The sequence below is a fragment of the Aotus nancymaae genome, unplaced genomic scaffold (genome assembly GCF_030222135.1).
Source record: "Aotus nancymaae isolate 86718 unplaced genomic scaffold, 86718_ANA_hifiasm-v0.15.2.pri h1tg000002l, whole genome shotgun sequence".
Taxonomy (NCBI): Eukaryota; Metazoa; Chordata; class Mammalia; order Primates; family Aotidae; genus Aotus; species Aotus nancymaae.
In genome coordinates this window covers 37784211-37856299 of record NW_026988413.1, presented here as the reverse complement: position 1 = coordinate 37856299, position 72089 = coordinate 37784211, and positions in this window count along the sequence as shown.

Below are 72089 nucleotides of genomic sequence, written 5' to 3'. Positions count from 1 at the left end.
GAGTTTAGTAACATGAGCCAACTCAACAACTTCCAGGCCAAAACCGCCAATCATGAAATAACATTTACTAACTGAATCAGACAAAGGGAGAACAACATATCAGGTGGGAAACATCACCACAGATTATTGCAGAACCACCACCTGGACTTACAGATCTAGGCCAACTGGGTAATCATTTTAAATACAATCTATTGTTCATTGCTTTACTTGTAGCTGAAGAGCCAAACCAAATGATAGGAAAATCAGAGACTATGTTTTAAAAGATCAATGTAGCCACTTTCTTGAACTGAATGTTAAAAAATAACTGTTGTATTGAATATAAATTAGGTACATAATATGACAGTTAAAGCTTCTTTCCCCCTGCAGCTTACAATTCCTGCTTTACTTTTAAGGCTGGCAAAGTATTTTCTTTGTTTCTGGCTAAACTGCGTCCTCACTTCTATTTATGCTAAGCTCATATTCTTCATTTACATCATGAAACTAAACAGGAGATGATTCCTTAACAGAGATAAATATTATTTTTACTAAGGGAATTAAGGCTGCAAAGCACAATCGTACAAAACAATTAATATTACTAAAATAAAATCAGTGACGTAAACAAGCAGAGAAATCATTCAATTTTTTACTTTTACAAAGCTCTCCAGAATTCCTCTTTTCAAGCTGCTAGATAAAGCCATGATAAATTAGAATCATTCTTCCTAATATTCACTTTACCTCCTAACTTGCATTTTGCCTAGAACAAAGCTTGAATATATCTTAAAATATTGTATCAAAGAATGACAAAAGCAACATCAGTTCCTGGGACCGCTGTAACTTACATCTAAAAATAAATATTAGATATATGTTAGTTCTCTTTGTTTAATGTTTTTTGAAAAACTAACCCATAAATTGTGTCCATAACTTGTAATTAAGAAATGTAGCTGGATAGGAGATTTTCAGGGACTACTAGAAGAATTTGCTTAATTTTTACACATTTACATGAAGTGTTTTTCTGAAGCATGAAAGTATAAGTTGTAAGAAACTGATATTAATCCTGTTGTGTCATACTTTACCAACGTGACTTCAAAAATTAATTGCCAAGCATTTTATTTAAATTGTATTTCTTTGTGAGTTGAAATTTCAAGTGGCAGTTTTTAAATTCCATCTGTCAAATGCTTACTAGGTTGTTTGAGTGTCCTGTCAAGGTTTCTTGATCTCTTATTCAGCAAGCATCAAGTACCTGCTTGGCTATGAGGTAACTTGAAAAGAGAATGTGAATAACAAGTGCTACATGACTGCAAGGAGTGTAGTTTGACAGAGGACAAAAATATGAACCAATGATCATGATGACAAATGCATGGGAGCCTGGAAATAGAAAGATATCAAAAAAAATAAGACCTAGATTTCTGAGCCATTGAATGTTATCCTTAATAGGATCTTAGATAACTTACCACTTATCTAAGATCTCAAAGAAAATATATGGACAAAAGATATGGTCAAGAAACAAGTAAAAAACCAAACTGCTTCCACTTGAGGCTTTGATATAAAATGCCTTTTTAGATTTTGGCATAACTGGCCCACAAAGAAACTTCTCTTTCTGAGGATAGTGGCCAACTTAAGGCTGAGAATCAAAGTGGACAAGATGTTTCCTTTTGCCTATTTGTTTTAAAATGTACATCTGGACTTTAGTCTTAGCCCTCCATGCTGGTGAATAAAAGATCTGTCTAAGAAGAGCCTGCAATCCGTAAAGAAAATGCAAATGGAAGAATAGAGTGATGAGGAAGTGTTTTGCCCCATGCCTTGCAAAGAGCTGGCCTTTGGCTTTTGCCCTAGATACAAGCACTCTGAGGAAATAGGATCAATATCAGTTTGCTTACATATTAGCATGGAAAGCAGGGGCTCAGTAGGCAGACGATAGTAATGCTTCATCTTCCCAGGCCTTCTAGGAAAAATGTAAGTCTCCTAAGAGACCAAATCCATATGAAAAGGAGAGCATAGTACTTGAATAATTTGGAGAAGCACTGCTATTTGGTGGGTAGAACAAAGACTGAGAAAAAGGGATAACTGTGTACTTCCCTATGGGCTAACAAGTTATAATAGAGAAATATACAAAATGCTATGATGGTTTGATTAGGAATTCAGGGTTAAAGTGATCTTCCTGGAGAAGTTAGTAAAGGCTTCAACTAAGAGGAAAAGCTCCAGAATAGAAATCTCAAATATTCCTCATGACCAGATGTGAGTATCTGAGCAAACAGACCTGCTAGTTAGAAACATCGCTGTGTATCTATTTAGTGTTATACTGTTATCTAAGTGTATAATAATTGTATTACTTTCAGGGACATCCTTTTGGGAGCTAACGTTGCCCATAACAACTTTATCTGGATTATATTGATTTGTTGTGCTGCCTTTTCCTTGGATGAACATTGATTTGTATTCATATTATAGAATCCCCTGAGAATAGTAGTGAGTGCTGATTTATAGAGACCCTAAATTATTCAAAACTGTTTCGACATGATTGTGAATGAGACTGTAAAACCATTAGATGCAACTGCCTCACCCTCTGATCCTGCCACTGGACATGTCTGCATGTTAAAGTGAAATGAGAGATAGATTGAAGGCACTAGAGTTAGAACCAGGAAATCTCAGTCACAACTTCTACCTCTATAGATTTAGAAATAGAAAAATTATATCATTCTTCTACAAAGCTCAGTTTTCTGATTTGATTCTCACAAAATTATGATCATCAAATAAAAGAAATGCAAATGAAATTTTATGTTAGTATAAGCTAGTTTATTATTAATAGAATAGCATCCACGACATTATCATTTTTTTCCTAAGTTCATTTTTTGGAATTATACGTATAAAGTTAATGGAAACTTTACAAGTTAGATGAAAGATGGAATTAAGCCAGAGAATTTGGATATAGATGGGTAATATAATAAATATATTCAACCTAAGACTTCTTCACTAAAATATTAAATGTAGCCCCTGTACTACTAAAAAATAAAAGATGGAAAACAAAGTAGTAAAAGTTATAATGACAACATTGTCACAATCTCTAATAAAATATAAACATTTCCATAGAGTGAACTTTTGCTTTGAAACTGATTGTATGTTATTCACAAATATCTAAAAATTAATATACATTGAAGGAGAGAATTGTGTTTTAATATACAAGGGATATCTGCTGCAAATGGAACAAAGACCTATAGTCATAGAGTAGTTATAGAATAATACACATATGTTAAAACTATTAAATGAATCTGTTTTTGTTCCCACATATAATAAAAATGATAGTCTGTCTTTCAGCCTGTTTTTTTGCTTTAAAGAGGATAGTCTTTATCAGTTAAATAAAAATTAAAATTAAATAAAAAATTTAAATAGAATTATCCACTTAGTTATAATCTACATTTTAATCCCTGTTAATATACACAAAAGATACTCAGATTTTAATTATGGCACATAAGTTTGAGAGCTAATTGCTGCATAATTATGAGTAATTCAATTTTTTTTTTTTTTACAAAATATGTCATTAATAATTATCCTTCCTTACTGTCTTTCACTTAAATTCAATCTAAAACAGTAAAATTTCTTAGATGCCATAATTAATAATATACTTCTGAGTTTGTAAAGTCATTTGATGGCCTATCCATCTGGAACATAAATATTAGGAAGCATATATACCCCAATATCAACTCCTGAGTGTTACAGATAACATCAAAGTAAGGTATTATTAGTGAACATGACAAATATTTATATAAACCTTATATGATATATCTAAGTTGTTCATTTTTAGCATTCTCGGGTACCCTCTTTCTCCCTCTCTCATTCTCTGTTTCTCTGTGTGTGTATAAATAATATATGTATTATACTTAATACATATATTGTATTTAAATAGTAAACATATTGGAAATATAAATATGATATAAATAGAAAATAAAGTATATTTTATAAAATACGTTTTAAAATTATAACTTGAATTTTCAATCAATAGGAACAGAATGACCAACAGTATTCAGTTCACGTTTCATCTGTTACTGCCAATATGTGTTGAATAAAAAATAGGAGGGTCAGGAGAGGATTAACAATCATTAGAAAGAGGTAATTGATGTGTGCATATTTAGATACATTATGTCTTCCTCGTGGACTGATCATAGTATGCTTGTGTGATGTTCTTTTTTGTCTCTGGCAATTTTCTTTGCTCTGAAGTCTGTTTTATCTGATATTATTATAGTCTCTCATGCTTTGTAAATGTGTATATCTTTTTTGATTGCTTTTACTTTTAATATGCTCATGTCATTGAATTTAAAGTGAATTTCTTATAAACAGCGTATAGTTGGTTCATTTATCACAAGTAACATAATTTATTTCTTTTTTAAGGTTGAGTAGTATTGTATATATGATTCCCATTATATTTCTATTGAATGGGGCAGTTCCAGGTAGTGCTATCTTGACTTTGTCAATAGGAATGCTAGCAGCATGAAACTTACTTAACCTGGATGTGACTTTTGATGGCAGCCTATAAAACTTGTGTCATTAAACACTTTTGATTATGGTTAAAGCAAATCATCTTTTTAGTTCTCTAAATCTCTACTGTGGTTCAAGTTATTATTGGCTCTTTTAGTGGAATAGTAAGTGATATGTTTTAGCCATTTGTCCCCACACAAATCTCATCTGGAATCCCCATGTGGGGATTCCATGGGAGCAGTTTTCCCCATGCTGTCCTCATGATAGTGAGTGAGTTCTCACAAGTGTGTAAGTGGAAGTTTCCCCTGCACTTGCCTCTTTCTCCTACCATCTTGTAAGGAGGTGATATAAGTAAAAAGAATACAATCACTGAGAAAAATAAGGTGACACGTAACATGTTAACATGACTCAATGGTTTGTGAAAAATCAATAAACAAAAGAATCACATCTTTTAAAAAAATTTAAGAGGTACAAATTAAATAAAAATTTCTATCATAGCTGTATTTGTCCAGGAATAATATTCACAGATTCTGCTGACATTTCCCCAAAGACTATTCCTATGGAGCTGCACTCACATGCATGTATACTCTCACGTACACACACACACACACACACACACACAATTTACGTTTGTTTGCAAAATTTTTCTTTCTGCTTCCAACTCAAAATTATCTTCAACCATATTATTGTATGAAATTTAAGACCACAAATCTTTGGTAGATTTTTCTCATCTAAGTATTAATTAAATATTGTTGATTTTTAAAGATTATGTCACATGTATTAATAAGCTATTCTGTACCTATCCCTATGCTCTGCTCTGTAGGGACTATATAAAATATGCACTACCATCTCTGTTCCCTTTCCTTGTCTTGCTTTTTTTTTCATTTCTTCCCATTTTTCTTTTTTTCTGTTTTGCTTTCCTCACTTTTATAAGTATGTAATAATATAATCTATGGGGAGATCTTTTTCTACAAGATTATTTTTAAAGATACCATTATGTTTAGCTAGGTATTCACAATTGATTTGACAATTTAATTCATCTTAGACTAATAATTTGAGCTTGGGCATTGTTGTCGAATGCATGTTTGTGCCTGCCCTTCCAAATTTTTATTTTGAAACCCAAACCCCAATATAATGATAATTGAAGATGAGGCCTTTGGGGGGTGATTAGGCCATGAGGGTGGAACTTCCATGAATGGGATTAGTGCTCTTAAAAAGAAAGAGAATTTTCTTGTTCTTTCACAACATGAGAGGATACAAGAAGTCAGCAATCTGTATCCCTCCTGCACCACCCCCCACCCCTATCCTGGTACCCAGTTCTTAGACTTCCAACCTCCCAAACTGTGAGAACGAATTTCTGTTTTATTGTAAGCAACCCATTCTATAGTACTTTGTAATAACAGCTTGAATCCATAGACAGACATTAAACTAATATTTGAAAATAGCAAATGCAAGTTTAAAATTATGCATATTAATAATATATTAATGAAAAAATTGATATAAAATACATACTTTTAGGAAGTCTGTGGTCTAGAACACTTTTATGCCCAAGAGATGGTTTAAGAAATAGTCAAGTAGTTATTACAATATTAAAGCTATGACTAAATTTTAGAGTTAGCTATTTTTAAGAATATGCTAAATACTTAATGGAAAAATTAAGAACCCAGTGAGAAAGTGACTAATGATCTCCAAGGACATTTACTAGAATATAGGTTGCCAATTTATCCAGAGAGGTTTCCTTTGAGGGGTTGTTTTTGTTTTTACTGCTACATAATAAATTATTGCAAATTTAAAGGCGGAAAACAACACCAATTTATGATTTTACAGTTTCCCTTGATTAAAAGTCCAAGTATGAGTAAACTGTGTCTTCTGCTCAGGACGTCACTAGGTTCAAACCAAATGTCTGCTAACATTGTGATCTCATCCACAGTTTGACATTCTTTTCCAAGCTTACTTGGCCACAGCATTCATTTCCTTATGATTGCAGATTGAGGCCCTCAGCTTCTAGAGGCTCTCAATAATTTCACATCACATGGCCCTCTCCCTGACATGGTGGTTTGCTTCTTCAAGGCCAACAGGAAATCTCCATCTTTCAATCTCTTCAGCCTGCTACAACAGTTTTATATAAAGTAATAAACTGAAAGGAGTAACCATCCCATCACCTTCACCATATTACATCATTATCTAGAAGCAAGTCAGGCTTCTCTACACTCAAGGTCAGGAGATTCCACAAAGACATGAGCACCAGAGAAAGAAATGTTGGGCCACCTTAGAATTCTACCTGCTGTAAGTACTTTGCTATGGTATTCACAGTCTCTTCACCATCATCTCCAGTTTCCATTAGAATGCCTCTAATTGCAAGGAAAAAAATAAGTATCTAAAAGTGGCTTTAAAGAAAGAGATTTTTTTTTATTCAAAGCTTTTTCTATTTTGAGATGAAATTTACTTAATATAAAATCAACTATTTTAAGGTATACTATTCAGTGGCATTTAGTGCATTCACAATGTTGTGCAAACACCACCTCTCTCTAGTTTCAAAATTATTTCAATACCTCAGAAAAGCATCCTGCATCCATTAAGTAATCACTTTCCATTTCCCCATCCCCATCCCCTGGAAATCATTAATTTGTTTTCTGTTTATGAATTTTCTTATTCTGAATATTTCATATAAAAGGAATTACATAATATGTTTTTTCTGTGTCTGACTTTTTTCACCTAACTTAATGTTTTTGAGGTTCATCTATGTAGTGGCACATATCTGTACATTGTTCCTTTTTATGGGTTATTTTCATATCATGCTCGAAGCTGGCTATTACAAGATAGGCTATTGCAGAAATCCAGTGTTGTCATCAAGGGTCAAGGTCCTTTCCAGTTTTGTGACATTTTCGATATGGTGACTTTCAACTCCAGGCTTGACCTTCCTTGTAGAATGATAGTTGCTGCAGCTCTTGATATTATGTTCCCATGAAACTGCATCTAATGGCAAAGGAAAAGGAGAATTTCTCCTTCTACTTCTTTCTAACTGGGGAGGCAAATGATTTCCAAAAATCCTCAGAGAAAACTTGCTCTTAAGTTTTTCTCCCTCCACCTCCCGAGAAAGTCCTTACTCCTAAATCACTCAGTGGCAAAGAGGAATTGGAATTCTCTTATTGTCTGCAAATAATATAATTCATTTCCTTGCAGTGGGGAGACATCATCTTTCAGGTATACTGCTGCCCCATATGATAAAATCTAACAATCTGTTAAAATGTAAGAAAGCAATGGTTGTTGTGTAGGCAAATAGTTGTGCCTGCCTAGCATTCTTTATTTATAAAAAAATCAACTACTTTTAAAACATTTTAGTAGTAATACAAACAGCACATACTTGATATAAAAAGACAACTACTCTTCCGGCATGTTTTGAGAGGCAATCTAAATTAGCATAAGGAATGAGAGACTATTTTAACCTTAAGCTATGGAGAATCTGCTCCGGTGGTCAGACTCTTCATTCCAAGAGTAGAGAAGAAGAGGGATAAAGTGTTATCTTAAGAATATGTGTCTTTTCACATTACAAATCTTCACTTTGCTAGTGCAAACCTGAGGATTTCTTCTAAATTCATTAAACGTATTTTCTTTAAAGAGCTGCCGTTGAACTAGAGCTTCATAAGCAAGTGTTCGTTCAGCACTGAAAAGCTGAGAATGTTGCCCTGGGCCTGCCAGCTGTGAAGAATCTGGGATTTTCTAGAAGGAATATGAATCTTTATGTTTAGTTCTAGAAGTTTATAATTCTGTGAATAAGTCTTCCAAGAGAAACCATTGTCAGCATGAAGAGCAGATTCAAGCTATCTTCGGCACCAATGGCCTTCACGGGTGGAGAATCAAAGAGTCACTTATGTTGCTGCCAAAGCACTTCATAGGAGCCACTGTTGCTGGAGGTGGTAGTGGGAGCCCTGTTTGGGAAGTGAAGATGGGCCTCATTTCCTCCTTAGACTATCCAGGGCCAGTCATCGTGATGGAGAAAACATGTCTAAATGCTTGATCAAGCATAGATGTAGGATGAAGAGAGTCTGGGGATTTAGTTAGTTATATATCTCAATAAAAAGAGGAATTTAAAACAGCATGGTATAAATATCAGTGTGATTAAAAACTCAGAAATTCCACTGGGGACTTAAAACATCCACATGAACCATAAAAACCTTTTATATATTCTTGGATACGACAGTGTATCTTCAGAACACTGGGTGAAACACACACAAATAGCCACTTTATATGTATCATAGGAACAAGTTTTCTAAAGTCTTGTGGTAATATTAAAATGTCGTTTGTAATTTGCCCACATTTATATTTCACCTGAAATTTTTATTTGTGTTTATATTATCTGTGTTAAAATTATTTTTAGAGAAAATGTCTAGCCAAGCATTTTGTCCATTTTAAAATTTGGTTATTTGTTTTTAAGCTATTGAGTTATAGGGGTTTGTTATACATTTTTGATACCAACTATCAGAATAATGGTTTGCAAATATTTTCCGCTCCTCCAGGTTTCCTTTTCACTCATTTGATTGTTTCTATTGCTGTGTAGAGCTTTTTACTTTATCTAATATGTCTTGTCTATTTTTGCTTTTGCTGCTTGTGCTTTTGATGTCATATCCAAGAAATCATTGCCAAGACCAATATTATGAAACTTTTCTTCTTAAAGTTTTATTATTTCAGGTCTTACAGTCAAACCTTTAATTAAGTTTGAGTTAATTTTTATGTTCAGGATAAGATAGAGGTCCAATTTTATTTTTGTGTCATTGTGTATGTGAAAAGGTGTTCAACATCATTGATCATCATCAAATGTAACTTACAACTACAATGAGATACTACCTCATACTTGTTAATATGGCTATTACTGAAAAAACGAAAGATAACAAATGTTGGCAAGAATGTGGAGAAATTGGAACAATTGTACACCATTGGTAGGAATATAAAATAGTGTGGAACCAGTATGAAGGTTTCTCAAAAAGTAAAAAATAGAAGTACCATATGATGTAGCAATCTGACTAGTGGATACATATCCAAAGGAAATGAAATCAGGTATATGAAGAAATATCTGCTCTCCTATGTTCATTGCAGTGCTATTTACAATAGCCAAATATATAATAAAAACAACCCAAATGTTCAACAACAGATGAATGGATAAATAAAATGTAATATATACATACAATGAAATTTTATTCAATCTTATAAAGGAAGGAAATTTTATCATTTGTAATAACATGGATGAACCTAGAAGACATTATGCTAAGTGAAATATGCCAGTCTCAGAAAGAAAAGTACTGTATGATTCTACTTATATAAGTTATCTAAAATAGTCAAATGCTTAGAAGCAGAGATTAGAATGGTAGTTGCCAGGGACTGAGGGGAAGGAAAATGGGATATTGTTTCATAGGCATAAAGTGTCAGTTAAGCAAGACAAATTCTAGAGTTCTACTCTACAATATATCACCCATAGTTAACATCATTACTTATTGTTTACTTGAAAATTTATTAAAAGAGTAGATCTCATGTTAAACATTCTTACCACAGACATGCACACAGATATACACATACACACATGACACAAGGAGAGTTTTGGAGGTGATGTATATGTTTATTAGTTTGATTTTGGTGATAGTATCATGACTGTATGCTATGTATCCAAACTCATCAAAACATTTACAGTTTTTTGAGATATAATATTAAGTTATATCTCAATAAAGCTGTTAAAAATAATTTTTAAATGTAATGGTAGCATCCTTTCCAAAAAGAAAGCACAGAAATTAAAAAAAAAATTAAATAAAATTAGTTTCAGAAAGCTACTTTGGAAACATAGTGTAACACATATTCAAGAAAACATGCATTTTCCTCTTTGTACATGACTCTAGAATAAGCTTTAGGGTTACTAATGTTTGTATATTTTTGCTTAAATAAATAAATAGTTTTTGTTTACTTTGTAGAAAGTTAAGATCATGTATACTAGTAAATTTTGGAAATGTTTCAGCTCTGTTTCAAGCTAGGTGTTTTTACTATTGTTCTGAAAATTGTTCTTTGCTATCATGTGCATTTTTCCTTCATGTTTGCAGTAAGTAGACATAGCTTCTGACTTCCCAAATATCTTATCTCTTGCTCTTCTAAATAATTCTGGATAATGAGATATAGTATTGCTAGGAAGCAATGTATTCTCATGCTGGGGAATTGTCATGAGAATACTCTGTCTGGAATAGTTTTCTGCCTTTTCAATGCTCAGAATAATGCCTAAGGAACTTTACTTTTATAAAGTGAACCTTAGATGCAATTCTCATACTCTTGCATAATATGTAGTATGTATGCATAATTCAGTTTTGGTAGTCTGTACAAAGATGCCTATGAGGAAGAAAAATATAACAAAATTTGGATGTTTCACATTGTCACTCTTGGTAATCAGGAAAAATCAGATGTACTGAGCTTGGCATGAAAGACATGATGATTTTTGTGTGTGCAAAGATATTCTTTATATGTTATACAGTCAGTATTGTCATAATCACCATACTGTTCACCACTGGAATTTGAGCACTTTGTGGGAAGGGGCACTTGGATAAAAAACATCAAGTCTAATGACTCCAACTCCCTTATTGGTTCTAATCTTGTTGCCTACAGTAATTAGATAATTTGATTAAATAACCAACAGAAGTGTCTTTCAAATTACTCATAAGATGTTTTAAGATTTCCTTTTGAAAATAGAAATTTTACTTTTCCTGTGTTTAAACCTGACATGGTGCAAATAAAATTAATAATAATTGATTTCAATACTGAATCTCTTTCAAATGAACTGGAAAACACATTCTTGGAATCAATAATTTGAAAATGAATTTCCAGTCTTTGAAGGAGGTGCACAGCCTGGAGAATGTTGTTACTAAAATTTTACTCTTCCAGTAAAGCCAAAATTTGAGATTTGATCAATAGAAATCTTTTAAAAACAAACTATATTATAGAGTCCCTTCATGAGCTTTGTAGACTCTAACTGCAATAGTTTCAAAAAATGTTTTACCACTTTTATCAGTAGGGTAGAGAACTTTGTGGGTAAGCATACAATGCATTGTAGGAAAGATAGTTGTTTTCTAAGATGCTTATTAGGTCAAGTTGGTTGGCAGTGTTGTTTAGGTCCTCAATATTCTTAATGTTTTCTAACTACGTGTTGTAGCAATTAATGAAGAATAATGAAATTTCCAACTATGATTGCAATTTTGCATATTTTTCCTTTACTCTTTTATTTTTTTCTTCGTGTAACTTGAAAATCTATTATTAGGTATATTCACATTAGGACTGGTACATATGAAGAATTAACACTTTTATCTTTATCTTCATCTATTAATAACCCTTTTCTAGAATTCTATTTTGTCTATTTGTACAAACAAACCAGCTTTCCTCAAGGGTTTGCATGTCAGATCTCTTTCAGTCTTTCCAATTAAACCTATTTGTATCTTTATATTTAAATTTAATGTTGTAAAGAAAATTACTTTGTTTCCAATCTTGCTTTTTGAATCTAATCTGAAAATCTGACTTTCAAGTTTAATACTTTTTCTTCTAACATTTAATGAAATTATAGATTTTGTTGGATTTAACTATCACCTTACTTATTTTAAAACAAATTATCTTAATTTGTTTCTTTGTATTCTCTTTCTTGTTTGCTGCTTTTGTTTCATTTTTCAAATATTTTAAATGATCCATTAGCTTTCTTCTATTTACATCTTAGCTGTATTCTTTGTACTATTTAGTAGTTGCTCTGGGAATTATAGATGCATTCATAACTTATGACATTTATAATCACCTTGTTTTGTTTTCTTTTGTTTTGAGACAGGGTTTCACTCTGTCATCTAGGCTGGAGCACAGTGGTGCTCACTGCAGCCTCAACCTTCCAGTCTCAAGTCATCCTCCCACCTCAGTCTCCTGAGTATCTGCAACCACAGGTGTGTGACACCATGCCCAGCTAATTTTTTATTGTTATTATTTTGTAGAAATAGGGTCTCACAATGTTGCTAGGCTGGTGTCAAACACCTAGGCTCAAACTATCCTCCTATCCCAGCCTTATAATCACCTCATACCACTTTATGAACTATGTAAGAATTTCACAACACTAAAATTTCATTAAGCATCAATTATTATCTGTTGTTAATTTATTGGATATTTAACTTATACATATCTTATATATGAGACTATATTATTTCCTTTAAATAGTCATTTGCTTTATTTCATAAATTTTTTAAAACTAAAAAATAAATACAACTTCTGAAGCTCTACAATCTATTCTGAGTTTTCATACAATTTTTTTTTCAACTTTGACTTTTGTGTGTTGTTTAATTCTGCTGGTGGCTAATTGTATTAGTCTGTTCTCATGCTACTAATAAAGACATACCTGAGGCTGCATAATTTATAAAAGAAGAGATTTAATTGACTCACAATTCTACATGGCTGGGGCAGCTTCACAATCATAGCAAAAGATGAAGGAAGAGCAAAGGAGTATCTTACATGGCAGCAGGCAAGAGAGCGTGTGCAGGGGAACTTCCCTATATAAACCTATCAGATCTTGTAAGACTTATTCACTATCATAAGAACAGCATAGGAATGACCTACCCTCATTATTTAATTACCTCCCACCAGGTACCTTCCATGACATGAGAATTATGGGAGCCACAATTCAAGATGAGATTTGGGTGGGGACACAGCCAAACCATATCACTAATTATCTCAACTTTTGTTTATCAGATAATTTATTTAAATAAACTCTTATTTTTGATGAACATATTTATTGAATGTAAAATCTGCATTGACATTTTAAAAGCCATTTTAAACATAGCATTACATTGTCCTCAGACCCCCATTATTTCTATTGCAAAGGCAGTTCATAATTGTGTCATTGTACCCCAACATATAATGAGTTTTATTTCTTAGATTGTTTTAAAAAAATGGTATGTTTTACACTTTATTATATGCTTAGGTGTTTTTTTTTAAATATATTATACTAGGGTTTTATCAAGATGTATTTTTATCTCTAGACTGATGTTCTTCATCAGATTAGAAGAAAATTTGACCATTATTTTTAAATATATTTTTATACTCTATTCTCAATCTACTCTCCTTCTAGGTCTCTAATTATCTATTTATTAGTTTGTGTAATATTGTTCCACAGAGTACTAAAGTTCAATTTGTTTTCTTTAACTTTTAATTTTTTTGTTTTTCAATTTGAATTCTTTTCATTGATATTTTCTAAAGAAGCAGATGGAGTCTTTCTTCTGTACTACCCATTCTGTTGCTTGGGCATCCAGTATTTTTCTAAATTGTATACGTTATACTTTGAATTTGCATAATTTTGAGTCAATCATTTTTTACATTTCCATTTCTTCACCAAGACTCCCATATGATTTAGTTCAGGTCCTTGAAAATCAGATGCTAAGATGAGATTAGATATGCAGAGATTGACTGGGGCAATGCCACTAAGGAAACTGGGAAGCCAATCAAAGAGCCATCAAACCACAAAGGAGATCTGACTCCACTGATAGAAGAAAGAACTTAGGTAGATGTTAATGGCATGCCCTTTTAAACACATTTTGATAGATTCTTGAGACAATGTTTCCCATCAAACAGGTAGTGTCTCCTAGAAATATAGCTGTCATAATGTCTCTGACATGCTCAGATTCTGGGTCCATGTGGGTCTATTCTTGGGTCTCCAGGTGATTTGCTCAGGTGCTTTTGGTGAGCAGGTCTTCTAGTTACTAGGTAGTGGGTGGAGTGGGCAATGGCAGTAGCAGTGGTGGGACAGCTGTCTGACTCCCAAGTGGTCTGTGCTGGTGTTGGTGATGGCTGTGATGGGCTAGGCACGCCAGTTCCCAGGCATACAGGTGGCTTGTGCAGTTGAGGTTCCAGCTGTGATGGGAGTAGCAGGGTTGGGTAGGCCTGCCCTTACTCCCCTTGTGAGGGCTGCCCAGGTGACAATGTGTTGGTCTGGGTGATGGATGACAGAAGTGCTCAGACACAGATGTTTTGAGAGCATGGCCAGGGGACCCCACCACTCACAGACCCCAAAGAATGCTGGAGTATGGCCCTGTAGCCCCGATATGCCAGAGAATCTTGTATTTTTTTTTAGAACAGATTTAATAACAAAAGGTCTTGAGCAAACACCATTAGTGGGTAATTAACATTGCCTAACCCCTGAGTAGAGAGCAGTTCTGCACGTAGATGATCAAAGGTTGGTTTCTGGGGAAGGAGGTAAGCAAGCTATTTAGATATTCTCTACATTCCCTTGTTATCTACTCTTTGCTATTAGCTCAAGGTAAGAGTATTAGGCTGCCTTCCGCCATAACTTTTTCCGAGGCTTTTACAAAACCTTCTGGCCTTCCAGGAAGGTTTGCATTTATTCTATATTTTTTTCCACCACCCTGACTGATCTCCTACACCAATGGCAGTGAATGGGGCTGGGTGATCTCTTGGTCCCCAGACAGCATACTCAGGTACCAGTGGGCATGGAGCTGAACCAGGTGGACCTTACCTCAGGCTCCTGGGTGGTGCATGTAGGTGCTGGCTCTTGTAAGTGGAGACTGTTCTGCTATTGAAAGCAGTGGGGTCACTGCCAGTGTCCTGTGCTTCAGCCTGACAGCAGCAGCCGACTGTGGTGTTGGCTGTGGGTAGGGGCTGTCAGTGGGGTTCCAGGAAAGTGGAGAGGCAGAGGTTGTTAGGACCCTGTACAAAATGCAGTGTGTGGTCTGAGCTCAAAGAATGGCACCTTGTTGTAGCTGCTTATGACTCATGGGGTGTGGGACTTAGCGTGATCTCCCTCTCTGGAGAAGTGCCATCATGCAGCCTCCAGGAAGCTTCCAATGTTAGTCTCAGGGCCCACCAGGATTGAGGGCCTCTTCTGTCATTTCCAATGTCCATAGTGGGAATGTGGACCACTGGGGGTCTCTCACTTACCCTTTTCCTGCATCGGAGATCCTCTCCAGGCTCCCAGCCCATCCTTGTGGAGCAGGACAGGAACTTCCCTCCTCCATTCTTCATTTAGTTGCTTTCTGTCACTTCTCTATTGAATTCCAGTGTTCTCTCTTAAATGATCTATTTGAAGTGTAGTTGCTTATTTGCTATTTTGGTTCTTCTGTGTAACAGATGCCCAGAGTCAGTCATCTTGAAGCCCTTTTCTTGGGTCACTGCACTCTTGGTAGTTTAAAAATTCTTTAACATTTAAAAAATGGTTGATGATTGTTCTACTATAAACTGGAGATATTTGCCTGTAATGGGCAGCAGAGAAAATGAGGTGAGATTGAAATGGGAGGTGGAGTCAGGGGAAAAACCCTTTATGGAATGGAATTTGCTAGTGTAGTGCATGTTTACATGACTATGGAAACACCCAGTAGAAAGGTAAAGAGTGATGATTGGGAAAGAGAGAAAGCAATGGTACACATCTCAAAGGACACAAAAAGCAATGTCCTTGAGAGAGCTAGACAGAAGAAACTCAGTAAATGTAGCTGAGTGAATGAGTAAATGAACCAATAAATGCCCTTTGGCAATTCCACTGGATGTCCTGTCTTTAATCACCTTTTCAACTCTGCAAAACAATTAAATCGTGGACCACTTTCCTCATGTTTATGAATTCATTATGTTCTCTTTCTTTTAAAGCAGAGAATATGGCCTTGCTGTCTTGTTTAGGACTCCGATGTGTGTGGGACCCAGTGTGAGCTCCCTTTCTGGAGCAATGCCATTGCAAGGTTTTAGTCAGCTCCCTATGTTAGTCTCAGGGCCTGTGAAGGCTGAGAGACTCTCCAGTTGCTAAACCATTGTCAGAGTCCACAGTGGAATAGGAACCACCGAAAGTCTGTCACTTACCCTTTCCCTGCAGTGAGGAGCCATCACCAGGCTTCTTACTTTCCCCTCTCTGTTCAATTCCAGTGTTCTCTCTTAGATGATCTATTTGAAGTATGATTACCTATTTGCTATGTTGCTTCTTTTTTGTGGGGGAGATGAGTACCAGGTGCCTCTTGTCAGCCATCTTGAAGCCTCTCCTTGTCTTTTTACTTTTGGGTTGTCACATTTCGTTATGTATTTTAGATAAAAGTCCCTCATCAGATACGTAGTTTACAAATATTTTATTCTTTCCTGAGGATTGTGTTTTCACTTTCTTCATGGTATTCTTTCAAGCACTATGAAGTGTTCTTTGAAACACCAAAAAGTTTTACATTTTGATAAAGTAAAAATCTGTTTTCCTTTTGTTGTTCCTGCTTTTGTGGTCATAGCTAAGAATCTTTTGCCAAATTTCAGGTTATGCTGATTTGCCCTGTGTTTTAGGGATTTTATAGTTTTAGCTATTACATGTAGGTATTTGGTGCATTTGAGTTAATTTTTATATATAGTGTGAGATGCGTCCCATTTTATTCTTTTGAATGTGTCTATCTAGTTGTCCCAGTATATTTGGTTTATTCTTCCCTGTGTTGTGGTCTGGAAAGTTCTACCAGGAAAAAGCTAGTGTGACTGTGGTACTTACCTTTATGTTTACCTTCTCTTTTACTGTCTCTTTTGCTGTCCTTAGTCCAGCGCATAAGAGGAGGTGCCCATTATCCTCTGTCCAACTTTACAATTATTCATTGTGAAGAAAAGGAAGAAATCCAAAACAAGATACTTAGTCATGGTCTCCCATACAATTTTTAAATGTCAGTATCTATAATATTCTAAAGATAATGAAAGTTTGTTTTTTCAGATTTTGGTTAGGCAGATGAGGCAGTTTACATAAATAATATAAAGGCAGTTTTCTGAAAAACAAACAACAACAACAATAACAAAAACTGACAGATACGACCAATTGGAATTTGTGAGAATGGAAATAGATAAGGTTAGATGTCAAAAGAGTGTAGTCAAATGGGCATGTCTCCACTATCAGGAGAGCAGAACTCACAAAATCAAAGTGATGTGATCATCTCAGGGATCATTGACTGGGTGATCCCTGAAGAGAATGCTTACCAAAGTTAAATATTGTTAAAAATACAGTAGTATATAAGAAGCAGCTGCTATAAGTTTCACTTGGATAAACAAGAAAGTTCATTTTAAAAAATAAGAAATGATACAGACTGCTGAAAACTGGAAAATTAAATTCTTAGACAGGCTTAAAAAAGAAATGACTAGATAATTAGCTTCAAATTTGAGTTTTAATTGTATTTATTTACTTATGTAATTTAATACTTTATTTTATTTTATTTATTTTTATTGGAGATATTTGCCTTTAATGGGCAACAGAGATTCTGCCTCTATGTCTCAGTAACAAACTAGTTAGTCTAAGAACTGTAATTGTGCTGATTGCAAGAATATTTTAATACTATCGGGGTAAGGGTTGCAGAAGCAGGGAAAGAAAAACACTAACTAAATTAAACTATGAGCCAGTAAGGGGTCATTTTGTATGTGTATCCTAAAACAACAGGAATAGACATTCACCCTGAGGATGAGTTAGGCAGAGCTTCAGGTATGCCAATGATGCTCACTTCTTCTGCCCTTAGAATGAATCTACTAATTGGACTACTTGAATAAATTAGACCCTGGAATGATCGTGGATATGTATTTTAAACTCTGCACCTTAGTTTTCATGTGTGATTACTGTGTGCAACTGTAGCATCTACACGTAGGCTGTTTGTTAGAATTACATGAAATATATATAAAGTTCTTGACATACAGTAAGAACTCAATAAATATTAAGTATATCTAACAGAATATACATGTGTGCCACGTGACAAAACAGAAAGATTATATTATGAAAATGTGGTAAGTCATCAGGTTGAAAATTCAGAATTTTGATTTCATTCATTCCCATGCAACTCTTTCATTGCTTTAAAATTGGAAGTATTATTTTAGTAAAAAATATGACTGTGAAGTCACATCCCTTAAAAAACTTCATTCCAAAAGATTTTTTTTATGCCAGTTGAGGTTCTCTATTACAAATATATGTATTTCAAATAATGTTTAACGTTTTGTAAAGTATCACGTAGAATAAAATGGGTTTTTTCAATTAAGCATAAATTACTAGAGGATCAATACTAACAAGCTGGAAGAAAAATTGGGTAGTTACCTTCAGTGATAAATAGTTTAATACAAGAATATATGTAGTACATAAATCTTTTTTAAAAAAGTTTTAAATCTGTTTGGAAACTCAGAACTCTCCTGAAATTTCTGTGAATTTGCAATTTTCCATTAGGGTAAATAAATTTTAATGGTCTAGCAAGCACTATATAATTATATGTGCAATGACATAATGAATGTGTTTATATTTTATACATTATAAAAATATTATGGTATTATTAATATTGGATTATTGATTTTGGATTATAAATCATACTTCTTGAAGAAAATAACACATTTAAAACTAAGAGGTTATTATCTAAAGGAACTGGAGATAAAATGCTAAAATAAATAGATAATTTTTTCACTGACCAATGCAACTAAGGAAAAATCTAAAAGAAACATTTAGCAGCAAATGTAAAAAAAAAAGTAGTTTTTAGATTAACATTGAAATACTTCACTGAAGGCAAGCAATTATATTATTCCAGGGCACTGAATGTTTACTTACAAAGCTTATATCATAAGGGCATGTTTGCTTTTAAGATTTGTTTCAGCTGCAAATCTGAGGCCACAAAGATAACTGTTAGTTACACTTGGCAGGGTAAGCTGTCCATTTCCTCTTTGAGGAGAGACATGTTGATAAAAAATTCTACTGAGTTTTTGTTTCCTTCTGATTATTTCTTATGCTTAAATACTGTTAATATAATTTGTGTACCATTGCACAGAAGAAAAGAAATAATGAAAATGTAGGGTGTGTTGTGCTTATAATCATAGCTATACATATGTAACTAAATTAACTGGTAATAATTGTTTAAATATATATGTATACATTTGCATGTGTGTATTTATATGTATGTATATATACATTTTTAACACACTTATGCTATGTATGTATAATATTAATACTTGCTTAAATAATTGCAGAATCATAGAAATTCCTGTTTACTAAGATATTCCATGTTATCTTCATTTAATTGGAAAGAAGACTTGAGAAAAATATTGAAAAAAATGTGAAAATCTGCTGGCACAAAATAGTTTTTGACATCAGATGTTATAAACCTACCCTTATAGTAAAGCTGTGATGCATGAAAGTGAAGCACTCAATATACTTTCTAATAAATAAACATCAGTGACATTTTGGAAATATACTGATTGTTGTACAATAAAAGACAAATCAATTTTTTACTTTCTATATTTTCCTCATTCAAAATATATTTTTTATTCTCTTGATGGCTACCACATTTTTGGAATGTAATTAGGACTCACACACAATTTACAAATATTTATTGAGTACCTCGTATTTATTTATTTCTTCAATCACAAGGTTAGATTACCGCTGAGTTCCAAAGAACTGTATTAAGGAACATGATGAAGAGGGCAGGGAAGTAACCCGTCCTGCTCTTAATTCGGTTTTGTGCTAATTGTGGCCATAGAAATAAATCAGGTGAAATACTCATAAATTAAAATTGTTATTTCTAAGGAAAGAGGAAGCTGAAGTAGAAGAAGAAAATGAGCTAACATTAAGTAGAATAATCAGGCAAAGAGTGACTGAGATCTTAATGAAGAGGAATTAAGCCTTTGTTATAGAGAGGGCAATAGCCTTCAAGTTGAAGGAGTGGCATATACAGAGTCTCAGAGAAATTCAGTAACTTGTCCAGATTTATGTTGTACATGACAGTTAGGGTTTTAACCCTCGTCTGCCTTATGTCCAAAGCCCATAAGAATAAGAAATTGGAATCAGAAACAGAAATTTTATTATTTGAGGTCCTGGAGGTAGAGTCTCATTCAGTGATGCTTACAGTTCATTATTAATATCCAACATGAAATTAAGAATTAAAAAAACACTGAAATCATGAAGAAAACATGTTATTTATTACTAAAAACATATCATTAGTCCTTTTTCTAATTTGAGTTAGAACATAGATTTTACATATACCCCCAAATTAAGCTATAAAATAGCTTATGAAACATGACTGGTGTTTTAATAAAATTAATTTTAGATTTATTTTATATAATAAAGGGTTAAATGAGTAGAGCTAATACCTAAAATTATGTTCAAAGACAGTTTAAAAAAATCTACAAATGCTATATCAAGATAATATTTTCCTATGAGAAGCTCTTATTTTAGATTTCTTCTTTGTACTTTGACATTGGCATCATAGATAATCGGGACCGATGATGTGTCTGTGAATAAAACTTCAGCAATGAGACATACAATGTGAATCACGTGCCTGACACTTCTGTGTGTTGTTAGTGGTGCTGTTTTACAACATGGATTAAGAAAAAAAATTGACCAGCCATATAGTGTTGTCAATAGTATTAAAGATGGACACATGCCTGGTGAGTTGATAAAAACACAAAGAGGAAGCTTCCACATGTGACCTAGCTAGGGATGACTACAGAAATGCAAACTATTTCTGTTGACCTTAGGTTTTAATAATGTAAAGTCTTAATTTATTTCTTTAAAAATATTTGAGACACCTGCTGTATTCTGGCACTTATACTAGATGGTGGAGATATAAATGTATTTAAGGCAAGGACCCTGCTCATAATGAGCCTAAGAATGACAGGTGCAAGTGTGTGCATCCACTTACACACACAGAAACCCCAAATATTATACATCCTTCAAATCTTACCCCCAAATATAAGAGTTTTACAGTTAGCTAATTTTAAAAATCTGAAATAAATTGGAAAAATGACATATAAAAAGAAAAATAAGAGAAAAACTTTATTTTATATTCTGTTCCCTTGGAGAAACAAGTTTAAAATAGAAAAAAAAATGTGGCAGTTGAGATTTCTAAAATTGTAGAGTTGAAATCTATGACCTTGTATTGACTCCCAAAACTATTTTCATTTGTTTGGGAACCAGAGTCAGCCAACAATATTGCTAGTTCCTTAGTGCCATTTTGAAATTGTACTCTTCTGGGAAAGTATTTTTGAGAAAGCATCTGGGGTCTGCAGTCTTCTCTGGCTTTTGCAGAGGACATGGACACTGGAAGACCATCATCTCTATGCTAGGTGACCCTTCAATTTTTAAAGCATATTTGAAAACCATTTGCAATACCATGAACATAATACATTCCTTTAAGGAGTCCTAACATTTGACTTTTTATGTATCAATAGTCTCATAGTTTATCTTTACAAGTGCTAGAATTATTGTGATTATAATTAATGTCATCACACTAAGCTATGGGAAAAAACATCATTTTCTTCTAAATGTTGCTAAACTGAGGAAAAATATATATAATTCATGATGAGGCAGTTCAATTAACCTTTAGCACTTGCTATATGTTGGTACAAGCAGTTCATTTCTGCCATCTGCTTCACTTGCAGGATTTAAGTTGCTTATGATACTACTGTCAAATAGAAGAGATTTGAATAAACTAAGAAAAGTTTGATGTATTTAGAAATCTATAATCATTAAGTGATGATGTGTGTGGTTGTATATGTATATAATTTATAAGGTGCAATCATTATATGAGGGCACAAGTTTCATGTATGAGGAGATAACACAATTGAAATACTTCATGGGCAATTCCCTCTTAAAATCTGTTAAATAAATCTTTTTGTACTTTTGATTCCCTTGACAATTATTCTCAACTATGTTATAAAGTAGCCAACTAGCTGGAGGCTAAGGTCCTGTATTGATGTGATATTAGCTGTGCGGGCCAAAGAAGCCCATTAAAAGCTACAATTTCTTTTGATATCTCCTTTTGTATGACAAAATATGGAAATTTTGTATTCTAGTTTATAGGTAGATTCTTCTGGGAAGCTGCTAGCTACCCAGGTTTGAGAGGACCACTGTATCAAAATCTGCAAAATATTTGTTTATTAAAGACATTCTAAGACTAATGCTTAGCACAATGTCTGGAATATAATAAATTCTTCTTGGTGGATAACACAGTATTATTTTTGTGGTAATAAATAGTATATTATTAAAATTATCTGTAGTCTAAAAGAAGCCAAAATAAATCAAAAAGCACTATAAAAAGACATATGAGGAAAATATGTATCTTGTTGGCCCTTCTTCCCGTCTTAGAATAGCCCAGCCTCTTCTGCATATCCTCCTTCCAACCTCTGCCTTCTGTGTCCCAGCCCAGGACAGCACTAGCTCCATGGACCAGAGCTGATGGGTTGATAATCAGTTTTAAGTATCGCAAGGACTGCTGCCTAGAGTTAGGTCCACAACATTATTAACTAACCTCTTAATACTGAGCATTTCATGCTTTGGAATAGAACATATTTGGAGATATGTAGATTTCTAAGAAATCCTGAGATTGACCTTTTTTTTTTTGTATGGGTATTGTCAATTTGATTAACCAGGTCTCTGAATATATTTATCTGATGTTGTGACTGTTCTAAGAGCTCTTTATATATGTACACATATATAGAATATATGTAAATATATAAACATAAATATATATAAAACATGCTAATTATCAGCCCAAGTCCTTTGTATTAATGAGATAAAAATTATCAAGTTTGAATTAGGAAATATTGAACCTGGTTAAGCTCTATAGCAGAAAAACAAACAAAACATTATTAGCATCAGTGTTTTGAAAATTCAGATATTTAAAATTTCATTTGATCACTCTGTATTGGAAATGGTAGTCTGAATAAAGCCCCCAAAATGCTTTGTTTGTTCTTTTTCCCCTAACCCAATATTAATTTTCTTTCACACTGCATCTTTTCTAGGTTGTCTTTTTCAGAGGCTGATGTAGATCAATTTACCTATCTGGAAGAAGGAGGATTTTTTTAGACATGTTGACACTGAGCACACTGTTACATTTTCTCATCCTGTAATCCTGACATCTTTGAAGAAATTTTCTTCCTGGCCTATTTCATATCGTTAATGCTTTTACATAAAACAATATTTATTACCCATTATCAGTAACACACTTATACACTTAAAGAGAAGATACAAGATTTTCCAAATTTTAGAGTAATGTTCAAACTAGACTCTCAAATGATATAAACATTTATCACTGTAAAAATGTGAATGATTAAATTGTGACTGAATCTTTTAAACAATTAAAAAGTGTGCCCCTGGGAGTTAATATGTTTGTATTATCTATTTCAATAAGTTAAAACCTAGGAGATAATTAGACAACAGAATCTATTAAGTCATTATGACTTTTTTTTTTGCCTGAAGAAATAGATTACATTAATAGATTTCATCATCTGTAAATGCCATAATGCCTGGAGGTAGTTCCTGCTTATTATAAAAGGAATTAAACATAACATTCATATGAATGCATATTAATCCTCTAGTTTTGTTGTGTCCTTTAAAATAATTTAACTAAGTGACTGGAAGATTATTATTTTGCATTAGAGAGCACAGGACTTCTTGTTATTTTAAGCATTTATTTAATAATAATATTAAATTTGTATTAAATATAAATTAACATTAAAGGTACATTGTTCAGACCTCCAGAGGATTTTATGAATCTAGAATAAATATATGTGGCTCATGCGTTTGTCATGACCCAGAGGATACGTTTCCTGCAACCTATAGCATGCATTTTGCAAATGTTCCAAAGTGCCTGGTGCCTGTGGCAGTAAATGTACTAAGCCATCAGCTGGTAAATGACTTTGGAAATTAGTTGGAGGTTAATTCTCTGCCTCATTGGCCCCCCAAAGTGGACAAACTGTAATTGATTTTGATAGCATTCACAAAGCACTTTTTTCTATTGAATAATGGAGGCATGCTCACAGAGACATCCTCTGGATACAGGAACAATTAAATGTGTATCAATGAGATTTCATTAAGAGTTTATGTTTCTGTAATTAATAAACTCTCCTTACTTTTGAGAATTTTGTTGCTTTTACAAAACTACAAATTTTAAACTGTCAAAATGGTTTATTTTTTTCTATGGAGTGTTTTCATTTTATTCAAGTATCCTGTGCTAGCACTAATATTCTATTTTCATATATATTGTTATAGAAAGAAGCAGCATTGGCCATGCATGTTCATTTGTGTCCATAACCTCATGAAAGAAAGAGCAAAGAGTTACTCTCTGGGAGAGTGTCCTCAAGTAAGCATCTTGAGCAAAAGGAGTAAAATAGATCAGGAACATGTTCACTGTCATGTATCTTGTTCAATAGTTACATAGAAAAACTGAGTCAATATTTTTTTCATTTAAATGAAGTACTCTAACCACTCAATAACAGATCAATTATACCTGTATCTGTTAACTGTGTATTTTACAAAATCTAGACCTTTTTAAATCTAAGCTGGATAAACAGACCTAGTAGCTCTTTAAAATATACCAAAAATAGGTGTACTGATAAGTTTGATGAAATGATTATAGAATGTGTAAATGCATAAGGTATAGGCTTACTACACTGAGTCACTTGAAAGAATTAAGCCCAATATATTATTCTAACCCAGTACAGGCACTGTAATTTCAGAAAGTCTAAGACATAGTTACAAACTAAACACAATACTAAGCTATTATTTTTATATGTCATTTAAAAATTATACTATTCTTTGTAAGTGTATTATCTCAGACCTACATAGTAAGTGCTGGAGTTAAGATTTTAGGACAGTATGCATGTCAACTTTAGATAATTCATAAATAAATAACAGATTTTTAGAGGCAGGCAGGATATCCTTCACATAGTAATAGTAAACACCAGGTAAGGTGCCCATTATCTATTTTGATGTCTTCCAGAGGCAGTCAGCAAAAATAAACTCAATTATTTTCTTTATTATCCTGAAAACACTAAAGAAAAAGACAAGTCAAAACACTAGAATGGAGATTACAGATTCTACAAATACAAATGAAATGCTATCTTTGTCTACACTTAAGTTTACAAGTTCATTGAAAAATATCACAATTTGGAGTATTCAGATTAACTTTTGTATCTTGATTATTGAATTGCTATATTCATTATAGGCTTTAAAAGTTTTTAAATTTTATTTTTAAATTTTAAAGTTTTAATCTACTTATTTATTATTTTTCATTTATTTTGAGACGGGGTTATGAGACCTGGCTAATTTTTGTATTTTTGGTAGAGATGAGGTTTCACCATGTTGCCCAGGCTGGTCTCCAACTCTTGGACTCAAGTGATCCACCCACTTCGGCCTCCCAAAGTGGTGGGATTACAAGTGTCAGCCACCATGGCTGGCCCATATTGGCTTTTATATTTGTATTACAATGGCAATTTGTCAGAAATGAAGATCATGTCATGCAAAGCTTCGAAACAATAAGGAAAAATTATTATTTGAATATGGAGCCCACTCTAAGCCCTCAAGTCTCCCAGTCAGGGAGCCAAATATCCTCAATGCCTTTCATTTGATAGAGGATTGTTCATGTGATTTTGAAGGATCACTGGAGCCAAAGAAACATGTCAATAATTCAAGACATGTTATTTCTCAGGCCATAAATTTATTTATTGTTATCAATGGAGGAAAAACACTTACTTTTTACCATTAGTGTGGAGTAAAATGAGATAATGGCCGTAATGCACCTAGAGAAATGCCAAAAACTCAATAAATAGAGCTCGAATTAGTCAGCCCCAGCTGCTATAACATAATAGCACAGATTGGGTGGCATGACCAAGAGAAATTTTTATTCTCTCAGTTCTGGATGCTGGAAGCCTGAGATCAAGTTATTAGCTGATTCTGTTCTTGGAGAGGTCTCTCTCTTCCTGGTTTGCAAATGGCTGCCTTCTTGCTATGTTATCTTGTGGTAGAGAGAGAAAGAGAAATCTCTTTGTCTTCCTCTTCCACCAAGCGAATTGGATTAGGACCTAACCTTATGACCTCATTTAATTACCTCCTAAAAGCCCTCTCTCCATATACAGTCAAATTAAGAGTTAGAGCTTCAACATGAATTGGGGTGTGGGGGCATACAATTCAGTTCATAGTGGAGTTACTTAAAAACTAGTGTTTAAAAAATATTTTAAAAAATTCTTCATTAGGGAAAGCTCCAGTTCTCTCTCAGCTAATGGAGATTGTCTGATATATTTTAGGTCATCTTTCTGAAAGGCTCAGTAGTCGAGTTGGCCTGATTAAATTCCATGTTCTCTGCTTCTGTGAGTTTATTTGTGAAGAAGTAAAGAGAACATTTTCTTCTTTTATGTTCTCAACTCTCTGAACTGTGCCTGACATAGGCAAACACAGGGTCCTTAGAGGCTGGATAGAACCACTAATAGGACTATTTGGCATTATGGCTGGGGTGTAATTGCTTTTCAGTTTTACAGCTTTACTAGAAAACTATTATTGCTCTATCAGAGTTACTTCAGAGCCAGCTGTTTAAACAATAAAATTTGTTCAAAATAGGCCTTTACTGACAATTTTCTTCTTTATAATTGGTGCTACTGCCTCTATAAAGTTGGTTTCTTTCTTAGGTGTCTGATGGCTGTCAGAATTCTTTGTAGTTCTTTAACGATGCTACAGCAAAGCATTTATTATAGTTTTTCCTTCCTTGACTACTTCATAATAACTCAAAAAATGAGGAATGGGTTTTCAAAGATAATATATAGCAAACTCCTGTAAAGCAGTAAACTAAATGTAAATTCTACATATGACACAGTAATGAAAATACTCAAATTACTACATGAATTTTATAGCTATTTAGCTTCAGCAGGAAACACAATAAATTAACTGGAAGATAAGTTCAAAGAGAAAGTACAATTAAGAATGTGTGTGTGTGTGTGTGTGTGTGTGTATAAGAGAAAGAGAGAGACAGAGAGAAAGAGAGAGACACACACAGAGAGATAAAATGGGGTAAGAAAGAGAGAAAGAATTGAAACATAATCCCTGAATAGACCAATAACAAAGTCTGAAGTGGAGGCAGCAACTAATAGCCTACCAACTAAAAAAAGTCCAGGTCCAGAGGGGTTCACAGCCAAATTCTACCAGACGTTCAAAGGGAAACTGGTACCATTCCTTCTGAAATTATTCCAAACAATACAAAGAGGGAATCCTCCTTAATTCATTTTATGAGACCAACATCATCCTGATACCAAAACCTGGGAGACATACAATTAAAAAAGAAAATTTCAGGCCAATATCCATAATGAACATTGATGTAAAAATCTTCAATAAAATACTAGCAAACTGAATGCAACAGAACATCAGAAAGCTTATCCATCACGATCAAGTGGGCTTCATCCCAGGGATGCAAGGATGGTTCAACATATGCAAATCTGTAAACATAATCCATCACCTAAACATAACTAAAGACAAAGACTGCATGATTATCTCAATAGATGCAGAGAAGGCCTTTGAGAAAATTCAACAGTCCTTTATGCTAAAAGCTCTTAATAAACTAGATATTAATGGAACATATCTCAAAATAATAAAAGCTATTTATGACAAACCCACAGCCAATATCCTACTGACTGGGCAAAAATTGGAAGCATTCCCTTTGAAAACTGGCACTTGACAAGGGTGCCCTCTCTCACCATTTCTATTCAATATAGTATTGGAAGTTCTAGCCAATCAGGCAAGAAAAAGAAATAAAGGTATTCAATTAGGAAAAGAAGAAGCCAAATTGTCTCTATTTGCAGATGACATGATTGTATATTTAGAAGACCCCATCATCTCAGCCCAAAATCTCCTAAAGATGATAAGCAACTTCAGCAAAGTTTCAGGATACAAAATCAATATGCAAAAACCACAAGCATTCCTATACACCAATAACAGACAAAGAGCCAAATCCTGAGTGAATTCCCATTCACAATTGCTACAAAGAGAATAAAATACCTAGAAATACAACTAACAAAGGATGTGAAAGACCTCCTCAAGGAGAACTACAAACCACTGCTCAAAGAAGTAAGAGAGGACAAAAATAGATGGAAAAACATTCCCTGCTCATGGTTAGGAAGAATCAATATGGTGAAAATGGCCATACTGCCCAAAGTAATTTATAGATTCAGTGCTATCCCTATCAAACTACCATTGACTTTCTTCACAGAAGTGGAAAAAACCACCTTAAACTTCATATGGAACCAATGAAGAGCCTGCATAGCTGAGACAATCCTAAGCAAAAAGAACAAAGATGGAAGCATCACACTACCTGACTTCAAACTATACTACAAGGCTACAGTAATCAAAAAAGCATGATACCAGTACCAAAACAGAGATAATAGACCAATGGAACAGAGTAGAGGCCTCGGAAGGAATGCCACACATCTACAACCATCTGATCTTTGAAAAACCTGACAAAAACAAACGATGGGGAAAGGATTCCCTGTTTAATAAATGGTGTTGGGAAAACTGGCTAGCCATGTGCAGAAAGCTGAAACTGGACCCCTTCCTTACACCTTATACAAAAATTAACTCCAGATATATTAAAGATTTAAAAATAAGACCTAGCACCATAAAAAAACTAGAAGAAAACCTAGGCAATACCATTCAGGACAAAGGCATAGGCAAGGACTTCATGACTAAAACACCAAAAGCATTGGGAACAAAAGGCAAAATAGACAAATGGGATATAAGTAAATTGAAGAGGTTCTGCACAGCAAAAGAAACAATCATTAGAGTGAACCAGCAACCAACAGAATGGGAAAAAAAAATTGCAAACTTCTCATCTGACAAAATGCTAATATCCAGAATCTACAAAGAACTAAAATATACAAGAAAAAAACAACCCCATCAAAAAGTGGGTGAAAGATATGAACAGACACTTTTCAAAAGAAGACATTTATGTGGCCAACAAATATATGAAAAAATTCTCATTATCACTGGTCATCAGAGAAATGCAAATCAAAACCACATTGAGATACCATCTCACGCCAGTTAGAATGGAGATCATAAAAAAACCCAGAGACAATGGATGCTGGAGAGGATGTGGAGAAATAGAAATGGTTTTACACTGTTTGTGGGTATGTAAATTAGTTCAACCATTCTGAGAGACAATGTGGTGATTCCTCAAGTATCTAGAACTAGAAATACCATTTGACCCAGCAATCCCATTACTGGGTATATACCCAAAGGATTATAAATCATTCTATTTAAAGACACGTGTGCATGTATGTTCATTGTGGCACTAATTATAATAGCAAAGACTTGGAACCAACCCAAATGCCCATCAATGATAGACTGGATAAAGAAAATGTGGCACATATACACCATGGAATACTATGCAGCCATAAAAAGAATGAGTTAATGTCCTATGCAGGGACATGGATGAAGCTGGAAACCATCATTCTCAGCAAACTGACACAAGAACAGAAAACCAAACACCACATGTTCTAACTCATAAGTGTGTATTGAACAATGAGAACACATAGGCACAGGGAGGGGAGCATCACACACTGGGGTCTATTGGGTGGTGGGGGGCAGGGGAGGGATAGCAGGGGGTGGGGAGATTGGGGAGGGATAACATGAGGAGAAATATCTAATGTAGGTAATGGAGGGATGGAGGCAGCAAACCTCCATGGCATGTGTATACCTATGTAACAGTCCTGCAGGATCTGCACATGTACCCCAGAACTTAAAGTAAAATTTAAAAAAAGAAAGATAATTAAAAAAAAAAGTTTATGTAGACAATGGCCCAGAATTATCCAAACAGATGATACATATTAACATTAAGATTTCAGAAGCTCTACCAACCCCATGCACAAAAATACAATAACTACACATAGACACTACCTAATTACTGTGTTTTCTTATTGATTTACAAACATTCTTTATACATTCTCATCATGTATATTTTGATCAGAGTGTTGTTTACATGAACGTGTTCACTTTATGCGAGTTTATTTAGCTACACACTATGTACGACTTCCCACAAGGACTAAAAAAACTACATAATACTGAAAAACTGCATAAATAATAAGTCAGAGAAAAGTACTATTTAATAAAAGAAAAAACAAAGTCTAGAAAAAATGTTTATATCATTGAAAATCTTTGTAAATGAATAGAATAGCTGAAAGGTTGTTTCAGTGATATTTACTTTCCACTTAAACACCTCTTTAACGGAGATGCTGCTACTACCTTCATTACGTATTAACATATTTTTTATTTCAATAATGGCTCTGCAGGTTACTATCATTTTTTAATACTTTCTAGAGTCAATAAAATGGGCAGCATGTGTTAGTTTACTGTTCTATCAGGAATTAAACTAATTTTAATTTTGATTCAAATATTTTATTCACATCAAATGATACAGTAAAATATGTATTTTCTATTTATTAATTTTCTCTTTGTACTTAGATTTATCCTTTAATTTAATTTTACCTTTACTTCAGATTTTTTTGATCCACACTAATATATTCAATACATTTAACAAATCAAAAGATATTGAATATTTAATAGCTGCTAATTGTCACTACTTTGAATTTGTTACTTATCTATGTAAGTAAATATGTAAATTATTTAAAATCTCACTTGGAAATCATACATAAAATCAATTTTTAATTAAGCGTTAATTTTAAAGATATCTGTTTAATGTATTATTCATCATAAAAATGTCAAGTAACATCAATTTGAAAACAGTATTAAAGTTTATATAAAATTAACTTGTTCACTTTAGGTAGCTTATTTTGGACTCTACCACATTAGATATTTAACAAAAGAAAAATAAAAGCACATTTTAAGGACCTGGAACATGTTACTAACAGATATTAGTAAATAGGTTGTATTAATCTAAGAAGATTTTCTTGTTTTCAAAGAAGATATTGTAAGGAGACTTTTTAATTAGTAGGAAATAAAAAGTAAGTTTATTTCCTACTAAATAAACTTACTTTTTATTTCCTAGGAAATAAACTTACTTTTTATTTCCTTCTAAAAAGACAACAATAAATGAGATCATTGGTGTTCAAAAAGTCTGATTTTGATTAAGTATAGTGCTTAACATTTAAGCAGCCAAAATTACAAATAAATGAGTGAATGAATGAGGGAGAGAAAATTCTGAATATTTGCACTGTTGTGAGTTAAATATTATAACAATATATAAATTTAATTACCAGATTCATGAAACAACTTTCATAAAGTAGCATAAAAGTATAGTATTGATAGCTCCAGGAGGCAGACAAATTCCTAAGGCAGACAGGGGTGGGTCCTTCAAGCCAAGGAAAGCCTGAGGCCTGAGAGCCAGGCTGCCAGTTCCAGGTAAAGTCCATGACCAGAGTGAGAAGTTCCTCTATGCCGCTGAGGAAATCAAATGGTGCTTTATTCAGGCCCACTCATGACCAATCAGCACACACTCCTCTCACTCTAGTCTAGTGTCCACTTAACCTCATTCTTCTTGGCTGTGGGACAAGAACCTGGAGCCCAGTGAATGGTGGGAGTGAAAAGGTCTATAGTATGTTCCTGATTGGCTCACCAGGTTGCAAGTGGTGACACTTTCTGATTCACTGGACTATGGGAGTAAAGAGCAGTGACCCTTCTGGGGGCCCAGACCTTGAGATTGCCTGAACAAGAACTGTAACACTGTAACCCTCCTGCCATTTGCTGGTGCCAGGCAGCTGCCCTACATAATGGGAAGTGGCAGCAGTGGGGCCAAGCAAGCTCTGGAGCTGCAGGCTGGAGCTGCTGAGCAGCAGAGCCAAATGAGCTGTAACATGAAGAAACTGAAACATGACCCCCATTTTCTGTGCTGCGGGCAGCAAGAAGGAGAGAGAGCTGTAACAGTCCTGGAGGCTCAGACCACGGGACTCCCTGGGAGAGAGCCATGACACCCCTTGGGGCTCCATGGTTGCTGGCATCTCTGAGTTTTTGGGTACTACCACATCCCCCTCATCCGGATGTTGATGCCTAAGGCAGAAGATGGTCACAGCATGCCCAGACCAGCTGCAGGCTGAATGGAGACATTGGGCATGGAATCCAGGCTGATAGAGCAAGCTGAGTGCAGCCAGCTGGGCAGAATGGGTGGAACAAACATATCAATGAGCTTGAAACTGAGCAAGGTACCAACATCCAAGGAAAGTCTGGCACCATTAGATTCTTATATAGTCTTTACTGGTTATGTAAATGAAATAAATTGAGGTCAATATTTTATTTATTTTATAGATATGAAAAGAAGGCAGAGACACAATGGGTAACTCATTTTCAGTATGATGGGTGGATAAAAACCTGTGGTGTGTGACACTATTTCCCATTGGATATGCTTGCTTATGATCTTTTATACAAATCACATTCAATTTGTGAAGATACTTTAGTGAAATATTTTCTAATGAAAATTAGTTCATATTATAGACATGACCTGTGGATCATATGCATAGGTATAATTAAATTGTATCAAGAGAATCAAATCAGCTGGGCACAGTGGCTCACACTTGTAAACCCAGCACTTTGGGAGGCTGAGGTAGGAGGATTATTTGAGCCCAGGAGTTCTAGACCAACCTGGGAAACACAGTGAGGCTCTGTATCTCCAAAATTTAAAAAGTTAACTAGGTGTAGTGGCATAGTCCCATCTACTCAGGAGATTGAGGTGGGAAGATCTCTTGAGCCCAGGAAGTTAAGGCTGCAGTGATCTATGATTTCTTATATGTCATTTAAAAATTATAATTCATCAATAGAAAAAATTTAAAAACAAACTATATTTTAGAGTCCCTTCATAAGCTTTGTGGAATCTAACTGCAATTGCTTCAAAAAATGTTTTACTACCTTTATTAGTAGTGTAGAGAACGTTGTCTAGGTGATAGAGCAAGACCCTGTCTCAAAAGAGAAACAAATCAAATGTCGCTAGATCTTCTCCCTATCAGCCTAAGATTGAAGAGCATCAGAATCTTGACAAATTCACTAGATCTTCTATCAGCCTATGATTGAAAAGCATCAGAATCTTGAAATATTGTCACTTACTCCTAAATGTTTCTTGGTGTGCTGCACACTTAAATTTCCTGTGTTCTTTGGCTCAAGTTTCATTATGGACCTCCCTGGCCTAAGAAGCTACTTTTGGTGGTGCATTGTCATAGTCATATCCACTGCCTCTGACCACCGCCTCCACATTATACCCAATGTTCCTGTTAAAATAGGACATGTGGTCCCTGAGAGTCTCAATCTTAAAGCAGTACTGTGCTCCAAGTGATGAAAATACTCTGTTTTCTTCTATTCCTCTTATACTTTGTAACATTGTCCCAAAGAAGCAGTGCTTGCATTTTATAAGATCCTTAATGAAAACTGCTGTTGTATATACTGTTTGCAGTTTCTTTTGTTTTCTTTTCTTTTTTAAATATAAGTTCTGGGGTACATGTGCAGGATTGTTACATAGGTATACACATGCCATGGTGGTTTGCTGCATCCATCCCCTGTCATCTACATTATGTATTTCTCCTAATGTTATCCCTCCCCAATCCCCCCACCCCCCTGCTATCCCTTCCCTAGCCCCCCCAACCCCCAACAGGACCCTGTGTCCATAAGTTCTCTCCTGAGGATACGAGGTCATAGAGTCCAGCAAGAGCTTGGGACAAACCCTCACATACTTCTCCAGCTCTCCATGGCCTTGAATCCCTTCCCCAAAATCTCTTCCAGAAGAAAGCTCTCAGTCAAATATCTCCAAGATAGTTCTGTTCTTTGTGCTATCCATCACACCAGCCTGACATATCAGTCAGAGATTAAGCTCAAATGGACTGTCATTGACACTGCAACCTCTGTTGAAAGGCAAATCTGTGCAAAGGCATTATGAAAGAGCTTAAGAAAAGAAGCATTTTTGTGAGTCCTTTTATGTATTGTGATTAGACCCTAGAATGTTTCCCTGAAATTAACCATTTAACTGAAAGTGAAGCCTCTGGGCCTCATCTCTATTTCCATAATAGTCTGACTTACTTAATCTACTCTTTTATTGAGTTATTTAAATAAGAAGCTGTTTTTATTTCCCTTGGATACAATAAACTCTAAAAATAAGCACAGGATCAAACTTACTTTAGACTTTGTTTTTTTAACTTTCCTTATTTTAGATATGTTATGTTGAATAAATAATCTGTATTTAAGAGAGAAAGAACAAAATACTCCTAAATGATGCTTTCATTACATTTTTTGAATAATTTAAGGCATATCCACAAATTCAGAGTTTATGCAAAAACTTTTCTATACGTGAGTTTGTACCTTATGTAGAATTAAAATATTTGTGGATTCTAATTAGTTAAACTAAAGTATCAGTTGAATAAATATATACATGTGTATTAACTGGGTAAGTAATATTTTACAGATTTAGCCACAGGAAACCATAGTGTCCATTTTTTCAATTTGATTAAAGAATATTTTTATCTAGAATACATGTGGAATTCTGATGGACAGTTTCAGACAGCGTACAAAGTCTTACCATGTATCTTTATACAGCGTAAAAAGTCTTTACCATGTATCTTTGTATTGCTACATAAAGATTAGAATGTATAATTGTTCTCTGAAATTATGCTTTTTCCTTGCTGAAAGAGAAGGCTTTGGGTCTCCTCCCTGTTTCCATAATAGCCTGATTTAATCTACTTTATAAACTCTGTTCCTTCAATGAAAAGACAATTTTGTTTAGCCAAGCAGTAATAAACCCCCTAAAAATGAGTTTAGAAACAAGAGATTTTTTCCTTTCCTAACTCTTCATTATTTTTGATATGATATTTTGAACTAGTAGTCTACATTGCAAAGAGAAAACTATTATTCTTACTTTGGTTTTCATAAAATTTTCCCTAATAATTCAAGTCATGCCCAGCATGAGTTATTTGAATTTGAAAAATATTAATCTCACAGTTTCATATTATATTTAGCACTCAATCTTTTTATTTTAGTAAAGTTCTTGAGCAAATGTATAAGTTAAGTCAATATACAGATAAAAAATAATAGGATGATATCTTTATAGCTTTATGTACAGCAGGAAATATTACTTAAAAAGCATTTTTAGTGACCTACTTTGTGTATGGAATGCTGTTAGGACTTGTCCTATAGATATTTAGAACCCAGTAAAAAGAGAGGGTGAATTTAACAAGTTCTTCTGTCATGAAGAAAAATGCTAAGAAGCAAAAATGAAAAAATAAAAAAAGTGATTTAAAAACTCTGAAGAAATACAGAACTCATCTACATAGGGGATTCAGGGAATGTCTCTGACAAAAGGTGGGCCAGGAGAATTGGAGATAGAAAGATTGTTGAGAAAAGCAGAAATGTTAGTGTGGGGCATTCTAGGTCAAAATAACATAACATAAAAACATAAAATAAAAAAAAAAGAAGGGAAAGCAAATAAACAGAAACTTCAAGTTTAATTTTGAGTGTCAGAAATCTGCCAGACATCTAGGTAAAAAAGATCAGTGAATAGGTGGTCCTATGAGTTTGATAGAAGACTCATAGAATAGAAGTTTTGGTTTGGAAGCATCTCCCTCTTCCTCTCTCTCTCTCTCTCTCTCTCTCTCTCTCTCTCTCTCTCTCTCATCTAGCCTTTCCTATATTTCTAGCATTGCTAGCTACTGGGGATGCAAAGGTAAATAATGCAGAATCAGTTTTCAGGAAGTTCAAACACTAGTTGGAATTCATAAAATCAAACAATTTTCACAGAATAGAATGTCACAGCAAGATATTAGCAAGGTGCTATCAAGGAAGGATCTGATATCTGCTTATGAAAGTCAGGGAAAATTTGACAGATGGTGATGTGTCAGTGGTGTACAGAGGGTGAAACATGGGAACATTTCCAAGGGAAGCAGTAAACACATAGAAAAACTGTCAAATTACAAGTGTTTTGATGTGAGTACAGTATAGTGTTCATATGGGAAGAGTAGGGTAAAATAGCACCAGAATAGAAATCACTTTATATACTTTTCTAAGATACTTGATGGCATTTCTTTGTTGGAATTGAAGAGAGGCTTTCAAATAAATATTTGCATTTTAGTAACAGCTCTAAGATTAAAGTATATTAGAATCAGTGACAGCATGGGAGAGAAAGAACCTTTAGCAGGTTATTTTAATAATTCTGACAAGATATAATGAAGGTCTAAAAATAGATCAATATCAGGAGGATTTGAATTTCAAAGAGAGAGGTTTGTATTTTTCAACCTGTTTACCATCAGCTTTTGGGGATTTTATGGAGTAATATATGAATTAAGCATATGAAAACTGGATAAATAAGACATCCTGCATACACACACACACAGGAGTTTTTAATTTTTTAGTATTTGTTTAGTGATAAACTGAAAATTATTTTTAAACATTACAGAATTCACAGTGGTTTTTATTAATGTTATTGATTAATGGATAATAAAAGCTACTTTCTAATTGAAATCCATCAAAGAATTGAGGATTATATTCTTGCTTAAAAATATCACGAATTTATATTGATGTCCAGTTTTTGTTATTGCTGTTGTTTGTTTTGTTTGGAGACGGAGTCTCACTCTGTCACCCAGGCTGCAGAACAGTGGCACTATCTCGACTCACTTTAACCTCCACCTCCCGAGTTCAAGCCATTCTCTTGTCTCAGTCTCCCGAGAAGCTGGAATTACATGTGCCTGCCAGCACATCCGACTAATTTTTACATTTTTGGTAGAGATGGGGTTTCACCATCTTGGTCAGGCTGGTCTCAAACTCCTCACCTCTAGTGATCCATCCTCCTCAGCCTCTCAAAATGCTGGGATTACAGGTGTGAGCTACCATGCCATGCCCAGTTTATTTTGAAGTATGTAAGCAGTTAGATAATAGTTTCATTCATAGATGGAAGAAATATAGAAAAAGGAGAAGGCTAAAGTGTTCAGTTATGAATATGTTGATCTTGAATAACTTTCAGAGTTGTTCTAAAAGGCAGTTGTACATACATGGAGATAACTGCCTCCTAGAAATGTCTGTCTTTGATATATAAACTTGGAATCTGTCATTCTATCTAATTACCTAGCTAATGATTGCTGAGACAATAGATAGGGGGATGTGCGGAAAGATAGGAAGCTGAGCACAGAATTCCTTAAAACAGAAGTCATGAAGAGAAAACCATGGGCATTACTAACTAAAAATTGTAGACAGGTAGGAATAGTACAAGACCAAGAAAGACATCGCAACATCTAAGGGAAAAAGGAACATCCTGGTTCCTTAATATATTTTTCTGAATTCTTGAATGATCAAAATATATTTTCTTTTGTTCTTATATATTTTGAATCTCTACTACAATAGCTACTCAAATATCACCTACATATACTTATAAGAATAGTTTCCTTTAAATGAAGGATAATTATTTAAGCAATCATTTGTCTTCCTTTTTAGTAACCTTAAAATAATACAACAGAAAGTAATGCGACATTTTATGAATAGTATGTCTGGTGTGTGAATATCTGATCCACTTTGGTAATATACTGAAAGGCAGCATAATTTACTGTCATGCCACCCTATTATTTTCAGAATGCCAGGCAAAAGTTCTCAGTTTGAGTAATGTCTCAGAAAAATATAAAGTTTTAATATCTTTTCATATCTAATAGTTTTCAGAAATTGCTCATGGAAAGGAATGTTGCTTAATAAGGCTAACTTAACTTCCATTTATAAAAAATCCAGTTTTCAATGAATTCACCGACATTTGTACTATACATTTAAAGATTGAGAGGTAATTGATGAGCCATAGCTAAGCATCTGTAGCACACATTCAACATTTTGACATGTGAAATTTTAAGACTAGTCAAATTGATATAATTCTAAAATGTCACATGTTGTGAGGCTTTGTATTTTTTATTTTTCTTGAGTATAAGATAAATATTCCAGGAAATAAAATATTATTACTATTGAATTTATATATGGGAATCACTAATACTCCTATTCTTTTTTTTTTTTTTTTTTTTTATTGCATTTTAGGTTTTGGGGTACATGTGAAAAACATGCAAGGTTGTTGCATAGGTGCATACGTGGCAGTGTGATTTGCTGCCTTCCTCCCCTTCACCCATATCTGGCATTTCTCCCCATGCTATCCCTCCCCAACTCCCCACCCCCCCGCTGTCCCCCCCACTCCCCCACAACCGACCCCCGTGTATAGTGCTCCCCTCTCTGTGTCCATGTGATCTCCTTGTTCAACACCCGCCTATGAGTGAGAACATGTGGTGTTTGATTTTATGTTCTTGTGTCAGTTTGCTGAGAATGATGGTTTCCAGGTTCATCCATGTCCCTACAAAGGACGCGAACTCCTCGTTTTTAATGGCTGCATAATATTCCATGGTGTATATGTGCCACATTTTTCCTGTCCAGTCTATCATCGATGGGCATTTGGGTTGGTTCCAGGTCTTTGCTATTGTAAACTGTGCTGCTATGAACATTCGTGTGCATGTGTCCTTATAGTAGAATGATTTATAATCCTTTGGATATATACCCAGTAATGGGATTGCTGGGTCAAATGGAATTTCTATTTCTAGGTCCTTGAGGAATCGCCACACTGTTTTCCACAGTGGTTGAACTAATTTACACTCCCACCAACAGTGTAAAAGTGTTCCTATTTCTCCACATCCTCTCCAGCATCTGTTGTCTCCAGATTTTTTAATGATCGCCATTCTAACTGGCGTGAGATGGTATCTCAATGTAGTTTTGATTTGCATTTCTCTAATGGCCAGTGATGATGAGCATTTTTTCATATGCTTGTTGGCCTCATGTATGTCTTCTTTTGTAAAGTATCTGTTCATATCCTTCGCCCACTTTTGAATGGGTTTGTTTGTTTTTTTCTTGTAAATCTTTTTTAGCTCCTTGTAAATTCTGGATATCAGCCCTTTGTCAGATGAGTAGGCTGCAAAAATTTTTTCCCATTCTGTTGGTTGCCAATTCACTCTATTGACTGTTTCTTTTGCTGTGCAGAAGCTGTGGAGTTTGATTAGGTCCCATTTGTCTATTTTGGCTTTTGTTGCCAATGCTTTTGGTGTTTTGGTCATGAAGTCCTTGCCTACGCCTATGTCCTGAATGGTTTTGCCTAGGTTTCCTTCTAGTGATTTTATGGTGTTAGGTCTTATGTTTAAGTCTTTAATCCATCTGGAGTCAATTTTAGTGTAAGGTGTCAGGAAGGGGTCGAGTTTCTGCTTTCTGCATATGGCTAGCCAGTTTTCCCAACACCACTTATTGAACAGGGAATCCTTTCCCCATTGCTTGTTTTTATCAGGTTTGTCAAAGATCGGGTGGTTGTAGATATGTTGTGCTGCCTCCGATGCCTCTGTTCTGTTCCATTGGTCTATATCTCTGTTTTGGTACTAGTACCATGCTGTTTTGATTACTGTAGCCTTGTAGTAGAGTTTGATGTCTGGTAGTGTGATGCCTCCCGCTTCGTTCTTTTTGCTTAGAATTGACTTGACTATGTGGGCTCTCTTTTGGTTCCATATGAAGTTTAAGGTGGTTTTTTCCAGTTCTGTGAAGAAGGTCTTTGGTAGCTTGATGGGGATAGCATTGAATCTGTATATTACTTTGGGCAGTATGGCCATTTTCACGATATTAATTCTTCCTAACCATGAACATAGAATGTTTCTCCATCTGTTTGTGTCCTCTCTTATTTCGTTGAGTAGTGGTTTGTAGTTCTCCTTGAAGAGGTCCTTTACATTCCCTGTTAGTTGTATTCCTAGGTAATTTATTCTCTTTGTAGCAATTGTGAATGGCAGTTCGTTCTTGATTTGGCTCTCTTTAAGTCTGTTATTGGTGTATAGGAATGCTTGTGATTTTTTGCACGTTGATTTTGTATCCTGAGACTTTGCTGAAGTTGCTTATCAGTTTCAGGAGATTTTGGACTGAGATGATGGGGTCTTCTAGATATACAATCATGTCGTCTGCAAATAGAGACAATTTGACTTCCTCCTTTCCTAATTGAATACCCTTTATTTCTTTTTCTTGCCTGATTGCTCTGGCTAGAACTTCCAGTACTATATTGAATAGGAGTGGTGAGAGAGGGCATCCTTGTCTAGTGCCAGATTTCAAAGGGAATGCTTCCAGTTTTTGCCCATTCAGTATGATATTGGCTGTCGGTTTGTCGTAAATAGCTTTTATTATTTTGAGATACGTTCCGTCGATACCTAGTTTATTGAGGGTTTTTAGCATAAAGGGCTGTTGAATTTTGTCGAAGGCCTTCTTTGCATCGATTGAGATAATCATGTGGTTTTTGTCTTTGGTTCTGTTTATGTGGTGAATTACATTTATAGACTTGCGTATATTGAACCAGCCTTGCATCCCCGGGATGAATCCTACTTGATCATGGTGGATAAGCGTTTTGATGTGCTGTTGTAGTCGGCTTGTCAGTATTTTATTGAAGATTTTTGCATCTATGTTCATCATGGATATTGGCCTGTAGTTTTCTTTTCTTGTTGAGTCTCTGCCAGGTTTTGGTATTAGGATGATGTTGGTCTCATAAAATGATTTGGGAAGGATTCCCTCTTTTTGGATTATTTGGAATAGTTTCAGTAGGAATGGTATCAGTTCCTCTTTGTATGTCTGGTAGAATTCTGCTGTGAACCCATCTGGACCTGGGCTTTTTTTGGGTGGTAGGCTCTTAATTGCTGCCTCGACTTCAGACCTTGTTATTGGTCTATTCACGGTTTCAACTTCTTCCTGGTTTAGGCTTGGGAGGAGGCAGCTGTCCAGGAATTTATCCATTTCCTCCAGGTTTTCTAGTTTATGTGCATAGAGTTGTTTGTAATAATCTCTGATGATGGTTTGAATTTCTGTGGCATCTGTGGTGATATCCCCTTTGTCATTTTTTATTGCATCTATCTGGTTATTCTCTCTTTTCTTTTTTATTAGTCTGGCTAGTGGTCTGTCTATTTTGTTGATCTTTTCAAAAAACCAGCTCCTGGATTTATTGATTATTTGAAGGGTTTTTCATGTCTCTATCTCCTTCAATTCTGCTTTGATCTTAGTTATTTCTTGTCTTCTGCTAGGTTTTGAGTTTTTTTGATCTTGCTCCTCTAGCTCTTTCAATTTTGACGATAGGGTGTCAATTTTAGATCTCTCCTTTCTTCTCATGTGGGCACTTATTGCTATATATTTTCCTCTAGAGACTGCTTTAAATGTGTCCCAGAGATTCTGGTATGTGGTGTCTTCATTCTCGTTGGTTTCGAAGAACGTCTTTATTTCTGCCTTCATTTCATTGTGTATCCAGTCAACATTCAGGAGAAAGTTGTTCATTTTCCATGAGGCTGTGCGGTTCTGGGTTGGTTTCTGAATTCTGAGTTCTAACTTGATTGCACTGTGGTCTGAGAGACTGTTTGTTATGGTTTCTGTTCTTTTGCATTTGCTGAGGAGTGATTTACTTCCAATTATGTGGTCAATTTTAGAGTAGGTGTGATGTGGTGCTGAGAAGAATGTATATTCTGTGGATTTGGGGTGGAGAGTTCTGTAAATGTCTATTAGGTTTGCTTGTTCCAGGTCTGAGTTCAAGTCCTGGATATCCTTGTTAATTTTCTGTCTCGTTGATCTGTCTAATATTGACAATGGTGTGTTGAAGTCTCCCACTATTATTGTGTGGGAGTCTAAGTCTCTTTGTAAGTCTTTAAGAACTTGCCTTATGTATCTGGGTGCTCCTGTATTAGGTGCATATATATTTAGGATCGTTAGCTCTTCTTGCTGCATTGATCCTTTTACCATTATGTAATGTCCTTCTTTGTCTCTTTTGATCTTTGTTGCTTTAAAGTCTATTTTATCAGAGATGAGAATTGCAACTCCTGCTTTTTTTTGCTCTCCATTTGCTTGGTAAATCTTCCTCCATCCCTTTATTTTGAGCCTTTGTGTATCCTTGCATGCGAGATGGGTTTCCTGGATACAGCACACTGATGGGTTTTGGCTTTTTATCCAATTTGCCAGTCTGTGTCTTTTGATTGGGGCATTTAGTCCGTTTACATTTAGGGTTAATATTGTTATGTGTGAATTCGATCCTGTCATTTTGGTGCTAGGTGACTGTTTTGCCCTTTGGTTGATGCAGATTCTTCATTGTGTTGATGCTCTTTACCTTTTCGTGTGTTTTTGGAGTGGCTGGTACTGGTTGTTCTTTTCTATGTGTAGTGTCTCCTTCAGGAGCTCTTGTAGAGCTGGTCTGGTGGTGATGAACTCTCTGAGTTCTTGCTTGTTCACAAAGGATTTTATTTTTCCTTCACTTATGAAGCTTAGTTTGGCTGGATACGAAATTCTGGGTTGAAAGTTCTTTTCCTTAAGGATGTTGAATATCGGTCCCCACTCTCTTCTGGCCTGTAGGGTTTCTGCTGAGAGATCTGCAGTGAGTCTGATGGGCTTCCCTTTATGGGTAACCCGACCTTTCTCTCTGGCTGCCCTTAGTATTTTCTCCTTCATTTCAACCCTGGTGAATCTGATGATTATGTGTCTTGGGGTTGCTCTTCTAGAGGAATATCTTTGTGGTGTTCTCTGTAGTTCCTGAACTTGAATCTTGGCCTGCCTTGTTAGGTTGGGGAAGTTTTCCTGGATAATATCCTGAAGAGTATTTTCCAGCTTGGATTCATTCTCTTCGTCACATTCAGGTACACCTATCAAACGTAGATTAGGTCCTTTCACATAGTCCCATATTTCTTGTTGACTTTGTTCATTCCTTTTTACCCTGTTTTCTCTAATCTTGCCTTCTCGTTTTATTTCATTGAGTTGATCTTCGACCTCTGATATCCTTTCTTCTGCTTGGTCAATTCGGTTGTTGAAACTTGTGCATGCTTCACGAAGTTCTCGTGTTGTGTTTTTCATCTCCATCAATTCGCTCATATTCCTCTCTAAGTTGTCCATTCTTGTTAGCATTTCGTCAAGTCTTTTTTTCAAGGTTCTTAGTTTCTTTGCATTGGGTTAGAACATGTTCTTTTAGCTCACGGAAGTTTCTTATTATCCACTTTCTGAAAGCTGATTCTGTCATTTCATCACACTCATTCTCCATCCAGTCTTGTTCCCTTGCTGGTGAGGAGTTGTGATCCCTTGTAGGAGGAGAAGTGTTCTGGTTTTGGGTGTTTTCATCCTTTTTGCGCTGGTTTCTTCCCATCTTTGTGGATTTATCCACCTGTTGACTTTGTAGTTGTTGTCTTTCTGATTTTGGTAATTTTAAGTCTGCTGTGGCAGAACTCATAAACCCCCTGCTCTTCTCCCCAGGTGTTCTGTCCCAGGGAGTTACGGTTTTATGATGTTCCCCTGTGCGGTTGCTGTTTTCCCTGCCCACAAGGTGGCAGCCTAGTCACACTCAGGCTGCAGAGGCTTCGCTAAGCTGCTGTGGGCTCCACCCAGCTTCCGTGTGAACTTCTGGGTGTAGTTAGAACTGCTTCCGCTATGTTGGCCCGCCCCTGTAGTGACGGAGTCTCTGTAGTGGCGGGTTGCCTTGGTAGATTGCCCTGGGAACAGCAGGGTGCCTATGGAGAACGCCCCTCCTCCACAGAGCTGGACCGTCCAGGTTTCAGTTGTGTTTGCAGTGGCGCTTTTTTTTTTTTTTTTTTTGCTCGGGAATCTCCTGTCTTCACTCCCTGTTTCAGGTCTTCTTGCTGGGTAAGAGGGGACACCGTCTCATCTGATCTGCCTCCGGAGCTGCTGCGTTGGCTAAAGCCACGGCTCTGAGATTCGTGGCGCTGGCCTGGCTCCCCGTTTCAGCTCCCCTTGCTGGCTTATAGCAGATTCAGACTCTCTCACTCTGTACAGTGAGCCGTTGCCTGAGCCGTTGCCTCAGGGTGCCAGCCCAGCGGCTGCGCCGTTCAAACCAGTGGCGCTGGCGACCCGTGTGGCTGCTCTGCGTGTGAATCTCCTGATCTGTGGGTAGTAAAAATCAGTCTGGAAATACGGCGTCCACTCACCCTCTGTGCTTTCTCTCGGAGCTGCATTCCCGAGTTCCTCCTAAGCGGCCATCTTGGATCGATCTCTCCTATTCTTAAATCTATAACCAACTATAATTTGCTTTAGCTTAAGAAACAGCAAATAATGCTGCAATAAACCTGGGCATACAGACATCTCTGCAAGGTGCTGATTTCATTACCCTGGGTATACACTAAAAATTGGGATTGCTAGAACATATAGCAGTTTGTTCTACTTTGATGACGTATGATAAAATGGAATAATTTGCTGTAATCTTATCCCATCCTATTTTAATTTTTTAAGTAACCTCCATATTGTTTTCCATAATGATTGTACTAATTTACATTCCCACCAACAATGCACAAGGGTTTCCTTTTCTCCACACCTTTACGAACACTTGCTTCTTTTCTTGATAACGGCCATCCTAACAAGTGTTAGCCAAGATATAAAAAAACCAAAATGTCACAGACCAATGGTGAACATATCCATTGTGTGTGTGTGTTTGTGTATGTATACATTGTAAATATATATATACACACATACACACATATCTCAACACTGGAACATTATTCAGCCTTAAAGGAGAGATCCTGTCATTTGCATTAACATGAATCAGTTGGAAAGATGTCATGCTAAATGAAATAAGCCAGACACAAAAAGAAAAATACTATATGATCTCAGGTATATGTGGATTTTTAAAAATTAAGAAGTTGGAATGAACATACGTGTGCATGTGTCTTTGTAATAGAAAAATTTATAATTCTTTGGTTATATGACCAGTAATGGCATTGCTGGGTCAAATGGTATTTCTACTTCTAGGTCTTTGAGGAATCGCCACACTGTCTTCCACAATGGTTGAACTAATTTACACTCCCACCAACAGTGTAAAAGTGTTCCTATTTCTCCACATCCTCTACAGCATCTGTTGTCTGCAGATTTTTTAATGATCACTATTCAACTGGTGTAAGATGGCATCTCAATGTGGTTTTTATTTGCATTTCTCTAATGACCAGTGATGATGAGCATTTTTTCATTTGTTCGTTGGCTTCATAGATGTTTTCTTTTGTAAAGTGTCTGTTCATATCCTTCTCCCACTTTTGAATGGGCTTGTTTGCTTTTTTCTTGTAAATCTGTTTTAGTTCTTTGTAGGTTCTGGATATTAGCCCTTTGTCAGATGGATAGATTGCAAAAATTTTTTCCCATTTTGTTGGTTGCCAGTTCACTCTATGTCTATTGTGGCACTGTTTACAATAGCAAAGACCTGGAACCAACCCAAATGTCCATCAACAATAGACTGGATAAAGAAAATGTGGCACATATACACCATAGAATACTACCCAGCCATAAAAAACGATGAGTTCATGTCCTTCATAGGGACATGGATGAATCTGGAAACCATCATTCTCAGCAAACTGATACAAGAACAGAAAATCAAACACTACATGATATCACTCATAGGCAGGTGGTGAACACCTGGACACGAATTAGAACACCTGGACACAGGGAGGGGAGCATCACACACTGCAGTCATTTGGGGGGACTAGGGGAAGGACATCGAGGTGTGGGGAGGGTAGGGAGGGATAACCTGGGGAGAAATACCAGATATAGGTGATGGGAGGAGGAAGGCAGCAAACCACCTTGCCATGTATGTACCTATGCAACAATCCTGCATGATCTGCACATGTACCCCAGAACCTAAAGTACAATTTAAAAAATTAATTAAAAAATAATTAAATAAAATTAAAAAGTTGCATACATAAAAATAAAGATTACAATGGTGATTACTGGGGCAGGGTATTGGGGAGCACATGGGGATATGTGGGTTAGAATGAATAAGCTAAGGCCGGGCGCGGTGGCTCACGCCTGTAATCCCAGCACTTTGGGAGGCCGAGGTGGGTGGATAACGAGGTCAAGAGATCGAGACCATCCTGGTCAACATGGTGAAACCCCGTCTCTACTAAAAATACAAAAAATTAGCTGGGCATGGTGGCGCATGCCTGTAATCCCAGCTACTCAGGAGGCTGAGGCAGGAGAATTGCCTAAACCCAGGAGGCAGAGGTTGGGGCGAGCCGAGATCGCGCCATTGCACTCTAGCCTGGGTAACCAGTGAAATTCCGTCTCCAAAAAAAAAAAAAAAAAAAAATGAATAAGCTAGAGATCTAATATGCAGCATGAGGACTATAGTAAATAATTGTGTATTATATACCAGAAATTTATTAAAAGAGTAGACTTTAGGTGCTCTTACCACACTCACACTTACATATATGCATAAAAATCAAAGGTGTGAGATGATAGATATGTTCATTTGTTTGACTGTAGTAATCATTTCACTCTGCATATGTATGCCAAAAAAATTGCTGGGCACCTTATATATATGCAATAAAGAAAAGGCAGCAAATGCAACTGCACAGATATTTAGAGATACATTAGTTTAGCAGTTTTTGCAGAACTTCTCAAATCTTCCCTAGGAGAAAGATTGACTTTGCTGTTGCCTTTTGTCACTTAAACATCAGTGACTAAGCAAAAGGCTTTCATTTACTTGGTGTGAGTCCTAAAAATTCCCTGGGCTCTAAACGACCAATTAGTGCCAAAACTGTGAAGATGCTTCAGTTATCTTGGTATAGACCCTGAGCTGAGGTCTGTTAGCAGCCTGATAATTAGATTTCTATCTGAACATAAGCTAAATTTTAAGAAGGATCCTGGAGTTTTACAACACATAATTCAGTGTAGTGTAGTCTAAATCCACTTGACTGTTTTCCCTTTACTCTCTTTTCCTTCATATATTATCCTTTGTAGTGTAAATTACTGCTGCAAAAAAGCACACATTAAAATTACTGAAAATATACCTTTTCTTTAAGAATAGTCTGTGTATTTTATAAATTAATTCTAATTCTGTAGTTAATATATTTAAAGTAAAATTTGGATGTTTAGGTTATAAACTAATATAATTGTCATCTTTCTTATCTGAAACAGCATTTTATTTGAAATTCTGTATGTGTTATTTTCACATTGCTTTTTTACTTTATATGTTCAATAGTAGAATACTATAGCAAGATTGGCACTTAGCTATGTTTTAAATATTGGAAACCATAAAAACCAATGTTATATAAATCAATGGACTTGATCATTGTGAAGTATTTAAAATAGAGGAGTATATATTAGCAATAAAATTTTGTATTATTATTTAATCACTTTTATATGCCTGCAATTACACTATTAACAGATTTGTTCAGTATCTACACCTTGTTCCAATACAACTGAGATATATTTTGTTGTATTCTCAATTTTCACTATGAGGTAATAACAGAATTTAATCCAGGTGTTCTGGCTCTTTCAAATATAAACTTTGCTTAACATAATGAACCACTTTATGACAAATTTAGAGTATGACTGTATTTTAAGTTTTTGAATATTTAATATTATATTTAAACAGTTAATTTGAGGTCACAGAACAAATTTAAGTATTTATACCTTTTATACTTAATGCTACTATTTTGATTCAAATCGACTTTAAAAATAATTTAAATAAATAAAATGATTTTTGATAATTTTAATTCATAAAATTAAATCTCTCAAGAGAGTTTTGTGGAAAAATCTTTTCAAGAGATTAGGTAATTTACTACTTTTCCATTTCTCCTGTCTGTTTTACTGTTGGAGAAGCATCTGGCCTACTTGAAAGTTTATTCTCACTAGGATTCTAGTACCAATCTTGACCTCATTCAAGAGTAATGTGAACAGCAAATCCCTCACCTTGAGATTCAGTATTTTTACCATTAGTGTTTCTCTGAATTGTGATTTTATGAGTGTCAGCTCTAGTAATCTCCCTTCTAGCTTGTTCTCAAACTTATTCTCAAAAAGGCATTCAGCTTTGGTCACTGAGTCCTTGCTTTTTTGTGTGTATCTCAGTTTTTGTCATTGAATCCCCTGTCTCCCAGTATCAACCTTATAAACTGCCTTATCCCCTCACCCTTGTCTAAGAAAGTGGGACCTTTCTTACTTTTTCCAAATACTGAAATCGAAAGCTGTCCTGGCTGTCTATATTGTCTCTAAATTACACACCGGGACCCTGCTGTAAATTGACAAACATCTTTCACATCACCTACTTGTCTGCTTGGATTTCTTAATATGATTAGTGCCATCAAATGTAATCAAATCAATTCAATAAGATTATGAAATGTCAAGAGGCCTTGTTAACTGCTTTCTTTCTCCACAAAAATAATTGTTTGCTTAAGATGCCTTTATTGCTCTACTTCCAGAACAGGATACACATGTCCAGCACTTGACAGTCATTCTGTGTCTCGGTGACTTTCCTGCACAGAAGGCAGGTCTGGTTACAACGCCTGTTGCCCCAAGTTAGCCTGATTTCATGATAGTTAACCTTATCTTGTCCACCATTTTGGCAGCAAGTTGATCTGCCTATAAGCTTATGTGTCAGTTCTCCAAAATATAATTCATACATGCAATTAAAAAAAACACCACAGAGTAAACATGTTATAAAAATTTCACCTCACAACTTCTCGTTAAAGGATTAGAGAACTGTTTTCTGTTAGTGTTAGGTCAAGGAATGAACTGAGGATAAGGGAAAGACAGAAGTAAGGGTTGCAGAATTCAGATTGAAAAGAGTAGACTTTTTAAGTCATCCTGAAGGGTGCCCCGACCACAGCCTCTGAATATACCAGAGTATATTAATTCTTTATTGCTGATGAATTACCACAAACTTGAGTACACACCAACAGTGTTGATTCAGAGTAGAGGTATGGAGCTTGTTTGTAGCCCTGTCAGAGAGCACCGCACATGTTAGCATATGAAGTCTAACTCTTTAAGGTGATTTTATTTATTCTTATGTTGAATCTTTCATAATACAAAAGTGTAAAACCAGGTGATGTCTTTATAGATGTTTAGAGAACACAAAAAACAATGTAAAAAGACTCAGTACCCAGGATTCAAAAGTACAGAAATCTAAACTTTTTTTGTATGTGTCCATGAAATAATTTTTTCTGTTTTAAAATGTATACTACATCAATAAGAGCATGTGAACACACACACGCGTACACACAGATTTCCACTAAATAAGCATCACATAAGGACAAAATATCATGAAGCAACTTTATTTTCTCTCCCAATCATGTTTTAAGTTTATCCCATAGAAATTAGTCTTTCTGTTTACCAGGATCAAATTCTTGGCCAGAAATGTAAATTTCTCAATCGTAAATGTATTGTTTTGGGAAGCCACGGTGGGCAGATCACTTGATTAAGGACTCAAAAGAATGTAACCTTTTGTCTCTTACCTACTTCTAACCTGGAAGCCCCCACTTCAAGTTCTCCTGCTTTACCAGACCGAACCAATGCATGTCTTCCATATATTGATTGATGTTTCATGTCACTCTAAAATGCATAAAAGCAACTTTACCCCTGACCACCTTGGACACATGTTCAGGACTTCCTCAGGCTATGTCACTGGTGCATCCTTCACCTTGGCAAAATAAACTTTCTGAATTCACTAAGACCTGTCTCAGATATTTTGGGTTAACATGTATAAGTGCTTTCATTGCTAATGTCACTGGATTCCAGTGGAAAAAAAAAAAAACAAGCCAAAATATGATTCTTGCTTGAAACAAACATGAATTGTGAGAAAACAAATAGTTTTAAGGAAATGGAAGAAGATATAGGATGTAAACATTAAGTAAAAGTAAGGTGAGGAAGCTGGATCAATACAAGACAATAAGCATTTAAGTCAAGAAGCACAGATTGCAAAGCCTGAATTCAGAGACTGGAATGTCTATGGCTGATTCCCTTTCTTTGTCCTTTCATAGAGATCTTTTTCTCAACTTCTTCCCCTCCATAACCACAGTTTTGGAGCCTCTGCACCTTTCGGTGTTTAGAGTCATGGGGAGGGAGGAGTGACAACTGTTCCAGGAGAGTTCTCACTTGACTACGACCATCACGATGATGTATCATTTATTATGTTTTGTAGGTTTACTCTGTCAGCATCTTGATGGGTTATTAAGGAAATTCTCCATCTCTGCCAATGTCTATTAGTTCCCTTGACAAGAGCATATACTTCCTAATTCTAAGTGATTGCTTGTGATTTCTCCCATATTCCTAGGCAATCAGTATTCTACTACTAAAGTTCCCTAATTCTTCCGGATGTCTATCATGTGTAGAACTTTAAAAAACCCTATGAAGACTTTTTGAAAGTATGGCCTATATCAGGTACAATGAAAAATATCTTGTGTTTTTTACTTCAACAAAATAGAATGCAAATGATACCTTTATTATCTTAGACCACTTTAGCCTGGCTCTGCCAGCTGTCTATCATGAATTAGAAATCAGTTCACCATGTACCCAGAGATTTCTGGAAGTCTCCTTATAGCATCATCTTGATTTTAAATAAAGAAGGGGCAAGAAGAAAAGCAGAATAGCTCACTCCAAAGAAATTCTACTCATTCTCCTTATCTCCACCACTTGCCTTCTCGTGCCTTCCAAATGGTTGAGAGTTTTGGAAGTCATCCAATTGGTTCTTAGAACACTGAAGAGAATTGCATATTAATTCAGCACTTCACTATGGAAACAGCTGCAGATTAAACTCCCATTTTAATATACAACTAAACATTGATACTTTTATAAGAATGACTAAAAGTCATATAAAATGTATTTTTATTTTTTAATCCTGTACAGTTGTGTTAGAGATTCCAAAGATTAACCTCAGGCTTGAGGATTCACTAGAAAGACTCACAGGACTCAGAAAAGCTATGACACTCATGGTTACAGTTTATTACACTAAAAGGAAACATTAAAATTGGCAAAGAAAATGTGCAATGAGCAAAGTCCAGGAGAAGCCAGGCATAAGCTTTAGATGTCCTCTCTCAGTGAAGTTGCATGGAAGTGCTTAATTCTCGCAGCAACAACATGTGACAACATATGTGAAGTGTTTTCAACTAGGGAAACTCAGCTAAGCCTTGGTGTATGCGGTTTTTATTGGAAGTCAGTCACATAGGCATGCAACTCCTGCCTGACTGACCTCAGCTAATAGATTCCACTCAATAGAGCCAGAGCAAACACAGGTATGCACCATAAATTATACTGTTACCATAAACTATGTGCTCAAACTATTACTATGTGGTCCAAAGCTTCAAGGTATACAAACATACTTTTAGCCAGAATATTCCAACGGTTCATAGTTTATCTTCCAAAAACCATCAAAGGAGACACGCTTTTTCTCTTTTTTGTTTCTGGAATGTGCAGGGTTTAAGCAACCCAGAGTTGCTGATTTAACTTCCGGCATAATAAACTTTTCATATTCTTTTACTAAGAATTTTTGAATGTACGTTAGTGTAGGAAAATAAACTTCCCTGGATTTCTCCATGCTTCTGTCAAAAGCCCTATCCTTCTAAGACAGAGAGATGTATAAAATATAAAAATAAAGAATATTTTTACTTCTCCTGGGAGCACTTTATTCTCTACATGACTTGAGAATTCAATTTGTAGACATTTGTTTGGTTAATTGCGCTGATCCAAAAGTGCCCAATGATTACTGAACTGGGTCTCTAGGTGCCAGGAAGACTATGAGGCTATTTATCTAGATATTTGTGTTTCAAAAGAGATGTAGCTCTAGAATTTGGAGATATCTCTAGATCATAAAAGCTAAGACACATGACCATCTAGATTCCAGATATCTTTTTTATACGTAATAAAAGCATAGAGCAAGTTGGGGAGAGAGAGCATGGGGAGAAATGACAGATATAGGTGAAGGGGAGGAAGGCAGCAAATCACAATGCCACGTGTGTACCTATGCAACAATCTTCCATGTTCTTCACATGTACCCCAAAACCTAAAATGCAAAAAAAAAAAAAAAAAAAAAAAAAAAGCATAAAGCAGGGAGGAGATTCTTTCAGGATGAGAGGGAGGCAGAGGTCTCCCATTGGTAAGCAGAGAAAAATAATTTTTCCTTGTCCCATGACCATGGAAGGCCCAGCCATTTGCACAGGAAAAATTCCCCTAGCTCTCATCTGTCCCTTCAAAGGTAAGATCTGGGACAAGGTGGGAGAGGGGGTCAACATATTAATTATTTTCTGTAAAGTAATTAAGAAATTACTTCCTATGCAGAATACTTCATGTGTATATCCAGGATAAAGTTAATAGAGATAAATGGTAAAAAGCCAAAAATTAAGTGACATTTCCATGAACCCTGATATGTAAGTGGAGATAAACTACAAGCAGCCATGAAAGCCACATCTGTAACTCTACAGGAAGGAGCTTATGAAAGACAAAAGAAATTACTATGTCATTGAAGACCAGAGAATACTAAAAACTGACAAGACAATATTTCCTAGAAAGTTCTGCAGACAAGTTTTATGAAGCCGCTGAAACGTGGATGGGGGTACACCTCACAAGCTCTGTTACTAACTGAATGCAAGGAATAAGTGGTTAGGTCACAAGAAAGAATAAACATTGTGTATAATGCTACAAGAAAACTAGAATATGGAAAATAGGTACATTTTCAAATATAATGATTAATAATATAAAAACGATCAAATATGATATGATATCAAACAAAAAATGAAAAATTCAATATCATGGGAAGAGAAAATGGAGTTGACAGGGGAAAAATAATATGAAAAGATTAAAAGAAAACAATGTAAGTTCTTGGGTTTGTCCATGATGTGGACAGGAGAGTTGATGGAAAGAACAAGCAAAAAAAAAATGTTTTCTTACTCTAAGAAGAGAAACAATCTCCTAAGGTAGGTTTCTCATCTCACAGTAGGGCCTGTGGACCTCTTATCTCAGAATCACCTTAAAGGCTTATTAAAAGTTCAGAATGACAGGTCCTGCCTAAGGCCTGTTGATTTAGAAGCTTTGGGATTGTGGCCTAAGAACCCGCATTTAGCAAGATACTTTGGTGTTTTTTTTTTTTTAACAGACACTAAATTTAGGAAATAGTCCTTTAAGTGAAAAGTGTCAGAGGAACCATTTCACAAGGGAAGATTGTGCTGCCTTTCAAAAGATTATGTGGTAGGAATCCAGCTATTAATTCAATTGGTGATAACCCTAGGGACTTATTTGAAGTTATTTAAATCCTGCAAAGTAAGGAATTTGATGTGAGCTGCAGATGAGCACATAGATTTAATTTATTTTGGACACTATCAGGAGAAAACGGAGCAGCACTAATAGGAAAACCTGTGGTATTTCCTTCAAACAAGCTGAAGTGACAAGATGTTCTTTTTCAACAGGAATAAAATAATAACTAAAGGAATTGTGATCTGCTGAAAAACCTACCGTACTAAACTGATAATGGCCATAAAATAGTATATCACATGGGGTTTTGATTAGTAAATACAAATGATGAGCTGTATTGAGGCAGGGAGGACGGGAACACCAGGAGGGAAGCAGAAATATTCAATCAATATCCCAGAGTCTATCAATCCAGATTAGGCCTCTGCATATTTTTATTACACCAGCCCCAGGTAGTGGACTCCCTACCACTTTATTTCTGTTGGTTTCCCTGCTAGAATCAACTTCAGCCCCATAGCTTGCTGTGACAAGATTCACTGGACTCTAAGCCCATCCTGCTCTGCTTAATCTCAACAAACTCAGAGTCTCTGAATTTTGAGCACTAGTAACTGTATAGTGTCCTACCAAATTCCAACAAAAATGACAAATGACTAGAAATTTAGAAAATTGGTCTCCTTAAATAAAACCAAAATAAAAATGGAATTAAGAGATAAGCCTTGTATAAGATATATGATTTCTAAATAAAGAAATCTTACAATTCAATAATAAAACTAAAAATAACCCAATTTAAAAATGTGAAAAGTATTTGAATAATTATTTATTCAAGGAATATACACAAGTGGCCAATAAGCCCAGAAATGACGCTGCCCATACATCTTCAGTAATGAGGGAAATCCAAATCAAAATCACAATGAGATAATGCTTCACACCTACTAGGCTGGCTAGATACAAAAATTTATATAACAAAACAATGTTTGTGAAGATGGTCAAAAACCAAAACTCTCACATCCTGATGATGAGAATGTAAAATGGCACAGCTGTTTTGGAAAACTGGCATCAAATGATTAAATATGGAGTTACCACATGAGCCAACAATTCTACTCCAGTTTACACCCAAAAGAGACAAAAACATGTTCACACCAAATGTTTATAGCAGCACTATTCATGACAGTTAAAAGATAGAAAAAACTCAACTGCCCATAAAGCAATGAATAGATTTTAAAAAGTGATATGTCTATATGAAAGAATATTATTCTATCTTAAGAAGGAACAAAATACTAATACATGCCAAAATGTGGATGACCCTTGAAAACATTTAGATAAATAAATAAAGCAGGGAAATCTGTAAAGATAAAAAGTAGATTAGTGTTTGCGTAGGAATGGAGGCAGGGAATAGGGGGTGATAATTAAAGGGTATGAGGTTTCTTTGGGAACTGATTAAAATGTTCTAAAATTGACCATAATGATGGTTGCATATATCTACTGTTAAAATAAAATTTTAGACAAATTAAATTTAACCAAGTTTAATTGAGTAAGAAAAAAAAGAAAAGATTTGTGAATTTGGAAGCCCCCAGGATCACAGCAGATTCAGAGACTTCAGGGATGCCTTGCAGTCAGGACAAATTTATAGAAAAAAAAAGAAAAGTGATATATAGAAATCAGAAGGGAGGTCCAGAAACAGCTGGATTGGTTACAGCTCAGCATTTGTCTTATTTGAACACAGTTTAAACACTCAGCAGTGTATGAGTGGTTGATGTATGGCTGCTGGAATTGACCAAGATTGATCTATTGTTACAGATGCATACTCCTAAGGTAGGTATTCAGTCTTGTCTACCTATTAAGTTAGGTTACAGTTTTTCCACAAGGACACAAATCTAGAAGTATGGAGTCCTTCTCAGGCCATATTTAGTTTGCTTTAACATCATGAATGTACTAAAAACCATTAAGTTGTACACTTTGAGTGAATTATATGGTATGTGAACTATATTTCAAAAAAGGTATTAAAATGGAATTGTAATTTCTTTCTGTAGCCTAATTTATTTCTTAGTAATTCCACAAGCATTGATCCAGTATGTACAAATACATGCTGATAATTACTTATTTAGATGCTATCAGTTATTTGTTTTTCCATATATATTCCTCTTCCATACTTCCACTTCATTTTCAGAAGGTAGCCAGACTTTGTCCTCTCTCATCTAAAGGGAATTTACTAGCCCAGCAGAAAGTAGCATGATAATATCCCTCCAAGTTTCTTCTTCTTAATCCTGAGGTCCTACAGTGGGTTATTAAGTAGAAGCAGTGAGGGGAAGAGGCAGCAACATGGAAGAAAAGAAATATATCTCCTCACTGGGAAGGAGAAAGCAGTCCATGAGTAATGCAGGTATTGGGATCACATGGTCCTGTCTTTTGGTATCCTGAATAGGTGACTTGGCAAAGAGGATGACTGGATTTATGGTAATGCTAGGAAGGCTGTACTTTAAGCACCATAATTCTTGGTCTCATTCTCCAAGCAGAGCCTGGAAGAATCAGCACTTCAAAGAATCATGTGTGTCAGAACCTCAGGACCTCAGTGGTAATCAATGTAGGCCAAAGTTAAATGCTTCCATTTCTAGTGTGTTTTGTTTTGCAAATATTTAGTAAACACTTAGTTAATATCTGCAACATTGGCAATAGGTGAAGAGGGAGTTCCAGCAAGATTTAAAGCACATTTCCTGAAAATCCTCTAGCATAAGAGCTCAGAATAAGGTTAGTTTGGTTTAAATAACATTATATATATATATATTTATTTATTTATTGAGACAGAGTCTCACTCTATTGCTCAGGCTGGAGTGCAGTGGCATGATCTTGGCTCACTACAGCCTGTGCCTCCCAGGTTCTCCTGCCTCAGCCTCCTGAGTGGCTAGGATTACAGATGTGCACTACCACACCCAGCTAAGTTTTGTAGTTTTAGTAGAGATGGAGTTTTGCCATGATGGCTAGGCTGGTCTTGAACTCTTGACCTCAAGTGATCCATCTGCTTCGGCCTCCCAAAGTGCTGGGATTATAGGCATGAGTCACCACACCTGGCTAAGAAAATTTTAAAATGTTGCATTTTTTAACCTGCCAACATCATACATATTCCAAGAACTGCATTCCCGACATTACAGTAAATAATGATCAAAATAATAAAACGTATCTGTTTTTCCTCAAAAATTCAGATTATATTCATGTAATAGACAACATTATTTGTGATACGATGTATTTTCTATATTGTATCACAGCATACTTTCAAGAACCTGCATTAACTGTAACAATTCACCAGGGTTCCATTGCTAAAGGAGACTACTCACAGAAATCCAAAGCCATGCTGACAAATGGATGCTTCATTGAAGAAAAAAATAATAAAATATAGTGAAAGCATTAAAGTAAGCATATGTATAAGAGCTCGGCTGCCTCACAGCAAGGGATTCTGAGAGGCCAGTGCCAACTCAAAATGTCCTCTCTCTACAGGGATATATTGGATGTATGTGCTCTCTCTCCCCTTCTCTCTGTATTTATCTATCTATCTAATTCTTTCAAGGTACGTGAGGAACCCTAAACTCAAGGAACCCAAGATGAACTATTGAACAGGGTTTTTAATACCCTGCTGGTCACGTAAATATGTTCGTGCCATGTCAGGATCTTTAGTGTCGTGTCCTCCGGGTTCTCACTGAGACCAGGAGCAAATCATGTCTCACTGTTACCAATAAGGAAGAATGATCAGCTGGGGCAAAATGACCTCAAACTGCTCAGATCCATGGTTACAAAGCAGCACTATTAATGTCATATTGTACATTTTATGTTTAACTAGGGACAGTTCTCTGTAGCCACTTTAGAAAACCAATTTAGGCCAGTTCCAAGCCTACTGGCATTAACACTCAGCACAGAAATGTATTAAGAAAGTGTTTCCAAAGCCTTTTGGAGAGATGCAGGCTTTGCTTTGAGAAAGAAACTCTGTAAACTCAACCAATTAAGCCCTAATGGGCATAGCAAGACTGAACTAGATATTAGACTTACGTTGTAATTAAGCTTAATAGCTCAAGGTTAATTTTAGTTGACTTCTTAGAGAATCACTTTCCCAATCTTACAGTCAAGTAAAATTATCATCCCCTGTAGAATCTGTTTTTGAAACTATTTATCACATATGCTGTCTAAGATTTGACATTATCAACCAACACCAACACTAGGATCACCACCAGAACCACCCAAATCCCCAATGCTGGAATATTCGGCACTTTCTCTCAAAAATGTTCTAGAACTCTTAGGTCCTGTCATTGTCTAGTTTCCAAAGTCTACAAGGTATTTTGAAGTTGGGTGTGAAAAATTTCCTTTTTATTCTTTTCAGACATTTTTCATGAACAGTCCTAAAAGTTTCTACATCTGCCCTTCTAAAGATTCTTTTCTCCCAAGGCAATAAAAGTTTCTTTTTACTCTTACTTGCCTTATCACAGTGTATTTTCTAGTTGGTTTTAATATCTGGTTATATATGTGGCAGTTATGGTGGTTTTCATTTTAATAGTACATAAAATTCAGGAGTATAAAATTAATTTGCATCATGCATCTCCAATTTCTGTACTTAATGGGAAACTTAATGTCTTGAATTTCTGAATAAACTTTATATAATCTAGTCATTTGGGAATTACTTCTAGATTTTGATTAAGTGACTTCAGTGTCTTCAGAATGAAAAGAGATGCATAGAAATAGGTGCATTGCTTCTTAATATTCTCCAATCAGTGACGTGTATTTATATTTCAGAGCAAGAGGCAAAGGTGGGTGAGTCAGATGGTTAAATTTATTGGTATCTTTATGGCCTCAGATATGAAGCTGTTTTTCTAAATTTACTAATATATGTCTCGTTATTTGCCTTCAATGATAGGTATAGTCATTAATGGATTATTTTCTATTTAACTGCCAGGTTAGGTGAAGCAAAAATGATCTGGGGCAATGTGTGAGGGAGTTATATTCCACTATTTTTTAAATTTTATCTTCAACATCTATCACAAAGATAATAACCACAATAAGCATACCATTTATTAAGCACATATTAGGTGTCAGGTTATGTGACATCTTTATACTGATTGTATCTTATCCTCATAACAGCGATGTAAATATCATTATGTCTACTTTATAACACAGGAAAAAAGAATAAGAACATAGCTTAAGGGCCCATGTAAAGATAATATCTAAATTGGAATTTTAATCCGCATCCCCGATATTTAAGAGGCTATATTTACTTATTATTAGGTACTGCTTGTCTTCATCTTTTCTTCAAAGTAGTTTCCACAGCTAAAATTTTGCTTTTATTCATACGATGTTTTGATTAATGTAAACTATGTAGTTTGTTAGATGTGTCTTCTCATTTCTATCTTCTCCACATCCCTCATTCCAGAAACATAAGACAGAGTTATATGTGGCATGATAATTACTGAAAATTTATGATTTATTCCTATTACTCTATGTGTCTGCAAGAAACAGGTATTCTTCGATCTCATTTTTAAAAAGGTAATTAAACCTTTGCATTTCCTCTGGGCTTTGGTAAAGGACAGTAGTGTCCAGGACTTTTGAAAAGAAAATTCTTAGTCCAGTCTTTTATTGCTTTAATTAAAACAACAAAACAAAACAAAACACCTAGGCTGGAGGTGTGAATGCAGGAGTAGAAGTGTTTTCAGAGCTTCCCACAGTGACTGGGAAGGGATTGAGATTTTGAAGGACTTTCATCCTATTGGGAGATCATGCTCCCCAATAACTTTTGTCAGGTAGGGGACAGATGCTTGAAGCAGGTGACTATGAGGTGCTGCCCTCTTGGTAGCTGCACTTGGGTGCTTCAGTCTCATTCCTGAGCCAACAATTGAATCTAAGTCAGGCACAAAGGCAGCAGAGTGGCCATCTTCAAGGGCCCCTAGGTCAGTGAGCATACCTACAGGAAGTTGTATAAGAGAGAAATAAGTCTTTGTACTGCAGTATTAAATGGATTTTAGAGAGCAAATAATTTCTCTCACCTTATCCCAAAGTACATGACTGAAAAAAAAAATTATCTCATCTCTTTATCCAGAAAGTGGATACATGGAACAGAGTTAGCATGGATCAGAAAATTAAAAAGGAATGTGGTATTTATTATTTTGCACCCTGGTATATTTATTGCACAAGATTCTGTCTAACCCCTCGCACACAACCTTCTGATGTAATGTTGCAGAAGATAAAGAGAGGTAAGAGGAGACTGAAGTGGGCTATTGGATAGTAAGTTTCCCTTTGGCCTCTGTGGAAAGGGCAATGCTCATGTCCAGGTGATGGCCAGAAGCCGGTATGGCATGAGTCTCTGCAGAGCAAAATCAAGAAGAGAGGAGCACAGACAAGTTGCACCTCTGAGCAGATCCTCCAGGGATGGTTGAAAATAGATCTAATTTCCACATTTATTCTGGAAGAGAGAATATTAACTCATCCAACTGTGTGTGCATAGAATAGGCTGGTAGATGGGGTAGGGATTTACTTGGCAGATATATCTTAGTCTCTGTTACTTTGAATATTTGATTAACCAGATCTTTTTTTTTCCATTCTGGGTAACTGTTTATATAGTCATGGCCAGCCTGTCTTTATAATACAGAATCTCTCTGGCTTCAGGGCTGAAACAGACATAAGGTTAGGTGCCAGAGATGGTTATGTAGATGCTTGAAACAAAAATATCCAATAATTTTTCTATATTTTTTGACTCTAGAAAGTATATGTGTGAATATTAAAGCATTAATGATACACATCTGAATATATAGTAGAGCTCACTTTGTTGTTGCATTACCCCACCTCTTAATGCATTACAGTCATGTAATACTTAGTTCACTTAATAATGAAAAAGTTAAATTAAAATTTTTGAAATGAATGTGTAATTTAATTTTGGCATTCAGAAATCACTTCGATATTTTTAAAGCTCTGCCAGCTTTTAAATTCTGTATTTGCAAATCCATATATTAAAAGAATTTTAAAGCTGGGAGGAGCTATATACATCATTTTGTTAAATCTAGCTATTTTACATATGGGGAAATAGAAATATAAAATAACAAATAGTGATAACATCTTCAGCCAAATTTTAAACTATTTTCATTGTGATCTATTCTCCATTTTTCATCTCTTTTAATTAAAAGCATATGAAACATTGTTGTAAAGAATTTGGAATGCTATGCTTAGAAGTGTATTAAATCATGTAAGTGTTAATTAGAACTAGAAGGAGGACAATAGTTCAACATCTAATTTTTTAGTATAATCAGTAATTTTCTTGCTGAACTCAACAGAGCTGCCTCCTGTGATGGAAAGGAAGTGGAGGCACAGAACAGGCCTTGGCAGAAAGCTTCTGGCCTCCACATTCACCCTGTAAAAGTAAACATGGGAAGCTGTGTTTTCCTGTTCTTTGTATGCAGGTTTCCTTTGACCATTTGGGTTCAAGATACAGTCCCAGTGCACTAATCAATTTACAGGATTTCTAACGTCTGATCATTTATATGCATTGCCAACACCAAAGTAAACTTTAATACTGCCTGTCACTTACTTATAAGCTCACTCACCTTGGATTTTTAGTCCTCGACATTCCTACTTCATTCTGCATTTCATAATCCATTATCTGTGTTATTCTCCTTGTGATCTTCACACTTAGAAATAATTCACATTTTTTAATACACCAAAATGGATTCACATGTAGTCCTAAAATTCCCTGATCTTCTTTTGTAATTTTTATTTTCATTCATTCCTGAGAACTAATTTATAATGTATTTTTATACCTTTGTTTTTGTTTGACATAATGAAAACTGTCTGATACCTCTAGGATAAACTGCTTGCCATTTTCCAAGCAAGCCATTCATTTCTCTGCCTCTTTGCTTTGTTGCACTCTTCCTTTACCCCATAATTATTTTCCCCTTGTCTAGTTAATACACTCAGAGATTCACTGTGAGTCACCTCCTGTACCATGAATTTCAGTACTTTCAGCAAACATATTTCTCTTCTGTGCACTTACAGACATTGTACTCAACTTCACCATTGTGAGGGATAACTGTCCCATAGCACAAGGGCTTGTCCAGGCACTTACCAGATCTCTTCAATTGTAAATCTCTCAACATTTTGTTACCATGGCAAACTCAAAGACTGAATGCAGCTCTATTTCTTCTACCCCGTAATCCATTATTTTTATTGCTCTTGTCTGTGGTGATAATTTTGAACTTACTGGAAATTTAAATTAAACACCTGAAGTACTATCTTTGTTATACCCCTGGTGGTAATGTTCTGCAAGTTCTCATAGACATATGTTAATGTCCTCATCCCCATGTTCTGTGTGTCCTATTTTATCATTTTAGACATTTAATCATATTTCTCTTTTCTTTTTTGTTTTTCCTATTAATTCTTGGGTTTGATCATTACTACTGTTATGTTCTCCATATTCTCCATATCTAAAAGTTATTTTGCTTCAGTGTAATAATATTATGAGTATTTCAACTCAGCATTTGCCTTCTAAATGTAGAAATTCCAAATTTAAAACAATTTCACTTAAATTAGCATGCCTCAAGTTTTCCATAGTGAGTATGTATATTTCTTTCTCACTAAATACATCCCATAATTTTCTAGGGTTACTGACAAGAGCTACGATAATAGGATTATGCATTCTGTTGTTGGAAAATATTCATAACTATCATTTACTAAATTTAGCCTCTTTATAACTTTATTCATTTTCTGTTCATATCCTTTATATAAAATAATGACTGGAATTTTTATGATCCTCAATATTTTATAATAAAATTTCAAAAACTTACCTTACTGAAAATATACAATACCTTTTTCAAGTAAGTAGGAAGAATCATATCATCTCCATTTTCAAGTTGACAAAATAAAATTTGTATAACTCAAATAACCTCAATACTATTATTATTGTTTTACTCTGAAAACTTTCTTTGGATTCCATTACCTCTTTGCGTGTGTTTGTCTTGTAAAGTGAATGTCTCATGCTTAATCACCAATAATTTATTTGATCCTCTGACCAGTGTTAATAACAAAATGTATTTTATTGATGTTTTCTCCAAAATTATTTATTTATTAGTATATTTAAAATGCCTATCCCTGTAATCCTTCTACCATTTCCACTGTAGTGCTTATTATGTGACTATGTTAGGGTGGTTCAATTCAGCACAGCATCTGTGCCATGCTGTTTTGCCATTCTGGGCTTCCTTAATCCCATGAGGGAGAATTAATCATTATATTCCATATTAGTCTCCTTAGACTGCCATAATAAAATACCATAGACTGGGTGGCTTAAACAATAGAAATTCATTTTCTCATAGTTTTAGAGGCTGGGAAGTCCAAGATCAGGGTGTTTCATCTGAGGCCTTTTTTTCTTGGTTTAGAGTCAACTGCCAGCTTGCTGTGTGCTCACATGACCTCTTCTTTGTGTGTGTGTGGAGAGAGAGAGAGAGAGAGAGAGAGAGAGAGAGAGATAGAATATCTTCCTCTTATTATAAGCCCCCAATTGTACCAGATTAAGGCCTTAACCTTATGACCTTGTTTAACCCTGATTAACTCCTCATCGGCCCTATCTCCAATTACAGACATATTGGGTTGCAATTCCTACAGAGGAATTTTGTGGGCAAGACACAAACATTCTCTCCATAACACATCTCCATACAAATTCTTCATACCTCATACCTGGCATGGCAAATCTCTGACATCTAATTGTATCTAATAGCTTTGACCAAATTATATCAAGTATCTTTCCCTTTTCCTGACTATGGCAGAATATAATTTCCTTCTATTTACCTATCTATTTTGTTCTCTCGTGACACACAGATATAGCTTCACAAAATGATATTTGCTATTTTTTCCCATTTTTATAACCGTATCTGCAAATTCTCTTTTATTCAGTGCTTAACGCTATTAGTGTCTTCAGGCACCCAATATACTTCTTTAAAATTATTCATTATAAAGAGCACATCAGCAGGTGAACAGATGCAGGGGCCCTTTCTTTAGTAGCTCCAGAATGCTGTAATATTTACTCTAAGATGGCTGATTCTTATTTCATTTATCCCCAGTCCCCCCAACTCCCACTACACACACAGGCCAACCCTTATTCTTTTTCTTTCCTTGTATGCCTTTTTTTTTCCTTTGGCAGATATTGGTTTTAAATTATTCAATTGTTCTTAATATATTTTGATACTATTTGAACAGAGATGTCTCCCTTTTAGTAGCATTGGTCACAATATAATTTTAGATGATATTTCTATTTTTTTAATCTTTATTCAACTTTCTAACCACATTATTTACATAAACAACTCTCATTTCAAATATCATCTTTCATATCATATTTGTTTCTTCAGTTTATAGTCTGTTTTCTTAATCTGAGGTTGACACCAAATGTAAATATCCTTCAGATATCTTGCCATCTTCACAATTCTGAAATGTTTATCATTATAATCATCATTTCAAGATGCAGAAACTTCATGAGAAATTATGTAAAGTATCTAGATTCATATAGTTATTAAATAGCAGAGCCAGAAATGAAGTAGTGACTCTCTACGGATGAAGAAAATAAAGGATGGAAAATAGAAATAACTTACTTAACAGATGAATTCTTTTTTGAATATCTATTCCAGAATAGGCATATTCCAGAAACCATATTCTGGACATACAGCAATTCTAAAATCAACAACAACAACTCAAAGGACACAAATCGTGCTTTAATCATAGTGAAATTAAATTAAAAGTATATAAGAAAAGAGAAAAATAGCTATCAAATAGCTATAGAAATAATAATTTTTGTGTACATGAATGTATTTGAGAATATGTAGATATTTCTTAGCTCTGTCCAAGGTCCTAGAAGCAAAGACAATCCAGTACAATGAGCACACCTACTGCTCAGATCTTGGCTTTTAAATATCATTCTCTGATAAGAAGAATCATGGCTCTTTGGAGAGAGGCTTTATTCAGGTCTGGCATAGTGAAAACATAAGAATCTTATCCAGATAGTGTGAGATTTTAAAAAAATATAATTAATGTGAACATGTCAGAAGGACACAGGAATTAATTATAAAGGAGTTACCAATGGCCAAGCTTTCAAAATTTGAGCAACAAATTGAGTAATGATAGAAAGGGCATATATCCCCTACAATAAAATAAGTATTTATGAATATATTTTGATGCAAATAAATGCAGACAGACAGATACAGAATGAGGAGAAGAAACATCTCTTCTTCTAGATAGAATTTAAATTTTAAAATGAAGAATAAATAATGGAAATCAAAAACATGATGCTAACAACTGTTGTGGATGCTAATCAGTAATGGAAGCTAAAATTGGTGGATGAAAATCCAATGAGAAATAAGATATTTACACAGTTAGAAGGAATCATCCCAAGAGATTACTACAAAGAGTAAAATAATAACTATGTATTGGAAAACAATTTAACTGGTATTGCTTTAACCAAGTGATCAAAAGTAATACCACTAATAATAAGTTAAATTGACAACATATATCTATTGATAAGATGAACTGAGAATGTTAAAGTATCACTTCTGTTTTATACTTGCCAAAATGCATAGCCACAGTTTAAATATGAGAAAACATCAAAAATCCAAATTCAGGGCCATTCTAAAAAATAACTGGAGTGTACCTTTTGGAAGTGTCAAGGTCATGAAAGAAAAAGCCACAGGTGTGAGGAAATTAATTAGGCATGACAACTAAATGCAATGTGGAACTCTGTATTGGATCACGGAAAAGAAATAGGATATGTATAGGAAAATGATGAAGATCAAATACCATCTGTAAGTTCATTAACAATATTTTATCAATGTTAGTGTCTTACTTGTAATAATTGTACTATAAGTATGTAAGATGATAGCATTATGGGAATCTGGTTGAAAGGTATAGCAGAATTTTTTTTATTATTTTGCAACTTTCTAAAGGTCTAAAATGATTTCAGAGTAAAAAATTACAAATTAAGAATAAATTGTTGTAAATTAACATGGAACTATACCATATACATAAGTTAGGAGACTCAATTTTTATGATGTCTATTCTCACCATGCTGTTATGTTGTTTTAATTAATAAAAAAGCCAAAGTCTTTTTTTAAAGAAGATAAGCTGATGTTGAAATTTTTATGAAAATGCAAATAATCTAGAATAGTCACATATAGCTTGAATTTTTTTAAAAAAATATGCAGTAGCTAAAACTTATTTAACAATTAAGAATTTTGTTTTATTGCATTTAAAATATAGCTCAATAAATTGACAAAAGAAGATATACATACATCAGAAACATGCAGAGATCAAAAGTAAAGTGAATAATTGGAAAGCAGCAATGAGTAATTTCACAAACTATTGCAATATTGCAATATATCTTGAAGGAAAAATGCAATATATCATGGAGGGAAAAAATGTCATGAAGAAAGAGGAAGAAGAGCTAACCACAAATATGAAGGAGGTTAAAAGAAATAAAATGACTCCTTTTTCTAAAAATTCTTTGAGTCCTCTAAGTCAACACAATGGTGAGAAACTAAAATTTGAGGTTTCTAAATCAAATATTTGGAGAACTAAATCCCCATTTATGACAACCACTTTTAAAGCAAGAAGTAAAAAGAAGAGTAAATCATGACAACTTCTTCTTAGTCTGTTTTCATTGAAAGTGAAAGCAGAAGCAGGACAGTAAGAAGGGTCTATTTTTGATAAATTACAGCTGCTTCCTCCTCAGAGAAAGCAGCACAAGTCCTGAAAAGGCATTCAGAGCTATTCTCTTATATTTAGGAGAAGATATGAAAGCTGTATCAGTGACAATTGATTCTCATGTTTATGCTCAGTTAGACTGAAGAGAAACTTTCTTTAATTTGCTTGAAATTTTGCTGTTGGAAAATGCATGGCACTTGGGTTAAAACTCCTGTGCCTGATTATCTAACACTGAGCAGGACGCATTAGGCACTTGATAAACACCTACCCTATGGCTCCTACTAGCTGTCTCTAGGGACCTTAATTATAAAGTGAAGTGCATATTTATATAAAAGTTTTATTTGTTGGTTTTTGAAACCAAAAGATGTTAAAGGACTTGTAATGGTTAACACACACATGCACATCTATGCATTTGCCATTTAGTAATCTTTGAAGTTATTACTAACAAAACGCTAAAGACATACTAGCAATTAGTGAGTAGGCTGAAGCAGGTGGTCTTTTCCAGCAATGAAATTTCTTTTGGCATTCTCCCTATTCATCTTCCACACTGCTGATGGGTTCAAAAGACCCTGTTTCCTCTCACTCAACATACAGTCTCAGTAGGGCAGCAGCCTTTCAGACCTGTGTTGTCTTCTTAACAACCCTCCTGACGATGCTTCAAACTTGTCTTTTTCTTCCTTAATTTTCTTATTTTCATCAAGATTTATAGATAAATAACATCCGTATGAGTTGGCAAATCATATTTTTTCTATTAATTAACATTAGGATAAATACAGCAAATATAGCCTACTTTATTGTTCTAAGTACATTTAAAATGCTATTCTTCATAATTCAAATGTATCAAGTGTAAGAGAGAGGCTGTTTGTCTATGTTGTTCAAAACGTTGTTCAGGACATTTGCATATCAATTAGACTGCTATGTATATCTAAGGTCCAGTTTTTAACTCCTTAATTTTATAAATATTTTTCCTCTTCCACTTCAAAGTGTTTTCTTCTTGAGAAATGGACAGATCCTTGTACTAGAATATATCTTTACACATTTATTATGAAACTGGGACTGGTAAGAGAATAGGTATATGTCATTTATACTGGGACTTCAATTTTCATGACTAAATCTACTCAGACACCATATTATAGATCAGAAAATTTTCTGGTGAGCATACATTAAAGAAAGCAGACATCTTTCTAATTCTGTTATTTTTTTTCCAATAATAGAACTGTGTAAGTATTTGGATAGACATAGAGTCCACTGCCAAAAATAATTAAAATGTTGGTTAAATATTTATTAAATACTACATTGACATAAGCTATGGTTTACATGTGTCCCTCAGAGTTTATGCATTGAAAACTTAATCCACAGTGTGACAGTGCTGAGAAGTGGGACCTTTAAGAGATGATTAGGTCATGAGGGCTCTGCTGTCATGAATGGATTAATGCCATTATTGCAGAAGTGGGCTAGTTATGTGGAGAGTAGCTTCCTCTTAAAAGAATGAGTTCGACCCCTTCCATCTCTCTTTTTCTCTCACCTCTCTCACCATGTGACGGCTTCTATCATCTTATGATGTAGCTAGAAAGCCTTTAACAGATTCAGACCCACAATCTTGTACTTCTTGGCCTCCAGAACCGTGAGCCAAATAAATCTCTACTGTTTATAAATTACCCAGCCTGTGACATTTTGTTATAGCAGCCCAGAATGAACTAAGACAACAAGATAACATGAAAGTAATTAATATGCCTCTAAAACCATGACATTGTTGATACACTAGTTAATGAGTACGCAAGGATATTTGAAAGCTGTGCTCATGCAGCTTATAAGTGAAAAAAAGTTGATAAAGCTTGTTACAAATTTGAGACCAATCCTAAAATTGTACACTACTTTACTAATAATAGGTTGAGAGACTTAAAGGGAATAATTTTAAAATGATGAATAATATCAAAAAATGTTTAAGGTTTTATGCTTAGGAAACACTGAATCATCTTTCTTTTCTCTCTAAAGAAATTGGTATTAAAATTATGGTATGAAGGGACTATCATACCAAAAGAAAGATGATACAGCTAAAGTGTAAAAAAGAAAAAAAGATGATACAGCTAAAGTGTAAAAAATATAAATTATAAAAGCATGTTAGAAAAGCAATTAATGAAATTATCTTATTTTCCAGATTGTGTGATGTTGATTAGCTTTTAAAAATCTCGTTAGTAATTACTTTTCTCATTCTAAATATGTATTCACTTTTTGAATTAATTTTCTTTTTGTAATTTTGTATTATTTTCCTTTAAAAGAGCCCTAATTTATATGATATTTAGGCCCTACAAAGCCTACAATTTTCCCTGGTAAAGCATTAAGAGGAAGTTAAGGATGCAAGGTTACTCATTGTAATGTTTACAGGACTTATAATATTACACCATACAAATATGTGCTTGAAACTGTCATTAATATATTATTCAAACATACCACAGATTCCATGCTTATACCAAATAAAATGTTGTCTATTATAAACTTTAATTACTCAAGATTCTCATTAGACATGTAACGTGATTTTTAAAATCTCTCTCTCTCTCCCTGGCTCTCCTTTTCTCGGTATATCTGAGGCTCCAAATAGTACTTTATTATTCAACAAAAATGTATTAGATAACCAAAGGAAAACTTGCTAAGGAAGTTGCCAAGACCAATTCAATTCTTAGCTGACCACCTAAATTCCACTAAACCATCCAGGAGTGGCCAAGATGGCGATGGATATTCAAGAGACCTCCATAAAGAGCGTTGGTAGTGTGTCTAGAGTTCCCTCACCATAGTGGGGAGAGGTGGTAGTACCTCCTGTTCACCTCAGTTAAAGGGGATTCATATTTCTTCTGGAATATAAACAGTGCAAGATGAGTGTTCAGGCCTCAACTGACAAATTTAAAGCACAAATATCTATCTGAGAAAGTCTGAATCAGCTGAAGGAAAGGCTGGTTCAATAAATGAAAGTTGCCCAAAGAACATGTTTCTTATAGAACAGATGTTAGAGTCCTTCTTAATAAAGCTTAAACTGAAAAGGGCTAGAAGATCCTAAGCAACCTGCCAGAGGAGATGAATTTGCCAATGTTAGGAGAGTTAGATGTGGGAGTGTTAGTCTTGGTAGTAAGTGATTTGGTTTTAGAAATAGACTCCCCAATAGTAATGAGAATAAAGAAATACTAATATAATAGAGGACAAATGACAGCATTCCATAGCCACGGGAAAGGTGGATGCAATTACACAATAGGTGACAAGTTTTTGAAATGACAGCCAGGATTGCCTGTCTTACTAAGAGGCACACATGTTCATTGCGGCACTGTTTACAATAGCAAAGACCTGGAACCAACCCCAATGCCCATAGATGATAGACTGAACAAGGAAAATGTAACACATACACATCATGGAATTCTATGCAGCCATAAAAAATGATTAGTTTGTGTCCTTTGTAGGGACATGGATGAATCTGGAAACCATCTTTCTCAGCACACTGACACAAGAACAGAAAAACAAACACCGTATGTTCTCATTCATAGGTGGGTGTTGAACAATGAGTCCACATGGACGCAGGGAGAGGAGCATCACACATTGGGGTCTGTTGGGGGGAATAGAGGAGGGACAGTGGTGGGTGGGAAGTTGGGGAGGGATAATATGGGGAGAAATTCCAGATATAGTTGAAGGGGGAATGGATGCAGCAAACCACATTGCCATATATGTACCTATGCAACAATCCTGCATGTTTTGCACATGTATCCCAGAACCTAAAATGCAATAAAATATATATATATAAAAGAAATAAAAAACCACAGTGTTTCAAAGCACAATATGGATGCACAGCCAATAAAGATACTGTTTTCTTTATATGAACAAATGAAATTAAGAATGAATGATCAGAAAATGGAAGACAATGCTTCAATAAAAAGTAACAATCTCTTATCAGTTTCCAGCCTCCAACCAGTTATCATACTTGAAACTCATTGACTAAAGGAGAGGCCAGATTCCAAGAAGAAAGGGCACTGTAACTGTGGAAATTGTCTGAAGTAATGATTACCCCAAGGATATCTATGACTATTTGTTCAGGTAACTGTATACTAGGGAAATGGAAAATCCAGGCATTTAATTTAATTTATTTATTTTTATTTTTTGCCTTGATGGGCAGAGAGTCAAAGTTTTAATGGATAGAAAGGAACCCAAAGTATCATTATGGCTCATAGCTGAGTTTCCCTACAAAATTTGCACTGTGTTGAAGGACCTGCAATGACAGATCATATGGAATAGCTGATCCTTCTGAAGAATGTGGAGATGCAAACATCTAGCCTCCTTTATTCAAGTTTGGTCAACTCTAAAAGGCTATCTCAGTTTCAGGGCTTCCTGTGAGATCAACTGAGGCCTCTGTTGCTACTGCATCACAACTCAGCCTCTCCATCTACTTAATCCTGCACCCTTTACCTCACTGAAAGTGTTTCTGGAGTGTTCCCCAATAAATTTTCTATATGCAAATTTCTGTCTGGGAGCCTTTTACCTGGTGATCTTACCTACGCACCACCCAAGCACCATCCACTGTGAGAGTGTGTCAGCTTTAAACATGAACCAAGCCCGGAGAGTTCCAACAGCTGCTTTTCATTCACCCCATCCATATTCCACTTTTATGAATCTAGAATTAGCAAACTGGGGAGTATATGATCCAAATGGAAAAACAGAAAAAAAATACAACTATTGATTCTTTTATTTTCCTCCATATACAATCAGTCTAAAGCAGATCAGAGTTGGGAGAGGGAGAAATTTTAACTTTAAATATACTTAAATTATTGGAATGTTGAAACTGTAACAAATATATGAATTACTAAACTGATACTAGTTAGTGAACAAACTGAGCAGAAGACTTCAGTATCTGAGAATGACCACACAAGCCAAGTATTCTGCCTTAATATTCATAGCAGGGGCAGGAAAGATTCTCTGAGCAAGAGAAATGAGGACTGTGTTTTTTGTTCTTCGCCAGTACCCAGCTTGTTTCGTATAGTAATGCTCTACTGAAAATAGCCCAAACCAAATAAATAATAGCCTGTGCAACTGATTTTAGACTCCTTACTAAGTCATTGATTCGTGTGTACTGTACTTTCTCCTGATCTACTTATCAAAACTGATAAGCCGAACTCTTTTTCAAAGTTCTTGACCAATGCAAGAAAACCTGACGCCTTTGTAGATAGGTTGATACATTGGAAAAATATAAAAATGAATTTTAAATCAAACTGTGGAGACAAGGAACAGGTGTTCAAAGGCATTGCTGCCAAAAATAAAGCCAGCTCACTGATGTTAGTGACTTCTACTGTGAAAATTCTTTCCAGAAAGCTGCTCATTTCTTTTATATAATGTTATACTGTTCAAGTTTGGAGAACAGTAAGAGATTCAGTACTTTGCTTGGCTTTTTTTCAAGTCCCACAGAAAATGTATAAAATATTCATTGAGAACATACAAGGCAAGGCACTGATAAAGTGCTGCTGTTAAGCACCTCAGAAGTACAGGTTTCTGAGGGACCTGCAGAGCAAGATGGTGGGAACCTGCTGTAGCTTCACACTTCTGATTCTTAAATTATAGGTCAGAAAGACACGTGAAATTATAATTAGTGGCTAATATTTCTAGAACACTGTATGACTTTCTCATACACAAACTAATGTACTTTTACTTTTTGGTTAGCAACTACTTTTGGAGTTAGCAATACCAGAGTCAAGTACCAAGGACCAATTCAGAGAAAATGAACTGCAGTAAGGCTTCTCTATACCAAAATTTGAGGCTCTGAAATTTTTTTTCTCATTTCACGAATTGCATCCCCTTTCCTGCCTGTGCTAAAATGGGAGTTACTTCCTATGGACACAGCAGTCTGGAAAAGAACAGCTATTATCTGTGTTAATGTAAACCTTATTCATGCACCTAAATAAAAAAATAGAAGATTTAATAATAGAATATTTTAAAACAAATGCTTGAAAATTATTTCAATCATCGACATTTTCCATCTTCTTTTTGCCAAAATAAAGAAAAGTCTTTATTTTCAAAAAAAAAAAAAAATCTATTTTTCTTCCCATCAACTTCAGTGTTACTAAATGGAATACGAGAAAAAAATTAAAAGAACAAGAACAACATATGAAATTTAGATCAAAGCAGACAGAGAAATAAGCTTGACGTATTCTTATTTTCTTGCAACCATTTCCCTTGTTCTTTAACTTCTGTTTTTGAGAACCTGAAATCCTGGAAG